The sequence below is a fragment of the Parasteatoda tepidariorum genome, chromosome 3 (genome assembly GCF_982258835.1).
Source record: "Parasteatoda tepidariorum strain Cologne lab strain chromosome 3, Ptep-v5.0, whole genome shotgun sequence".
Lineage (NCBI taxonomy): Eukaryota > Metazoa > Arthropoda > Arachnida > Araneae > Theridiidae > Parasteatoda > Parasteatoda tepidariorum.
In genome coordinates, this window is record NC_141757.1 from 93,409,111 (window position 1) to 93,472,749 (window position 63,639).

At 29.0% G+C, this 63,639-nt stretch overlaps 1 protein-coding gene and 1 non-coding gene across 3 annotated transcripts; both read left to right on the forward strand.

The window, feature by feature from the left end:
- The first annotated feature begins 14,565 nt into the window (after positions 1-14,565).
- LOC107441065 (uncharacterized) lies at positions 14,566-60,373 on the forward strand. 2 transcript variants are annotated; one of them, XM_087159806.1, is made up of 3 exons: positions 14,566-14,762; positions 54,663-54,824; positions 58,207-60,373. In XM_087159806.1, the coding sequence occupies exons 2-3, from the start codon at positions 54,701-54,703 to the stop codon at positions 58,815-58,817; spliced, it is 735 nt and encodes a 244-aa protein (XP_087015932.1). In that variant the 5' UTR covers positions 14,566-14,762; positions 54,663-54,700; the 3' UTR covers positions 58,818-60,373. The 2 variants fall into 2 exon arrangements, with proteins under 2 accessions (XP_087015932.1, XP_015909692.1); XM_016054206.3 differs by lacking the exon at positions 14,566-14,762 and adding an exon at positions 53,305-53,391.
- TRNAF-GAA (transfer RNA phenylalanine (anticodon GAA)) lies at positions 46,842-46,914 on the forward strand. Its single transcript has one exon. It is a non-coding gene; the product is annotated as a tRNA-Phe (tRNA).
- Positions 60,374-63,639: the final 3,266 nt, after the last annotated feature.

Sequence of the window (63,639 nt, forward strand, 5' to 3'; positions counted from 1 at the left end):
CCACTTTAGCGAGGAAAATACTAAAATAATTTTATCAACATTAAGAAACAAAGACAAAAATCTTAGAAGGAAACAAACTACCCTAAAATCAACTAAAAGTGCCTGAGATTGATATTTAAAATCTTTAAAAGTGAATGTGAATAAAAGTAATTAAAGGAGAAAAATATTAAGATTTATAATCCTAGAAGAGGATGATTTTTGAAATGAAATGTTGACCAAAATGTGCAGTAAAGCTAAATTAAGAGCAACTAAAATTAACATCTAGTCGGCACGGGGATGATAATCTTAAAAAATGAAATTAAAATTACAAATAAAACTTCTGTACAACTAATTAATAGCGACTTAAATTTACATTTACCTTAACTAGAGGGAAAAAATGCAACAGAAAATTTCTGAATGTTGCCATAAAAAAAAAAGACATTGATGAGGGTGATAATCTATAAAAGTTAAATAGAAAATTGCAAATACTGTCATAAAACAATAAAGTGACATTTGCCATGTATATGGGTACTATTCTTTAAAAGAGAAATAGAAAATTGTGAATAAAACTGTCGTAAAGCTAATTAAAAGCACTCTAAATTGATATTTATCCTACAAGTTGACGATTTTCTTCAAAAAGTTATTGAAAAACTGTAAATAAAACCACCGTAAAACTAATTAAGATCTACTTATATTTACGAACTCTTTAGAACCTTTTTTAAGGCTGGAATTAGGGAAGTTTTTTCTGACAAATGGCAAAATTAGACGCCCTTTTACCTTGACAAATGCGATGCACAAAGAATTGAAAATCTTTTGTGATTTAAGCAATAAGCAAGGCATAATTTTAAGTTAAGTCTGAATTGCATCAGTAAATTACAAAAATTAAATTTTAGCAAATAAGCTGCCGGTAGCAAAAAATTTTTCTATCATTATTGCCATGGGCGAGCGTCTTTTTGAAAGAAAACTTAAATTTGTAAATAAATAAGGTATTCCTTCAATTATGGATGATGAAAAGCGCTTTTATGCAAAAATTATGTTACGATGTGGTACAAATGGAATTTCATTTTGTGAATCACAAATCCTTACCAACCAAAAATTCAAGCTCATGGCGTTTCTGCGGAGGACAATAGTCTTGATCAGAATATTGAACTAAACCCAGAACATTATTTTAGATAGAAAAATGTTAAACGCCAAACATCAGTCTACGCTTGTTTATTCTTTATTATTATTATTCATACTTTCTTCCAAAGGGCACATCATTTAGACTTCATATTTACCCTCAAGATTAGTTCCTCAATTTTGTGTCCAGTTAGAATTCAGACTTCGGTTCCTCTGAATCAGAATACAATGCATAGAATGGAAATTTACAAAAGTTTTTTGCAGTCAGTCCACCCCGAGGGAAGAACTATTATGTAGCAAAGCGCATCAAAATTATTCCAAGAACTGTTCTTTCCATGCTCTGGTGATTCAAAATTCTGTGAATGAGAAGACTTGTGGATTCTACTTCCTATTTCGAATGATCTCGCAGATTCTCATGAAATTATTCGCATATTTTGTTGAAGTTTGGAGAGGGAAAAAAAATCATATTTAATGTTCGGGAAATGAACCCAAAATACCGTTTTACTTTGTTTGATTGTGTTGCATCGGAAACAATTTTATAGTGCATGAATAATTTAGTTTTGCTATGATAACAATTTAGATGGTTTCTGATAGGCTTCAAGTTATTTAGTCAGAATTCCATTAAGTAACAAAACAATTTCAAATATGAAAGATACATGAATAAAATAATAAATTTCTTTATTGTTAAAAAAGAAAGTGTCACGAAAAATATTCATATTTTTCTTTTTTCCAATGCCCACCTGTGCTAACATCCGTCAATTCAGGCATTTACAGGGCGATTTTGTTGGCCTCTCTTTCAAGGGCACCATATTAGGTGGGCCAACGTCGCTCCCACAGTGAGGACAGATATGACAGAGAAGGAAAGAACATTCATGCCTTGCCCGGGATTCGAACCCAGAGCTTTACTGATTTCAAGGACAGTTCCCTGCTCCTTTCATAGGCCGGTCGGCAAAATATTCATAAGCATTTCGGTTATTTTCTCCAAAGATTGTGTGCTTGTTCATTATGTTAATATGTACTTTACCTAGTAAATTATCGCTCTCTGATTCAGGTCAAAATTACGATCTGTGGATGAATGAATGGATGTATGAATGGGTCCTCTTTACAAACGGGTGTGACGTATGATGTGGCAGAAGTCGAATTCTTGGCCATAGATGGCACCACCGGAAAACAAGAACAATCGCACCCCCTCTTCCTAAAACAGGCATACGTCAACAACCTAGTAAATTGTTTAAGTGCGGAATCAACTATTTTTCGAAATTTACCCAGGTAATGTGCACATCAATTGCCTCCGCATCGTTAAAGTTTCAAAGTGTTTCAAAGTTTGTTTCACTGATTTTCTACTAATTTGCTGATTGATATTGTCTTTATTTTTCAGAAATCAAAAAATAAGCAAATTATAATTGATTTCCTTAACTGTAATATTTAAACTGTTCGGTTCTTTGGATTTTATGTTTGAAAGTTACTGATGATTGATTCTATCAATTAATGTGTTGATTATTTGATTGCATTGACTTTAATCTTTAGATATCGAAAAAAAAAAGAATAATTACATTAAGTTAATTTCCTTAATCGTACTAATATTTTAAACTGTTCGATTCTTTCTCTTATGTATTTTAAACTGATTGATGATTGTTCCTATCAACAAACATATTGATTGTAGTTACTTGATTTCTTAGACAGAGAGAAATAATTAACATGATGTTAATTTAAGTATACAGAATCACTTTTGTCCCAGCAAAGATCTTATTTTTACTTTAGCAAGTGGCTAGTAGGTAAAATACAAATGGTTCCAGGCAGTTTACAGATTACCTGTTATTTGTGAAATTTTTTTTTGGCACTTTAAAGGATCACCGTAGTGTTTCTGCACTTTAACTAGATAACCTGCAGAACACTTTAGGGGTAATATTAATATAAACTTGGTTTTGTTCATCGTAGTATATTTACTGGTCGAATTAATCAAGTAAAATTCCTTAATGTTGATCAGAGTTAATAATTTTTTTATCATCGTTCTCTTTCTTTTTTCAAAATGTGTATCCTTTTTCACCTTAAAAAGTTTTTTGTTAAAAAGTGTATCCTTTTTCACCTTAAAAAGTTTTTTTGTTAAAAAATTTAACCTTTTCCACCTTAAAAAGTTTTTCGTTAAAAAGTGTATCCTTTTCCACCTTAAAAAGTTTTTTTGTTAAAAAATGTATCCTTTTCCACCTTAAAAAGTTTTTTGTTAAAAAGTGTATCCTTTTCCACGTTAAAAAGTTTTTTTGTTAAAAAATGTATCCTTTTCCACCTTAAAAAGTTTTTCGTTAAAAAGTGTATCCGCATTTGACAACAATTTATTATTATTTCCAAAAATTAAAAAAAAAAAAAAATCGCTTGTTAAACTGCTCCATTTGTTTAGTTCAATTAAACCCCAACATTGCTTAAGTCCCATAATTTTTGTATTCAGTTCAGATTGCAAAACAATCCGGAAAAAAAATTGCAAAAGTGTTTTCTGCATCTGTAACTCATTTAAAATTCTATTAATCTTATTCAAAATCTCCACCACACTCTAAATTGTTATGAAAACTCTGCGAAGCAAGCTGCCGTTTTTCTTCTTCGTTACATATTATCTTTCTTACAATACTCCGCGCGTAATGAGGGAAAGATAGATTATTAAAAGATATTTACTCTCAATACTTTATTCTCGGTGTTCAAAAAGAACTTTAAAATTCATTTTTAAATCACTGTGACAATTAATTAGACAATTTGCGAAACCGGCAAGCTGATGCAGAGCTGCCACTCTCTTTGCATATTGTCATAAATAATAAAAAGAAATTTTTAAAATATAAAATCAGTTTCAATTTTTTCCCCCTTATAAACAACAAACGCTTTTGCATTATTTTAAATTAATTTAACATTTCAACTACATCGATTTGAACAAATCTACATTATAAATGGAGAAACTTTACTTTAAAACTTGAAATATTTTGATTAAGGCTGTTTTTTTGCGAGTGATTGGTATTTTTTATAACTGACCAGTTAAATACTCGTACTCCGGGGGGCGGGGTAAATAATAAATTAATCGTTATTGAGCAACACTACGAAATCGTCCAAAAACTGAAAGGTATACACAAACACGATTAAAATAATTTCAAATTATTTCGTTTTGTTTATTATTATTTCTTACATTTCCCAGAATTATTACGTTGTAAGATTAGGCAAAACATGTTTTAGAAGTTCCTACCTTCCTTCCTCGGTGGCGCGAGGTATAAAATAAATAAGTGGTTTCAGGTAACTTTAGAAATACTAATTGGGTATTTGCAACTAATCACATGGTTGTGTTTAATCACTTGGTTGTGTGCATGGCGTGTTATGAATTAATTTTAGGATCAGATTTGATAGGATGCCTTTAAAGTTTCAGGGTTAAGTTTAGCATGTCTTTAGGCAGTGTTATCTATAATAACTAGGAGGCTTTGCCCCCTACTCACTGGCGCTCGCCAACCCCCGGAACTGCTTTCGCAGTTCATTTCGGATTGCTTCGCAATCCAATGCTCGCTTTGCTCGCTCATTGGATACGTTCTTAACGTCTAGCTTTTGTATACTTTTTTGAATACTGATGTTCCGAAAACTTTTCACTGTAGAAAATTCTAAACCTGTACATTTCATTATTAATTTGAAATTGCAAACAGTTCACATATTTTGCTTAATCACACTATTCTAAATTTCAGTTGTTGAGAAAAGTAACTGTTGTAAGTTTTGTTTTAAAGTCTTTCCCACCAGAGGGCTAAAGCCATGTGTTGTAAAACAATATGAAATAGTAGTCTGCCACTGAACGCAGGATGTAAAGCATCGGCTTCGATGAAGATAATTTTGTATTTTTAATTCTCTGAAGGACGCCACCCTAATAATATGGAATTTGTAAAATAAATATATATATATTTGATTGTTGATCCCATCATTTTGTGTTTTCATAAGTGTTCAGAAGCAGAACAACTATAAGTTTTTTATTTTATCACAAAAATATAAAATATATAAAAAACAAGGAAAAGAATAAGAAAATGAGTATAGTCATAGAAAAAGTTAAAATTATAATATAGTATTTGTCAGTTAAAATATTACTTTTTGTTTAATTCATTGTTAACAATTCAAATTTCTCCGAGGCAATTCTAAACCTTAATTTTGTTCTAAATGTCGGTATTCAGACACACAACAGAAGTTTAATATGAAGTTCTAAAATGCATATATATATACATATATATATATATAAAAGGGATCATAGTAATTAAATGAGTAAAAATTAAGGTAGTATTGTTAAGTTGAAACACAATATTTTTAGCTTTGATGCCAGCAATACAATTCAATTTTTCACAAAAATGATTGTTTCCATTATTAAATTCAGTGTCAACAATTCAAATTTTTCTGAGGCAACTCTTAACCTCTAAGTTGTTTTGTGGTTGAATACTGACATTTAGAAATGTGTACATAAAAAAAATAATATTTAAAGTCCTCAAATTTAGCATGAAGCTGTAAAATGTAATGAAAGAGGGTCATAGCAATAATGTAAGTAGAAGTAAAGTTAGCACTGTAAAATTAAAACAATATTTTTAATCAATGAGCCAAGTTCTTCAAGAAGCAGTTGTAGAAGTAGCTGGATAGAAGTTTTTTTATTTAAAACTTTTAATAGAATTTCTTTAAAAACACAATTGTTAATCTGGGCATTTGGCGATATAGCACTTATAGAATTGGGTATAATATGAAAAAAACACAACTACTTCGATTTAGTAGGAACAACATATTACGCAATGCTAAACGAATGGAATTTAGTTGTTGTTTATTTAGTTATTGTTATTAGTAGTTGTTGTTATTTATTTTAGTTGTTGTTGTTTATTTAGTTGCATTTAGTTTCAATAACTTTTCTTTATAATGCAATAAAATCTGGCGAGCAGCTATTTAAACGATCGAACACTTCGTTTGTTTATTTGTGGCTTGAAGTTAGGCTCGCAGAAAATGCCGTTCATGGGTTAAATTTAGTAGGAACAACACAACCTGTGACGTAGGCTATATTATACCCAATTGAAGGATTTGTTACGTCAAGCGCTCAGGTATCATAATTTTGATCTAGTTGCGCTTCTATGTCATTTTGATTTATGTTGCTAAGTTAACTTTCAAAAAATTCTATGGCTGGCATCAGCATTTTTATTTTTTAAGTTGTTTATTTTTATTTCTTTTAGAATTCGTTATTTTTTTAGCGAAATGTTTTTTAACCTAACAGAATTCTTTGCCGACTGTTTTCTCTATAAATGAAGAAAATAAAGTAAATATTTAAGTGTTGTGAAAAGAATCTTATTTAGTTGTACAAAGTACTTCTTTAAAACTGAAAACTGTTGCTACCAGCGGAAAAGAAGTACAGCCAAAATTTGGGAGCCACGTAAGAGAATTATATATAATAGATTATGAAAATGACTTGAAATGTCAATTTTAAGAAAATATTGTTATGTAATGTATTTTTTAAATTTTATTATTAGTATTTAAAAATTTACTGCAATGCTGCATTGTAATGCTCCAAATTTTTTAAAAACAAATTTGAGAAATATTCTATGATTTTAATAATTATACTATAAGTGGAAGTATCTCGCCAAATTGGCATTTTTTAAAAATATCTATCGGGTTTAAAGTCTAAACAATTCTTTTAACCAATCGTTTATTAAGAGTAAAATCAAGAAGATGCTAAACAGCGGGAAAAACTGTTCTTAGCAAATTTTATTTTATCTCCATTAGTATTCTAAATTGTAAAGCTTAAAGAAAAGTGAGAACAGATAAACCTATCAAGGTAAGTATCAGGTAGTTTCAACCAAATATTAAAATGCAAGCAATTATTGGAGAAGAACTTCCGCTTATCGTAGCCCTAAGTAATCCTTTCATAATTTGTTAGCATTTTTATATTTTGAAATTTTTTTCAACATTTGAAACTTTATAGTTTATTCTAGGTTTACTTGAATTCACTTTTTCTATCCTTTAAATTATAAGTTACTTATGAAGCTGAAAAAGAATTTTCCTTGAAATAGTTCCCCCGTGGTGTAGCGTCTTTATAAAGCTTTGCTTAAAATCTTTGGCCTTATGTGACTTTTTGCAAGTTTCGTCTTTCTTTTTTTTTTCCTTGGCGAGAACTTTATTTGTGAGAAAATACGTTCAAGTTAAAATCGTTTTTATTAAAATAAAATACCTTATTTCTAATACAGATATTTAAAGTAAATCTTGTTTAATAATATACCAAAGAATAATGCTCCTTTATTTTTAACATGTTTCCTGGTGCCTCTTTTATGCGAAACGGAATCGGGGAATCGATATTTAATTAAGAATTCCGATTTCCAGCTTTAAAAACTAACGATGCAGAATATTGGAAAAACTTCCAATACCATTTTATACATATGTCGATTATAAGTTTAAAACAACTTTATTCACTGTATATTTATAAATATGTTAAAAGTTTCAGAACGCATTTAAGAGTCATCTAAAAAGGTAAATTCTTTTAAACGACATCTGAAAAAAATTAATCGTTATCATTTATCAGTTTTATATTGATTATTTAGTGAAAAATATTTTTGTTTTTTTAAAAACTTAGTTTTTGATCTAAGTATTACTTTTTCTAGCTAAAAAAAACTACTGTGTATTGCAATTAATGAAGCAACTATAGTAAATTAAAATATAACGTAAGTTATTTAGAACATTATATTTTTAGAAATCATTCGAACTCTTGATATCGAGAGTTTTGCGCAAAACGTACCAGGTGTTTCATAAAAAATGGTCCCTTAATTAGTAATTTTGGAATCTTTGTAAAAAATGAAGTAAAAAGAAATCTTCCTATTATGAATCACAATTTAATATTTTGGGGAAAAAGCGTTTCTACTAATAACTTTTCAGTTGATTTGTAAGAATGCTTTATTATAGGACAATCACATTTTTAGGTACAACAATAAGGATATAGGCTTTAAAATCACTTTTAACATTAGTTAATAAACAGCAATTGCTTAAGTTCTGTTATTGTTACACATTTTCATAGAATAAATAGATCTTTTAATGTAGCTTTCGCTTACCATTTATCTGAAAAAATTTAACATGTTTAATGTAATTAAAACTATCTATAAAAAGAGAATTATTTAACGTAAATTACTTAAATGATGTAGTTCACACTAAATTAGTATTAAAAAAATGATAGAAATTTGAAATTTTTTAAATAATATTAGAACTTTATAAAACAGAAATAATTTTTTTTAAAAAGAAAATCGTTGTCAGAATATGTTATTAGACATTAAAATAAAAATATTTAAATGTCCCAGTCATAGCCTATAACTAGACATGCATATCTAAATATATCTCAAATAGTAGTACGGTACTGCCTATAGCATCAAGACAGAACATCAATTCCACTTATCTCCAAATAACAGAGAGAACATTGGAACAAGATGCAAATACAGAAGGGACGCATTTTGAAGTGGACATAGTGACGAATTCTGTTGTCAATTGGTAAATTGGACATGCAAGTGTTATCGATTTCCGATGCTCCATTAGAATGAAGGTCAGCTTTGGAATGCCATTTAAAGAATAACCCAGAGAAGAGAAATCTCTAATCATCAGAGAATTTAGGTTGATTTTCGGGGGACTGATAACAAGTTTTCCACATAACAACAGCAAAGTTGGTCAGCTCTCTTTATGAGCAAGGGTCAGAGAAAACTTGATATGCTAAGCAAGCTGATCTTGAAACCAAGAATGCCGATAGTTGACCTTTGGAAGAATAAAAAAAGGGGTCTTATTGTCGCCAAGGAAAAATCTGTCCCTGTTGCAACGAACTTGACTTTGACTCTTTTTGTTGACAATGTTAACCCTAATGAATCCGGTTTTTATGTTGATTAAAAGCAGAAAAGGAGGTGCGACAATACATAATAATAATAATAATAATAGGGAATCCTATAATTGTTGCCATGTCGCCAATAAAGATATTACGCTTGAATTCCATTAATAAATCATGATTATATATCAAATTACCTATGTGTGGTTGGAATTGAGAAGTAGCACTGTTTGTGCTGCTTTAAATTTATAGAATTCTTAATTGTAATGTTGAAAGCAGCAAAGAAAAGTAGTTAATTTCAATTCTAGAAAAAATTACCTTGCGATAAAAATAAATAAATAAATAAAATAAACTATCTAGAAACCAAAGCAAAATATTTCTAACATAATGTTAAAATAAAATAAATTTAAAAGCTAATCACATCTTGATAAGTCATTTAAAAAAATAAAAAATAAAGAAAGACCCTCTTCATATTCATAAAAATGAAATTTATTTTGTTTAATTTTTTTTACTGTTTCTCATATTAGACAATGCTATTAAAATTGAAATACGCATATTTTTACTTCTACAACAGTTTTACATATAATACAATAATTCAACTCAATCATTCAGTGTCACATGGGCGTAACAGGTGTCTAATTTTTTAGGGAGGCGAAATTAAAATACACAGCCAGAATAGTTCTCTAAATTTCACACATAACAAAACAAAACAAACACATAAATAAGCAAATAAAAATAATGATATGCTAAGTCTACTAGAAGTTTAATTATTTTTTATCTCCTATTTTGTCTTGAGCTTTGCTGAATTTAAATCGATGATGACTGATGAAAATTTTCTTTATTTGTCTGAAATATTGAGGGGGAGTTTTAGTGATTTCTAATTTATTGAAATAACACATACACCTTCTTCCAGTCAATGACTCCCGTACAGTGTCAGCACAGTGTCATAATCATAATTATAAGCAAAATTCGTTGTTGTTGTTTTTTCTAATGCCACTTGCCAATCCAGCAAAGCCTGCCTGGCGAAACCAAACGTATTTAGGGTAGAGATTGCGTTTCTTGTTTTTCAGTCGCGCCATCTATGGCCAAGAATACGACTTCAGCCACACATGCGTCACAACCCGTTTATAAGGTGGACCTAGTCATACATCCATTCTTTCAGTCACAGATCGTAATTTTGACCTGAACCAAAGAACGATCAATCATCAATTCAGTACCTCCAGAGGTATGATTTGTTATGGGAACATAGAGGTATTTCTGACCCGACAGATTTAATGTGCATCAATCATCATTTACTACACGGGGAGTTTTCAGCCGTCGGGGATCGTACTCATGACCTCTTGGACATAGGCCCAACGCCCTACCTACCAGGCTATCCCGCCCTCATAAGCAAAATTTTTCTATAGTAACTGAAAAATTCGATAAGTCAAAATGAAATGCAATTATGCGATTGAAAAAAAAGTTTCTTAACTAAACTGTAATCAAATATACCTAATTTGAAAATAACCACTCAACATCATAACTTGATGCAAGTACAATTGTTAATTTTTTTTAAATTCTTTTTTTACACGGTGGCTTTTAGATATATTTATAACCTTTGATTTCTGAGTTAAACTTATGTATATTTAATTATAACTTTACATACGTTAATTTTTTCCCGACAAATATTCAATCTCAAAAGTTGTAGAATGAATTTGACGTAAGCGACCAGGCAAAAATAATTCTTCACTGGATTTGCGGTTGTGCTGCAAAATTTAATTTTTATTAGCTTCAAAAATGTGATTCGCATCCTCTTATATTTTGGGTTCAAATATATTGTTTTTATTCGATACAAGTTTGAAAAAATAATAGTTAAGCTGAGTAGTTACCATAGCTAAGCAAATTTAAATAGCCATATTGGCTATGGCTCCTTTGACTATGACACATCATGCGTGAACAAGATACCCAGATAATTGGGTAATTTCAACTTGAGAAAAAGTGATTGTGCCTAACCATGTGATTTAACCCTTTATCTACTGCATTATGAACTACTGAAAAAAACTTTCATAAATATATTTTTTTAGCTGCTATATTGACAATTAAAGAATGTACAAGAAAAAAAATCTCCCCGGTGCGAAATTTAATTTGCTAGAACTAATTAATTAAAGTGGTACTTGAGTTTAATTAGTTTAAAGTGATTGGTACTTATAAGTATCGTCAGTAGATAAAGGGTTAAATCAGATTTAATTGGATATTGTAAGTAACGTCACACGCGTGTGTCGAAACTGAATGGCTTCTGAATTGACAAATGCCACGATTTACCTACAACGACGTCACTTGCAGGTGTCCAATTATTAAATTTGTTTTATAACATTATAAGACATTTTTTCATGCTTGTATTTGTTATTTCTAAATGAATTAAAAATTGCGCGATAATTATTTGAGATAAAAAATATTTGAATGTCGCAAAATGAAAGAGAATATAAAAATATGTGACAAAACAAACAGACTTCTCAATATGAGGCAGACTATTTGTGTTGCAAAATTAGCTTCAAAAATGTTAAACTATAGTTTCTCTCAAGTTTTCTTTTGTTTACATTTTGTGTTTGAAGAAACTTATTTCCTTAAGTACTGGCGAGACAAAAGAGTAGTTTATTACCCTAAGCTGAACAAATAAATGAATAAAGTAAAATAAATTTTTACTCTGGATGAGTGTTTACATTATGCTTAATGGAACACCGATGTTCCGCTGCCTGTGTTCATAAGACTGTCGGGAAAAACATGGAAATTAATAAAATCTTGTGCGATTGTAATGTAACACGTGTTGTAAAATCAGATTCGACGGTTTTATGATCATCGCTTTGTCCTTTGAGAATTTTTATTATTTCCTGAAATGAAGCATATAACACAGTAGAAATGGTTACTTTTTAATAGTACATACTTTTGATCTGTACCGGAAGTGATCTGTTATTTTCAGCGATATATTAAGAAAATAACACATTATTTCCACGAAATGTAAAAATAGAAGCTTTGATTCCATTGTACTATTAAAAAACTTTTCATGGCATTGTGCTTTTTTTCCTAATAAAATCGTTATCATTAGTATTATCAGTATTATTAATACTAGTATTACTTTAGTTTGAAAGCGGGAATATATATAATATTAGATAAAAATATAAAGAAAACAACGAAAAATATATTTTAAATAAATAAAACTTATTTTTTTTTAAATCTTCTTAGTTAATCTCACTTTTCTCTAATTCTTTTTTTATCCCGTTATTGTATTCCACAGAATTCATTAAAACGTTTTAATATAAAGAAAAAAAGAATTTATCAGAAAATTTAAAAAAAAATTAAGTATTAATTAATTATTAGATTAAGAATGAAAAGATATAATTTTTTCCATCAACTCACGCGATCATTTCCGACAAAATTAGCTCTTCCTGATGTTGCATCAATACAGCTAAAGCAAAATGTATCAATGCAATACTTTTGATACATTTTGTCGTCTGTTGATTTTAATGATCATAAATATAAATCATTAATATTAAAATATAAATTTCGGGGAATACTAAATTGCATGAAATAAATAAATTAAATGAATTAAAACGGACAATCACCCCTCTTTATTTATCGATTTTCGCATGCACAGCGACTCAAGCATTAAATTGCTTTACTTTCTAAACATTTATACAGTTTAATTTCTTTAAACAATTTGAAAACCTGCAGAAAAACTAATTTTTTTTTAGTTTTTCCTATCTATTTTCCATACCGCATAGCAAAGAAAACAAAAACGAATAAATTGCAAAAATTTATTTTATAAATATACACGCAGTATCTCACTTCCAGGTAAAATTTTCAGGCCAACGTTCTAATAAATACAAAATAAACGACAAAAGTTATCTCGAATCCTTGAATCACGTTGTGTCTCAAATAGTGACGTTATTTATTTCAGTTTATTTATTTTTTAGCGGTGTGCGATACTCCTTGGCTAATACATCTTATACGATATTAATTTTTTCAAAAGCCTACTTTTATTTATTTATTTATTTTTCTGGGAATATCACTGGTTGTGAGTGAAGCAATTGTTATGACCAGTGTGATAAAAAAAATGAACTGTCTTCTTATTGTACTTGGCCATCGATAAATAACTCGAAACTCTCCGCCGTATTGTTTGGAAGAAATCATTACGATCGTTTAAGAAAATAAATAATTCACGTCATAGCATTAAGTTTATTTAGTTCTATCAGTATCGTAAATTCTGCAATTTATTACTATGGGTAAATGGGTTCAGTTTAAGATATAAATAGAATTGGTATTGTTATGATATGTACCTCATTTTGTATTTTTTAGTTCTGAAATATTTGTATTTCAAAATAAATTTAATCAATCATTATTTGAGATAAAACATTTAGTCATTAGTATATTAATATAAATTAAATAAATCATTATTTGAGACAAAACTTTTAGTCAGTAGCATTTTAAAATAAATTAAATTAATCATTATTTGAGATTAAACATTTAGTCATTAGAATTTTAAAATAAATTAAATAAATCATTATTTGAGGTAAAACATTTAGTGACTAGTATTTTAAAATAAATTAAATAAATCATTATTTGAGATAAAACATTTAGTCAGTAGTATTTCAAAATAAATGAAATAAATCATTATATGAAACAAAATATTTAGTCAGTAGTATTTTAAAATAATTTAAATAAATCATTATTTGAGACAAAACATTTGGTCAGTAATATTTCAAAATAAATTAAATAAATCATTATTTGAGATAAAACATTTAGTGACTAGTATTTTAAAATAAATTAAATAAATCATTATTTGAGACAAAACATTCAGTCAGTAGAATTTTAAAATAAATTTAATAAATCATTATTGAAGATAAAGCACTTAGTCAGTAGTATTTTAAAATAAATTAATTAAATCTTTATTTCAGACAAAATATTTACTCAGTAATGGATAAGATAAACCTTTTTTTAGCTAACAAGTAATATAGTAATAACAAAAATACCTTCCATTTGAATCTGTTTCGACTGTCGCAAGGACTGAAAAATAATAATAATAAAATAAATAAAGAAAAGGTAATTTCAAGTTTCGATTCAAGCGAACAGTACACTAATATGCATTGGAATAAATAAACTTGCAATCAATTTAGCTTGAATTATAATGATTAAATTTAATTTTTATGAATATGTTAACATTCGGCAATATTGTATAAAAAAGTACGAGTTTTCTTTTAGATAAAATCGTATTGTCTGAGTTTTTATAACGATCGAAAGACAACGATTTGAAAAAAAGCGTCCGTCGAGCCGGAGTCGAACCAGCGACCTATGGATGTCTATGATTTTTCCTCTACAGTCCACCGCTCTGCCAACTGAGCTATCGACGGTTGGTATAGTTGGAAACAGATAGGAAGTAAATAAATACAAATAATTCGTTTAGTGGGTTGAAGAAGTGATTCGTGCGAAAAAAAAAAAGTATTTGAATTTAAAATCCTTTTTTAAAAATTTATAACTTCAGACATTATTAGAGAGATGCAGTATCTGTGAAATGCAGATGAGTCTGAGGGCAAGCTTGCTGCAGAGAAATTCAGTAAATTTAAAAATTAATTACTATAAATATATTAACATTTGGAAATATTACACAAGAAAAATTTACGAGTTTTCTTTCAGATAAAATCATATCGTCTGAGTCTTTACAACGATTGCAAGAAAACGATTTGAAAAAAAGCGTCCGTCGAGCCGGAGTCGAACCAGCGACCTATGGATGTCTATGAATTTTCCTCTACAGTCCACCGCTCTGCCAACTGAGCTATCGACGGTTGGTTTAGTTGGAAACAGATAAGAAGTAAAGAAGTACAATTATTCGTTTAGTGGGTCAAAGAAAATGAGAGTAATTCAAACGAGAGAAAATATTCAGTTTCGAATTATTTTTTAGAGATTCAGATTTGCTTATTCCTTTATTGAAATGTAGTAAAAATCTATTTCTAACATATTATTTTTAAGTTGTTTCTTTAAATGAGAAGAAGATTAAAATTTTAATTACATTATACTTCATTATTAAATTTACTTCAAAACCATCTTAAAATATGTACTTTGTCTTGAGTACTTTGTCTTGAATACGTCTTAAGTACTTTGGTAGCGTACCTCATGCTGTGTACGCCACTGTGAGGAGTCAAAAAATGCAGAGCTGTCCAAAAAATGGGAAAAATAAGCTGTGCGTATACTAAAGAGGCGAACTTATTAATACAAATGAACACAGACAGCACCATTAAAGGAACTGTTATTTAAAACGTTTATATTAAACCGAGACAAGCGGGCTGAAGACGAATGCGAAACTAAACCTTGCCTGTATACAAGAATGAAAAAGGGATATTTATAAGGAGAAAAAAAAAGATGAATAAGAATTTAAAAAAAAAAATTATTGACCGAAACAAAAAGGGGTCAATAACATAAAATTACCTATGCTGAACACTAGTATCAATAGGGTAACACTACCCACTAGTATCAATGAATTTTTAAAATTTTTTGTAGATTTGCGAATAATTTTTTACGAGTTTCCATAAATTACTAACTAATCTAACATTTCAATCGAATAAAATAAGAGAGGTGGGAAATTACAAAAATGATAGAGATAATATGCTATTTATTAAAATATTAGCACTACTTTTAAAATTCTCATAAACACAAAATCACATTATAACACATTTTCCGGACTACACTAGTTAAAGATTGTGTGGCTTAGTTAGTTCACATCTGAAGATATTATAATATTATTTCATTATAGAAATAATTGAGTAATCTCATAGAAAAATTTATGAACTGTCCAGAGAATTGAAAATGAATAAAATAAAAACATTAATCTATATAACGAATCTTTAAAAGAGAATACTAATCAAAGTTGTTATTATTTCAATTTTATATTTTATGAAAGGTTTTTGTGGGTTAATTCAATTTGAGTAAGAATTGATTTGTAAAAAGTTTTGCGGATTGTTTTTAGAAATACCAACAAAATTTTCACAGCACAGTTTAAACATTTTTTTCACGGTGCATTTAGAAAATTATCAAAAACTAAAAGTCACGTTACAACTTACAGCACATTTTCACAACTGCACTAATTAGAGATTGTGCGAGTTTGTTACTTTACATAAAGAAGTCTTGTAATGTTATCTCATTACAACAAGTTATTGTTAAATGCCTTAAAATTAAGACATTCTCACGCATTAACAAATCTCTTAAGGACAATACTAATCAAAGATAGTATTATTTTGACTCTATACTTTCTAAATTATTGTAATTGGTTTGTAAAAAGTTTTATAAATTCCCCTGAAAAGATTAAGAATACTGGCAAATTTTCTACAGTACAATTTTTTTTGCCTAGATCATGACAAATAATACAAAGCAGTGATATTACTAAATAACTCTCCTTAATTTAAAAATGTATAAGAAACATATAAAATGAAATAAAGCACTATGAAATAAAAGAAATTATCACGTTGTAGTTTTCTTTATGTCGAAAAAAGAAATATTAACATTATTAACCACTGTTAGTTAATGTTTTAGAGTAAGTAGGAGGAATGGAAAAAAATGTTTAAAAGGGAATTAAAAAAATGTTTAGAACATTTTTTTATTCTCTTTTAAACATAATACTTTTTAACAATTATCCCTTTTTAACAATTTAATAACTTTTCTTCGGGATAACCGTGGGAGGTTTTCGTTGTTTCCCTTTCCACTTAAGCGAGGTGCTAGTTAATTCCATCAAAGGCAGTCTCCAATGACAAGGCTACGGAGACTGATTGTTGTAAACTCAGAATTGGGTTAGCTGCTCATCGCCAGTTGAAAAAATATAAATAAATAAATAAAATCTAATAAAAACATCTTTTTCCGATAATTTAGAAAATGAGCGAACAAAAAACTTATTTCTTCAACAAAGCATTCAACAACAAGCCATTCAGCTGCACAATGAAGCGTAATGTGTAATTGAAGCTCGTAATAATTTTTTTAACGGATTATCGTATACCTTATAACACCTTCAATATTACTATAATACAAGAATCTCGATGTTATTTTTTAGTATTTATAACATTTTACTTAAAATAACATCGTGTACATCATATTAAAATAACATCGCTTAAGTATTTATACATCATTAATTATAACACAAAATGAAAGCCTTTTTCTTGTTAAATGTTTTATTTTATTGATTCCGAAAAATCCATCCTGCTAACGTCACAATCTGTCTACAATACAATGTTCAAATGAGTCAGAAAGCCTTAATAATAATGGATTTTCCACTAACAAAAGACAACATTTTGAATTTTAGTCATGGGGAAATTGGGTTCTGAAGAAAAACTGCAGTTGATCATCTAATTTTGCACTCAGATCATGTAGTTTTTATTCGTGCTGGTGCCACACCCTCTCTTGGCCCACTAAAATGAAAGATAAAAATGAATTCTACTTTGGAGATTATTAAGGTGAGACCACGATGGTTACGGAAGAGGGATGTATGGATCAAAAATTTAGATTAGTCTCACATATAATAATATTCGTATCTATATATAATTTTTGTTTGATGGTTAATATTGAATTATTAATTAGGATAACAACTAAATAGACTTGTAAATCAATCATTTTATAAGCACCAACTACGTCATTTTATAGCCTTTATAATTTTTTATGAGACTTTTGCGTTTAACTGTATAAAATAGCGTATTGGTGCACTGAAATGTCATCGGAGGTACAGTATAAAATTGGAAAATTTTGCTATTGACCAGTGAACGGCATTTTTAACAGCGGAGACTTTTTAAAACATGTAGCAACTTTTCCAAAAACTGAGTAGTAGTATCAGTAGTAGTAGTTTATTTCCATTGCACTAGAGTTGCATAATGGGCTATTGGCGGTAGTCTGGAAAACATCCCTGAGGATGATTCGAAGACATGCCATTACAATTTTGATCGTCTACAGAGGGGATGGCCCCTCAGCTTTGGTAGCCCGACGACACGCGCGAGAAGTCGAACACTTTGCAGTTGCTGTTATTGTCGTAGGCCATTAAGGCAAGGGGTGCGGTTGCTCTTCTTTCCAGTGGCGCCATCTCTTCTCAAGAATTCGACTTCTGCCACCCCCGTTTATAGGGTAGACTCATTCATACATCCATTCATCCACAGATCGTAATTTTGACCTGAGCGAGAGAATGATCAATCTCGAATTCAGTACCCCCAGAGGTTTGATTTTTTATGGGAACATGGAGGAATTTGTAACCCGACAGATTTAACGTGCACCAGTCTCCATTTACTACAAGAGGAGTCTTTGTCCGGCTGGATTCAAACTCCCTTTCTTACGAACTTGAGTCCAGCGCTCTGCCAACCAGGTTATCGCGGACTAGCACTTCACAGTAGAACAGTTTAATGAGAACCAATTCCGTCAGCGCAATCTCCCTCCCTTCGCTGCTTGATCAGAGTGATCACACGTCATCTCACTGACCGCTGAAGCTTGAATCACTGAAAACCAGTAATGCTTGAATTATACTTCAATCAAAATTGAAAATCTCATTGCTTTTAAAGCATTTCTCAAAATATGGCAAACATTACAAGATTCATTTCTAAAATAAAGAAAAATTTTAAGAAATGAACATGAAATAATTTCCAGAATGTTATAGTATTATTAAATCATATCAATATCATTCATATCAATCATATTTATTAAATCATATCAATATCATTCATATCAATCATATTTATTAAATCATGTCAATATCATTCATGTCAATAAATGATATCAATCATATTTATTAAATCATATAAATATCATTCATAGCAATAATATCAATAATATTTATTAAATCATATAAATATCATTCATATCAATCATATTTATTAAATCATATCAATATCATTCATATCAATCATATTTATTAAATCATGTCAATATCATTCATGTCAATAAATGATATCAATCATATTTATTAAATCATATAAATATCATTCATAGCAATAATATCAATAATATTTATTAAATCATATAAATATCATTCATATTTATTAAATCATATCAATATCATTCATATCAATAATATTTATTGAATCATATCCATATCATTCATATCAATCAATGATATCAATCATATTTAGTAAATCAAATCATATTTATTAATCATTTCACATATAGTTTGTTAATAAAATGCATATGGGGTGCATTTTCAACGAAAAAGTTTCGATTGGCAGATAATTTATTAATCCCCATTTGCAATATTTAATCGCCCTGTGGTCGGGGGTGACGGTTAATTTTGTCCTATCAGAGGCCACCAGCGACTCGCCACGTTGAAAACCTATAATCTAAATAAAAATGAAATTGGAAAGAAATTTTTAACTGAAACAAATAATGAGAGCACGGTAGTAAAACGAATCAGCTTATCTAAACAACGACTCATCACATTACACCTGGGGAATAAAATACAGATAACACCCTGTTATCACTTGGAAACGTCCATATTTTGTCGTGTAATTCTTGATAACAATAACCACTCCAACTCATTCAACTAATTGCAAAATTTTTCATAACACCAATTCTAAAATTATTTACTGTACAAAAGTAGCAAAGATAAGTTTGTTATGAGTCACTAAAGACTAGTAAGCTTAAATAAAGTTATTATAGAGATATGATTTACACAAGCGAATGATATCATTATTATTATTATTTTAAATTCCAATTCTCACCTGTGTTAACACATTTCGTCAATTCAGGCATTTACAGGGCAGATTTGTTGGCCACTCTTTCAGGGTCACCATACTAGGTGGGTCAACGTTGCTTTCACAGTGAGGACAGATAGTACAGAGAATAAAAGAACATCCATGCCTTGCCGGGGATGGATGTTCCATGACTTGAATGATATCATTTTTATAAAACATGAACAATAGAGTAAATAAATGAGTGTTTAAAATTGGTTCTTAATGTTTATTTTATGCATGATTTTAAAAATACCTGGAAGAAAAATTAGAATAAATATTTCAAATATACCTGAGAAATAGATTTTTATTTCTTCCTTAATTATTAAATATTTATGCTCATTAGTTACATATATTTAAAAAATATTTTAAGAATAATTTTTTTCGCTTTAAATTGAAACTATACTTAAACATTTCCAATTTTACCGTTATTACTCAAGTTGTGGATATTTTTGTAGTTTTGCAAGTGAAGTAAAATTACATTTTCAATAAATTAGATGCATTTAAAAAATGAGAAATAATTTTGCTCGTACATTATCACTACACTAATCACTACACTAATCTGTAATAGTAAAAGGAAAAGTTTCAGTGTCCGTATGAGTGTATTTTTTTAGCTCGTAAAGAGTTCAAAATTTTTTAATTAGTTTGTTCTAGAGAAAAGAGTGAAAAATGAATTTTTTCGAACAAATTACAAATTTTAGACCATTCTCTCTTTTTTTTCCAATTTTTTAAAATATGGCATCAGAGATGTTTGCATCTCTATTTGATAAAAAACGAGATTCACTGTGAGTTAATTGCATGTTTTTTAATAATTATCGATCCTTGATTCATTGCCCCAGGAGAGTAAAATTAAAATGAAGTTGGAGTGCTCATAGATTTTAATTGAACTTATTTAGTTTTGATCTAATCTAGCTGTGATAGTAAACTTTACTGATGTTTGCTAGTTTACAGCTCTATTTGATCAAAAAAGAGATTCACTGGGAGTATTGTACGTATTTCAATAATTTTCGATCCTTGATTCATCGCGTCAGGAAAGCACAATTAAAACCAACGAATTAATATTTTAAAAGTTCTATAACTTCATATTTATTTTTGTTTACTGTTGAGCTTTTGAAACGTGTTTCTAGAAATACAAATAAATCTTTCATTAAATTCTTTAAATCTTTTTCAATTTTTTAACTTCTATAAATCTTTTTATAAATTCTGCATGATAACGCTGGGTTAATAAATACTAATACATTGATAACGTTCGATTTCTTTTTATTTTTTACTTTGTTCGAAGAACAAATTCAGCTCATTTTAAATACATTAACGTAACCTTAAAAAAATATTACTAAACGCTTCGCTGAAATCTGTCAAGGTTCTAAATTCAAAGGTATAACTCAACAAAATAGTTTTTTTTTTATAATAAAACTTCTTTTATTTAAAAAGACAAGTATAGTATTAGTAAATAGAGAAATGTGGGAACACATTACTTTCAGACTGTTTTCAAATGCGCGTTACACAATCATTAGCATTAAAAGCTTCGCCCAGTTAATATTCAGTGGTGTCTTTATTGTTCATATCCTCTTTTGCGCAATATTTCCCACAATTCACAGGAAATTTCTTTTCTTTTGAAAATAAATACATCCTTATCATTTCTCTTCCTGTTTTTAGGAAAAAGAGTATTCTCATTCAGAAGAGAAGGAAAAATAGAAATGGTAGTTATTCCCATTTTTAGAAATAGAATATTGACTTAAAAAGTATCTAGTAGAATAAAATATATAAGTTTAAATTTTAAAAAGGCACTCAAATGTATCATATAAACATACGTCTATCCGACTCTCTTAAAAACTTTGTTAAATATTCTGGATCTTTTTGAATCGTAATTGGTCTGAAATCGTTGTAACTATAATAAGGATTCGAGTCCATATTATGGGGAAATTCTCTCTTTATGAAGTAAAATGTTCAATAAATACAAAATAGTTCTTGAACGGAAACATGACTAAATTTAATACCTTGTTATAGTTTTAGCATTAATTTAACACCTTATTAAGGTTGTAGCATGTACATGTTCAAGGCACAGATATTAATTATGGTTCGATGGTTTTTTTTAAATTGAATTGTTTTTGAGTAATTGTGCAAAATATTAAGTTTATTTTCCTTTGAGGCATTGCGAATTCGATAACTTTTAAATAATATCCTGCAGAAAGCTTTTAATAGTATGTGTTTTACAAACGAAGACTTTGTTTCACCTTTACTTTTTCAATTATTCAAAAGAAAACATCAGTAATGTTTAAAAGCTTATAGCTCTATTGGATTAAAAACAAGATTCACTAAGAGTTTATTGCTCATTCTTTAATGTCTATCTGTCTCTGATTCATTTCGTCTAATAAGCACTAAAAAAATGGCTTATTTTTTTTATCAAACTGATATTGGATATTTACTTACTCTATTCGGCTGGCCGGGACAGCCTGGTCGTCTCACATTTAGAAGAACAGGACTTTGAATCCAGCAGGCCGAAGACTCCCCGTTTGTAAGTGGTGAGTGGTGGACGTTAAATCTGTCGGGTCACAAAGTCACCCATATTCAAATAACAAATTATACCTCTGGGAATACTGAATTGGAGATAGATCGTTCTTTGGTTCAGTCGGGACAAAATTACGATCTTCGGATGAATGAATGGATGGCCCACCCTATAAACGGGCGTGACGTATGGATGCGGTAGAAGTCGAATTCTTGGCAATAGATGGCGCCACTGTAAAACAAGAACACTCGTACCCCCTCTGCCATAATGGCCGACGACGGGGCCGGGATAGCCTGGTCGGTAGGGCGCTGGGCCCATATCCAAGAGGTCGTGGGTTCGATCCTCGCCGGCCGAAGACTCCCCGTGTAGTAAATGGTGACTGATGCACGTTAAATCTGTCGAGTCTCAAAGTCCTCCATGTTCCCACAACAAATCAATACCTCTGGGGGTACTGATCCAGGAGTTTCCTTGTCTTCTGGATTGGTTCAAAATTACAAGGCTACGGAGTTGAACGTAAGTAGTCGTAAACCCATGAAATTGGGTCGGCTGTTCAACGACGGTTATAAAATAAAATAAAAAAAAATGGCCGACGACGACGCCTTCGTCAACTCTATTCGGCGGAATCTCTAGTTAGAATTTGAGAAATATAGCTCACCGTAAAGATTCTCTTTAACTTTTTCTGTCAAAATCATGCAAATTAAATCTTGCAATACGCACTTTTTAAATTTAGGTAGATAGTATATTTTCTTATTTTGGACTTTTAATAATTTTTTTTTCGTAATTTACATTAATACACATTTTTAGCATTTATTAATTCAAAAAATATAATAAAAGCAAATCTTAAAAAAAAGAACCCAAAAGACAGGCAACTGTGCAGTACTAAATTACTTATCCTAAATAACTAATCATATAATTTTATAGCTAAAAATTTTCGAGAAATAAATTCACAGAATTTCTAAAAATCAACAAGCGTTTTTTTCCGTCTTCTGAGAAAGTGATGCCTTTATTATCATCATTTTCTGGATGGTATATTTCTGTGGAATGATATGCTCTGAATGATATGCTCTCATCAAAAGTTAGATAAGGAAAATTTAATCTGAAATCAAAGGTGGCGAGGGAAGAGGCCTTGGAAGTTCGAAAAAGCGAATTTCGTGCATGTGTCAACTCAACAAACGCTTGTATTTCTCATTCATACCGGGCATTAAGCAATGGCACTCCTTAATCTATATTTTAGAATTCTTTTCAAGAATCCAAAAAAATATATATTAATAAGGAGTCTCAAATCCAAAGAAAAAATCCAAAGAGATGGAATCCAAAGAAAAATGAAAGCGATATTGAAATCTAAAGAATCATTAGTGAGGACGGCGGTACTAAAGACATCAAAACCTGTTTGATATCCCGAGAAAACAGAGAACATTTGAAAGGCGATTGATAGAAACACCTCTAAGTTTAGCTAGGCAATCAGACTGGTATTTATGCTCCTCATTGTGACTTTCGCAGAAGCAATTCTATATATTATTTATGAACCGTGATGGCTCAGGGGATAGAGCGTTCGTCTTCCAATGAGGTGAACCGAGTTCGAATCCCAGCAATGGCTGGTCGAAACGAATTCCGCTACCGGCTTGCACCGACCACGGTGCTGACGTAAAACATCTTCAGTGGTAGACGGATGATGGGTTAGAGTCCCCTTGCCGCCTGCCTTGCCGTGGGAGACTTTCGTGGTTTTCCTCCCCATGTAACGCAAATGCGGGCTAGTTCCATCAAAAAGTCCTCCACGAATGCAAATGTGTCCCAATGCTTGATTCAGAAGTTCCCTTGTCTTCTGGATTGGGTTCAAAATTACAAGGCTATGGAGTTGATCATCAGTAGTCGTAAACCCAAAATTGGGTCGGCTACTCAACGACGGTAATAAATATAAATATATTATTAATATTTCCTATTTATTTTCGATATATTTGCTTGCGACCTTATTGCATACTATTGAGAATTTTTTTGCTATGGATTCCAAAAATATACAATAAGCTATGAAAATGCGGATGACAAGTTATGAAAAATTGTCCTTTTTTTAAGTATTCATTTTTAAAAGATCCATTTTATTTATTTTGTAAATGCACTCAATTATCGAAGTCTTTATTGAGTCTGTCAGATCATACAACTAAATTGAAACAATTGCTTTTGTAAAGGAAATAGTTTAACTTCAAATGTGATGAATACGTCCTAACCTCTAAGCGATTTAGATATACTGTAATGTAATTATGAAGATAGGATCGGTGTTGAACTAAATAAACCCGTTGTGTTACCTGATTGTTGGGTGAAAGCGAGAACTGAAATAGAAATTACCCTGAATATTCATACTTTGACTTCCTGTTTTTATCTACGTTTTATTTTTTTCAAATAATTCCTTCCTTTATCATCACTTGAAGTCATTTAATTTTGGAAATGAGGAAATTACTATCAATGATACCCAAGTGAGGTTTTGGTAATGATAATTTGGTAAGTGATTACCATTCATCATGAATAGGATGCAGTAAAAATAAAAATACATTCACTCGTTAGATCTATAATCTTATTTGTTTTCCGGAGTTAAACTAAAGGTTTTTTACCTTCAGAAAATACAATGAAAAGCAGTAAATCAATACATCTTTTAATTCTAATGTGAATAGTAATAATAATATTCTATATTTTTAGTAGCATTGCATGGAAAAAAAGAGCCAAATTATTGTGGTATATTTGAGCTTTATCTGTGACATCAGAAAGTTTTCCTTCGTAAAATATAAATCATACTTTTTATGAAAAACAATGATCATCAATGCATATTTTTGCTTAAAAAATAAATCTTACTTGTTACAAAAAAAAGAGTGTAAATGCATATTTTCAACTAAAAACAAAATCATATTTGCTATGAGAAAGTCAATCGATCTATACTTTCGACTAAAAAATAAATCGTATTTGCCTTAAAAAGCTTACCAATGCATATTTTCGACTTAAAATAAATCCTATTTGCTTTGAAAATTCCATCAATGCATATTTTCATCTAAAAAATAAATCATATTTGCTACATAAAGTCCATCAATGCATATTTTCAACTAAAAAGTAGATTATATTTGGTATGAAAAAAATTCATCAATACATATTTTAGACTTAAAAAATCAATAATTTTTTGTTACACATAGTGTCTTTCAATTTATATTTCCGATTAAAAATAATAATATTTTTTCAACAATTCTCTAATTTCGTTATTTTAGAAAATTTTCCTTTAAGAAGGTGCGGTTTTTATATGTGTCTAATCATTCATAGGTGCACGGAAAATTCAACAGGTTAAATAAGCATCTACTAGCATACATTTTTTCTTACTTTTTAAGATTTTTTTCTTATGATTCATTTTTGACAGAGATAAATCACTTCTTGCTCTTTTCATCAGTACATAACACTCCACCTATTTTCCCATATATTGCCGCATTTTTTTCTTGTTAAAAAAGCAAGTTTTGAACACCCATACAAATACTGGAACTCGTAAAGCATCCTACCTCAAATTTTATGTTTAACTGAATGTAAGAAAAGAGAATCTAAGCTAGAGAATCATCAAAGCTAGAGAATCATCAAAAGCATATAAGGCATAATGATTGGAATTGACATAAATAAATTCCTTTTCTAAAAAACCCACGTAGCAGCAGCTATTTTAATGTTATAAGGTCCTTGACATCAGTGGGAGTGATTAAATGTCGTCATCTTTTTGGTATTAGAAATTAAAAATAAATGCCAAAGAAATTAGTTATTTTCCCAATGAACAATCTTAAATGCGACAGAAATTTATCTGTGTGAAAACTTGCATCTAGGTATTATGTATGTAGTTGCAAACATTTTGATGGAGATTGAACTTCATTTAATATTTATTTATTCTTCATGCTAGTTTCAAGTTTATCAAATGTCTTAAAAAGTTTATTTCAGCAGTTTAAGGAGATTAATTGAAACCTTAAGAGGACGTTATAGCGGAAGAGAAACCATTCATGGCAAATTCTGTTTCACTTCCATCAGTTATTAAAAATTTAATGAACAGAAAATTTAAAGTGAGGTAAACAAAATGTTAACCATGAAGCTTCAATTGTTGCATTTTTTTTCTCCATAATTTTAAAATACTATCAAATTAAGGTAAAATCACTGCCTAACTGCGTAAACTTGGAATGATTTATTAATATTTTGATATTTTGAAAAAAAAATTTCTATTGGCTTACCGGTATTCACTTTTTTCCTTACTTTTTCGTATTCGAAAGAAAGGGTTCCTTAAAACAGTAAAAAAAAAACAGTAAAACAGTATAAAATAAAAAAATTTAAAAAAATAGGTAAGTTCATATTACTGATTTACATTACACTTTAAAATATTCATAAACAATAAATGCCTAAATGTTTGAAATAGAATTTTACTTTTATCGAATAACATTGATATGTTCTTTTAATATGTGCAATATAAAGAATGATGAAATGTCTTCACTAGCAACAATAATATCGATTCAAATAGTAAAAAAAATAAATATGTTTTTTAATTATAGCTTAGTTCGCTTCAGCTTTTCGTTGACAACGCGGGAAGAAAATTTCATCGGTTTTGTTACAATATGCATTAGCATTATCATTAAAAATAAATATCTAAACAATTGAAGTAAAATTTGACTTTTATTGAGTATTACTGATAGGTATTACTCAATAATGGAAATATTGAAATATATTTACTAGCGACAATCACACAATAGTGAACAATTTCATGTTTGCAGCCTATTATTCTTTTTCGTTGCCAGCGAGCGAAGAGTAATTTCAGCGAATTTCTTTGGATTGGCGATAGGGTTTCATAAAATGCAGATATTTTTAAAGAAAAACGTCTAATTTGTGTACAATAATAAGAAATAAAAATCGACGAATCGTTTTTAATATTGTTTTATAATTGTTTTATTCAGCCTTTACCTTAAAAAAAAAATTTCATATTCTGCTATGACGTTCTCCTCTGATGTCATAGCATAACATGACAATACTTTTTTTCCTGTTTTTCCTCTTTAATCCTTTGACGCAGATGACACGTCAGTATTGCTTTTAGATACATTTTTTTATAATTCTCTAATTACGAGCAAAAATACATTTGGGTATTTTTTAATGATCAAAAAACAGTCTGGTTACTAAAATCTGAGAGATTAACGGAATTATATTTGTAATAAAATATAAAATCCAAAAAAAAATAGTTTGAAAATTTCTTTTTCTTTATTGATGATCAAAAATGTATCAATAATTGATTTTGTAAATTAAATAAACGTCAGTGATGAATAACTGTTTTTTCCTAAATTCAAATAACTGCAAATAAGTGCAAATTTGAAAATTTTTTGTTTGGAAATGTGCCGTCTTTGGAATATTCAACCTTTAACGCAGAAAAGACACCGGTATCTTATACTGTATTTCATAACATAACTGTATTAGAATGTTAAATATAATATTTTTCACTTATTTTGACCTAAATGAATACAAAATAATGAAAAATAATTTTAACAAAAATTCTACGTCAAAGGGTGAATGTATTACTCCATTGAATTCGGCGTGTTGAGAATTTAGCATCTTAATTTCAGATAACCAATTAGTTCTTCAACTCATAGTGCAACCAAAAGCAGAACGAATGCCGTCACTTACAAACGATTTTTTCGAAAAAAAATAATTATATTTAAAAAATAAGCTGAAATATGATGCAAACCGAAATAATAACAGTAAAGGTCAGTATAAGCGAATCTTCTACTGGAAGTTGAAACAACTTCTGGAAATAATGCCCCCTGTCGTTGAGAACACGAAACTTGATCGAGAATTAAGTCAATAACTTTTTTTTTTTGGCTGTGTGAAATATAGCTAAACTTCACGGCCTTCGTACAAATCATAACTTCGAAGGAATCAAATTGGAGTAATGAAAACTGGAAATCTCAGTTTCAGGCTCAACGAAGCATGGCTTATTTCCGATTACGTTCATCATCTTCATCAGTTTGATTTGAATACCATGCCTTTACTGTCAATCCGTTATCTTAAGCTCAACAAACTCTCGATTCTCGATGACATGTTGATAGGACGTAAGAATGATGGAGTGCTTTTGATGATATACCGAAAATTCAAACTGACAAAAACTTTTAAGATTCTGATGGCTGCCAGCGAGATACAATGCTTACAAAGCGTGAAATCGTTATGTTTATAGGCATATGAAAGTTTTATGCGAATTAAGAAAAATACAAGAATGATGGATTTAAGCTTTCAATCTCTTTATTATCTGATGTATTGAATTGTTGTGATAAAACTGTTCTACAATTACGAGTTGATGCAAAACGCAGAAGAAATATTTTTTGATGATGATGATATGTCAAGCGGAGTTAAATGGTACAAGCGCTGGAATCGCTTGTTCTGTGGTAATTGTAAATGACAATACACGCTCAATAGTAAGCTGATCAAACAAATTTTTAAACTAGTTTTTATATTTTATTTTATAACAGGCGTTGAATAGTTGAACTAATTTTGAGTTTGCAACAATCAATGTTCAACTCTGTTGCACTGAAATTTTGAAATTTATCCAAAAGACAACGGAACTCCTTTATCAAGCATTGGGATAAACTAGCCTTCGTGGAGGACTGTTTGATGGAACTAACCCGCATTTGCGTTCCTGTAGAGGAAAACTACGAAACCCTCAAAAGTTAGCCCGATGGCAAGGGGATTCTAACCCAGGATCCGTCTACCACTGAGGATATTTTGCGTTAGCAGTGTGGTCGATGCGAGCCGAGAGCAGAATTCATATCGACCAGTCGCCGCTTGGATTCGAACCCGAGTCACCTCATTGGTAGACGAGGGCTTTATCTTCTGAGCCACCACAGCTACTATATAAACTAGGTTGGACGAAAAACCACAGGAGAAAGAAGGAAAGGTCAACCCTCAGTGCGTCTAAACTGTAAACTTTTGACAGCTCTTCTGACTAAAGTATGGGGATAATTTTTTTCATTTTACGGTTATCCTTGCCCCATACTTAGATGTTTAAGAATCTAAATCGATCAAAAAAAGGTATGTTTATGCAGGCAAACGTTTTCGTTCTTGATAATGTAACTTTATTGATACCCAGCACTTATTAATTTGCATATTTGAAGTGAACCAAAGATTGAATTTTAGTATAAAGGGAAACCCAATTACTAGTACAAGTTATTCAGAGTGATATCTTTATATATCCATTTATTATTTTAATTTATTAATTTATTTTTGTTCACTATACTGATAGAACGAGTGGGATGTTAATATACAATTTCGCAATCTAAGATTCTCTTTTAAATTCGTGATATTTTAATACATAGTAATAAAATTATGCATACAATGCACAAAAAATTCCGCACTTCTGGACACCAAAAACGATGATAACTACTTTACACCGAAGTGGCGTTCCATTACACCAAAATTTCTGTGAAAAACCTAGAAATTTCTTTTATAATACTTGGTGTAAAGTAACCACCATGTTCGTTATTTGGCAACACTAAAACTTATAATTACAGTAAGACATGATACACATAAGAATCAGCAAATTTATTTTTACAAGACAATCAGTAATTTAGATAGCACCAATTCTTAAAATGAGTATGTAAATCAGATATACGCGTAGCAGAGAGACGAATTCAAGCTAGGTTTATTCGAGCAAAAGTGGATGGAAATTATAAATTTTTTCTTTTGAGTTTATGACTACTAATATTCAACTTCGTTGACTTGCAATTTTAAATCCAATCCTGAAGACAAGGGTACTCCTGGATCAAGCCTTGTGATAAACTAGCCTTTGATAAGGTTTTTTTTTTATGGAATTAACCCGCATTTGCGTAACATATAGAGGAAAACCACGACACCCTCCCAAGGTTAGTCCGACTGCAAGGGGATTCTAACTCAAGTTCCGTCTACCACTGAGGATATTTCACGTCAGCACTGTGGTTGGTGCTGGCTGGGTGCGGAATTCCTATCAATCAGCTATAACTGGGATTCGAACCCGGGTTACCTCATTAAGAGGCGATAGCTCTATCCCCAGAACCATCACGGTTAAAATATAAATATCGTTCTTACACAACATAAATCATACATACATCAATTTAACGATGAATTTTAGTTTCTGTTGATGAATAGCAACATTGGAGGCAGCCAGAAGCACTCGTCAACTGGTTATCGATAGCAAACAATTACAGACGAAATCGAAACGCGCCAACAATAGAGTTTCCGAAAGAGAGTGGTAATATTTAACCTATGGTGTAAAGGAGATAGGAAAGCTCCACTTGGAGTTAACTTGAGGAAAAAAGAGTGTTCCTTCTCACAACTTATAAGGTTGCTCATAATCAAACTCAGAGAGATTTGCACCACAATTCTTATAGATTATTTTAAAATAAAACGCAATTACAAATACAAACGCAATCGTAGTTATAAAATAGCCATTTTTTTCGCCAGATTTTCAAAGCTTGTTTTCGAAATTTAATTGCATAGCAGCTGAATCGTTGCGCGCTACATTATCTTCAAAAAACAAAATATTTTTTAAAGTGGATGACTTTCTCTGTTTTATTTCCTCTAACTGAAGCAAGGAAAAACCCTGCAAAATTAAGTTATTCTACCTACGCGTTGAATACGCCACAATCATAATTTAGGGACACCTTAAAAATAACGCTTAAATCTAATTAGTATTCTTAAACAGTTTTTAAATATGTTAATACAGTCATTAAAACATGATGGCTAGTTAGTTTATTCATGGAATCTACTTCAGAAATTGTAGATTCTTGTTCCAACGTTTGTAACAGATCAAGAAAAACAATTCTAGATTATTATCATTTCCATATCTGATACTTTTGGAAAGCTGAAAAATACTTAAATCAGATATAGAGGATAGAAAAGCTTTAGGTGTGATAGATAGAAATGAAAGAGATTTAGAAATCGCGCATTGACATCAAAATATTGAATATTAATGGTGGTTTTCCATAATGCTGAAGAAAAATAAGCTTTAAAAGTAAAAAGTGAAGTTTAATGTTCAACATTTTTTATAGTCGTAAAAAATGTGTTGACATGCGTATGGAGACATTTTTTTTCTCAGCAATTTGGCTTTTTTATTTATAAAATTTTTGGAAGAAAATTATTTACGAACTCAAAGTAGAAAAAGGAATCAAATAATCTTGCATCTGAAAATTTATGAGGTTTTACCGTAACGCAGGGTTGGCATTACGGTAAAACCTCATGCGAATCATGATTGAAATCGCAATTTGAATTCTTTGATATTTTTTAAAAAATCAATGATTTAAATCAACTATGTTTCTTTCTTTCTTTTTTTCAAATTGATTTAAAACAACTTTTTTTAAAAAAAAAGAAAAAAAATTATTAAGTCGAAATTTTTTTATAAATACATTGTTTAGAGTGTGATTTCTTTTAAAGTATGATTTCATTGATAATGAAGGTTTTATCACAACAAATGAAAGAGCAAATTAGTTTTTTTTTTCAAATAGACTAATAAATAAATAAAATTATAGACTTAAAGCTAATCAGAGTAACGTTTAAATGTTAAATCATAATTTTCCATTAGCTGTATGTAAAATTATTTGCTGATAATTAATATATTTCAATTAACCCATAAATGCCTCTCCTGGGGATAGAGATCTGTCGCGGTGACAAGTCTACTTTTTTCCCGAATACTTTTTTTAGGGGGGAGGATAGTAAATTCTTTATCTATATCGTAATTTATGCAGTAATAATTACCGTAAAATCACTGAATCACTCTAATTTAAAAAATATTATTGTAAAAATTACAGTATAATATTTTACTAGTGACAATGGATTTTACGGTAAAATGGAGTTAACGGATTATGCACCCAAAGTGCCGGTACTTTATATTATAATTTGATCCGGAATTTTTTACAGTGTGAGAAAAATAAGCTTAGGAATTTTATTTAATTATACTTATTACATAATAGAAATCTTTTCCGTGTTCAATACTTCATCGTCACATATTTCTTTTAACATAGAAACATTTTTATGACGATTTGACATTTACAAAATATTTGACAAAATATTTCATTTCGAGCTTGAAAATAAAAAAAAATAAAAAAATTGGAAATAGATAAGTAGAAAAAGGACAAGTAATATTTCTTAAATAATCATTGGGACACCTTCTTTTCTGATGAATTTTCAAGTGAAAAAACTACTCAAGGCTATTATTTTACAATGTTGATTTATACACTTTTTAATTTTAAGTAAAAAAATAATAAAAAAAGACAGCTTAACCAACATTTATAAAATAAATAGTAGATACAATTTAATCAAAAAATATATGCTCTTTTCAAAATCGTCAAAAAATTAACACAAATATTAGATCATTATAAATAGAGCTTTTTGCCAATTGCTTTTTAAATGTTTCTTTTTTTTGTATTCAAAACTTTCAAGCATGTGAGCTAAATATAGAATTTTTTTTATTATTCTTACATAATCAGATTATTAAACACACGTAGAATTCTAAATGACGTCAACTATTAAGATACGATCTCAGCTGTTCACTGTTCTAATAAAAATGTAAATACATACCTTTTGAATAAATAAAATGATTGTGTGTATTGGAATAAAACTGCTATAGAATGTATGCATCTACGTTCTAAAATGTATACAATAAAGATAAGCGATTAAAACATTATAGTGCATAAAGTGAAGTATTCTTCAAACAAAAATACACATAACTAGTATTTTAATACATTAAAAAAAAAATATTTTTCTCTTGTGAATTTAAGATGTTTTGAAATATTACCGCTTCGTTTTACTTTATTTAGGTGAAAATGGCAGAGTTCTGAAGAGTTTTCTATTATTATTATTACTGGAATGAGTAGCTTTGATTAAAAACTGCAGATTTAAAATTTATCTTCATTTAACGATACTAAATTACTCATTATTATTAATTTATTCATAATAAATTAGAGTGTCCCATAATTACCGCCCTTAAGGGTCTCCTTCAGACAGAAATTTTACTTCCTCCATGTTAATCTATGGACAATGAAATGTCCCGAAATTATTTATTTATTCAGTAACTCATCAATATTTTTGCATAATTTTTGAATATTCATTGAAATATATTCTACTGAACTTACTAAGTCTTTAATTTTACGTTTGTAAGTATTTTTAAAACTTGAAGTTTTAAAACCTTTAAACTTTTAAAAAGTTTTTAAAATACTTACAAACTTAAAATTTAAAATTCGGTAACTAAATTCTGTAGAATTCATTTAAACGAAACAAAAATTATTCAAAAAAGTATACACATTTTGGGTAGCAAAATTAATTTTTAAAAAAGAGAGTAAATTAAAAACGCTATTGAAATTTTTTAAAAAAAAATAGTGATGAAAGCAGCAAAACTAGTTTGATTGTCTGATAGAACTGGGAGGTGTTTTTGATACTCGCCTTTCAACTCCTCAGTAACCAAATAAGTCTAGAAATTTTCAATTCCGCCTAGCTCAGCTGTCATTTGTTAAATTTCGTTTTTGTATTTCCCTTAATTAAACATTAAATAGAAACCCATAATCTCTAGAATTCCCAAAATATATATTATGGGTGGTTATTACGGCACATCCTGTAATTCAATTCATACAAGAAAATGAATTATAAATTATTAACGAAAAAGAACTAAAAATTTATGTGTCTAGGTATTTAGTTTTATTTATATAAACTATTTTTTTAAATCAATATTGCTGCACTTTAAATTTTAACTATAAAATACATAAAAAAAATTATACAAAATTTTTGTTGTTGTTTTTATTTAAAATAATTATTTTATTTTTTTTAATTTTTAGAAAATGAAAAAAAAATTTTTTCTCACTTTGATAGTTTAGTTTCAATGTTTATATTTAAAATTAAAGGAATTATTTCAGCAGAATTTTAAAATTTTTGCTGCGCTGGTTTCCATGTAAATAGTTTTTTTTTCTTACCATCTGTACTGTTGGAGATGAAAGATAGATAAACTATAAAGTGTGCGTTTTTAATAACCCGATGAAATTTTTTGATTAATGTTTGAAAGCTGTAATTAATCCATAGAGTACACTACTTTTAAAGCCACAGTGTTTTGTAATGACGGCTCTTAGTGCATATTTTTACAACCCTCGTTAAAAATAAAGTCAGAAAAGTATATTAGTAGCCTCAAGGGAAAAAAACGCTACCGTTTTCGAACGAATCACCAATGAAGAAGGCAGGGCTGAAAACATCAAAGACTGATTCATTACCCCATTGGACTTCAAGGTGTTTTTAATTATCAAGGAAATTAACTGATTATCAAGAAAAGGAATTTAATTATCAAGAAATTTAATTATCAAGGAATTTAATTATCAAGAAAACTTCAAGGAACACTCTGGATAACTGATATGATACTTTTAAATGTGTTTTAAACTATTGCTTGATTATTAACTTCATTCGCTTAAAAAATATACAAACTGGAAATAACAGTCGATACAAAAGTGATTTGAAATACAAAACGTAAAAATGGCAACGAAAAATAAAGAAATAAATGTGAGAAATTTTATACAAAATATATCGTTGGCAACTTTGCGTTTTATATTTCAAATCACTTTTGTTTCTTCTCAATCACGCCTGTCATGTCTTGAAAATGGGTGCCTATTTTTGAGAGCTTGAAACATATCGACTGTTGCTTCAAATTCGAATATTTTTGAAGCAAATGAAGTTTTTAGTTAAGTAATATCCCTTATAGCTCCAGTTTCTTGGAATTATTTATTTAATATATTAAAAATGGTTATTTCCTATTAAATCAAATTGCCCAATGAATGATTAAATGATGAAAAAATTTTGTTTTTCATCAACTAGGTTATTTCTTGCACTCTTAAAAATATTCCGAGCAAAAGCTTATTTTTTTCTGAGTAAAAGAACTAGAACTTGAAAGAGTAGGTATAAAATTTAAACGTGAGTGGAAGTTAAATATATTTTCTCACGTGTTTGGACTCTTCGTATCAGCAAAAGTCAAAAACCGACAAAGCAAACGTGAGGCGTTTCAGTGTCAAGATTTGTTGTGATTGCAGAATTGGAAAGGAGGCATGAAAACAATTTAAATTGAAACAGCTGCAGCTTTGTTTGCGCAGGAACTACCTGAGAATGCGCCATTAAAAGAATAAATAATATGGGTAAACTTGAAAAAAGATTTTGCCTACGGAAAAAAACATTCGTTTCAGGAATAAGGTTAAAAGGATAAAAAGCATGGGGTCACCATAAACTTTGCTTGAACCCTTCAATACATTCGGTTTACAGAATTGTGATAAATATTTTGTTTTGAATTGTAGTGCAATAAAAACTATATTGTGTTGTAATGTAAAATAACAATTAAATGAGTTTCAGTTAGTCTGAATTTATGATAATTATAAAGCAATTTGAGTACTAATTTGAACCATGTAAAGGTTTGAAAAATTTTTAGCATTAATTGCTATTTCTGTGTTATTATAAGTACTTAACATTGCAATCTTTGCATGTTTGTTTAATTTTTGCAAAAATTATTAACGTTCTTTCAAAATAACCAATATGCTATATGGTATTCCAACATATAATGTCGCCTTCTAATTTATAATATGTTATTTTATTGTTTAATTTATAATGTGTGTTTAATAACCGATTGATTTTGATTTTTGTAATGAAAACATTATTTATGTATTTTACCATTAATGTATGAAATACACTCACTCTAGATTACGGTCATGGCCGGCAATTCCTTTCAGACAGTCACTGACCGTAAAAATAAGTTTATGCTTTCAAAGCTATCAAGACCAAAAATAAATAAATTGCAGGCCTGCCTGTGGATTTCTTTTCTTATACTTTATGGCCACTGACCATAAATTAACATTATGCTCGTAAAAAGTTATCGTCAGTTCAGGCCTTGACGTCCATCTGTCGAGAAATGGGAAATTTGCTCGTTTGTTGTTCGTGGTCAACAATATAACGCAAGAGACCGATTGACGTCGGATGGGTTCGAACCTGCGATCTTTGTGTTCTGTTCGTAGCCTGATCATGTTTTGACCATAGAAAAAGGTCTGATCCCTTGAATTGAGTTAGCTTTATATCATGATCGTATAAATTAACAATTAACTCTACTAATTTTTCTGAAGTTTGTTACAATTACGGTTTCTGAGCTTTTTTCTCAAAGAAAGAAGTTGTCCGTATAATTTAACGGCAACTTGAAACTTTCGAATTTTACGAAAAAATCTTAGAGTGTAAAAGCGACCTTCAAAGTCTAAAAAGATATTATACACTGCCTAATAATTCCTTTGACTAACGTATGAAAAACTTAAAGGCATTCTATACAATGACTTTTGAACTTTATTTTCAATTTCTATACAACCCTTTTGTAACATTTTCTTCAGCTTTTATAAAGTTTTTTTAATTTGCAATATTACATTTTATTTACTTGGCAAAGTTTATAATAACTCCCATATTTTATGCTTTTCCTAAAAAGGCTAGACATTTTATCAACATTATAACCTACAGATGATAATTTTTAAAATATTTAAATAGAAGAATGAAGATTTTTCATTGTATTATCATTAATCATTGTGTTATACCTAGTCTAGTTATGAATTTGTTTTTCTTGTATATAAAGCTAAAAATGAATTAAATAATCATGGTTTACTTCGAAACGAAAACTTAAAAGAACTGCTGAAAATGGTTATAAGGGAAACATATTTCGTTATTTAAAATTTTTTTCATTTTATTTCGATTTGAAAAGCAAGATATTAAAATACTAATGGAATGTTTTATAAATGCTTGTTCTTTTTACAATTTGATCATTATATTGCTATATATTGCTATTGGAAATATTATATTTTATTTTAAAAAATGCCATTACTATTTCTTTGACATTTTACTTAAAATAATTTCCCAAAGGTAACCGAAATATTAAATAAGCTATGAATTATAGGTTAGACCTAAAAATAATTGGTTGGACCTAAATTCTAAATAAAATTTCAAAACTCGTCACTGGTAATAAAAACCTCGCAAAGAAACTCGCTGAAAAAATCTCGCAGAACCCTTTTAACTCTTTCACGGAATCCTTGGGTTCCGCGGTACACCATTTGGGAGCTGCTATTTTAGAGCATTCGAAAATTCAAATAAAGTGAAAAATCATATTAGAAAGTGCTAAGTGTGTCACATGCATTCTTTATCTTTAATAAGAATCTCAATTGCTCTAAAGGGGTAGTGTCCGCCCCTTTTCGTTTATCAAGATCATCGGTTTTTGGAATAGAAATAATTATTAATCAACTCGTAAACACGAATCGTGATTTCCTTTCACCCTCGTGGTCAGGCAAGTTTTTAAAGGAAAAAATGTATCATACATTTAGGATAAAAATTTGCCATGATTAATGGGTAAAATTTCATTATTTAGCAGAAAGTTATTATGTTAAAGAAAAGTGATTACGAAAGATTGTTCGATATATCTTACAAGGTATTTATTACGAAGGCTTGAAACTATTCGCACGATATTATTTAAAAAAAAATATTACATGATATTGTATGTTTCCTAAATTGTATTTTACTATTTTGTACGTTTAAGAAGATAAATAAATATAAAATAGATTTTAAAATAACGAAATCAAAAAACTTTTACGTTTACAAACTTAAAAATTTAACTTTTGGAGTTTTTATTTTCTAGAATAATTTAACCGAATTCATTTTCAGTTTTGATTTTTTCATTTAGTAACCTATAGTTTAAAGTAGTAAATAAATATAAAAAATTGTTTTTACGTTTTAGAGGAATTGGTTTTATAATTGTATGTAAAACTTTTTAAATTCGCTTCATTAGTTAAGGGTTTTAGTATCAAGCAAAATCTGACAATCGCAAATCACTCCTAATGAGCCTTAAATTATAAAATGTTAGAATTTATTTTAATATTTCATAGAACTTTTTAAGACAAATTATATTTCATAACCGACGTTGAGCAGCCTACCCAATTCTGTATTTACGATTTATCAATGTTCCGTAGCTTTGTAATTTTGAATTCAACCCGGATGACAAGGGAACTCCTCAATAAAGCATTGGGACAAACTAGCCTTCGTGGATAGCTTTTTGATGGAACTTATCAACATTTGCGTTACATGGAGACTGAAACAGCGAAAAACTCCTACGGTAAATCCTTCGTCTAGGGCAGGGATGGCGAACCAATGGCACGCGTGCCACTTATGGCACGAGACGCAATATTTTGGGCACGCCACCGATCACAAAGTTCACTATGAAGCACATTAACAATTCAATTAAAATTCACAAAAAAAGAACAATTAATGCCAAAAAAGCAATTAATAACCATAAATTACAAGCGAACAATAAATAACTAGCATAAAAAATTAACAGTTCTGATTAAACTAACACTTTATAACCCTAATATATGTTATTTGTTATCTAATCTGTAACAACAGAAGTCACACTGATGTTACTTTAAGTTGAATTACGCGTATAACTGAGCATTGCAAAAAAAAAAAAAAAAAAAAAAAAAATTCGTAGTAAATAAAGAGTTTTGATTTGATAGTATTTAGTATTATTATTTACCCAATAATCACGAAGTCAAAACTATTTGTCGGCACGTCTATGACCTCATTAAAATATATTTTTGAAAAAATGGCACGTTGGTGCATGAAGGTTCGCCACCCCTGGTCTAGGGGATTCAAACCCATGATTCGTTTATCAGTCATGATATTTTATGTTTATCGATCAGTCATCGCTGGATTCGAACCCGGGTTACTTCATTGGGAGGTGAACGCTCTATCCCCTGAGCCTCCGTGGCTCTTTTAATACAAACTGTTAAGGATATAGTATCAAATCCGCCTGCTGGTTAGCCTCCCTTAACAAGCGAGGAAGACAGAAATTCTGCATTCTTGGCCCCGGGCCTAACTTAATCAAAGTCAGAATGTCAAGAATGATGATGCTAAGAGTCTAAATCTGTAGGGGAAAAAAGTATGTCTATTCTTAAGCTATTCTAGGACGTTTCTGTGCCAGATTTCGTAAATTAAATGAATTACTACATTTAACTATACGTGTCCTTCGAATCCATTAAGATTCGAATTTTTTCAATTTCGTATGCGGAAACCCGATGATTAGATTCAGAGACGATTCACAGAACTTGTGGCAGTTGGTTCACAACATCTTGAAAAGTCTAATAAAAAACTACAATAATAAAAAAAAACAACATTGTATCGATATAGAATATGATAACTTACGACGAAGGGACTTATAAGATGAAGGAAACTAGAATTCGATAAATACTTTCTTACAGTTATAGCCCCAGCTATTTTCCAATCCAACGGTCTTTAACGACCCGCTCTCCAGTTTGGCATTCTCTTAAATAAAAAAACTTGGTTCTTGGCTTTTTTTTCTTTTTCATTTTTCAGTTCAGGTAACAAAGTTTTAGAGAGATAAAATCTTGCATTGTAATTGGAACCAACTATAGCTTAGAGGAAAATCGCCAAAAAGAGAGATAGTCGTTAAAGATTGTTGGATTGTAAATTAGCGCCCCAGTAGCAGAATACTCCATCATGGCAGCAGGAGCTGCAGATTATTACAGCATCTGCAGATTATTTTCCATCTAATTTCATTTTTAAAAAGTAAACAAACAAATGGGATTGAAATTGCTCAAACTTTTTTTTAAAAAGATCTCTAAATTTACTGCTGAAATTAAAGTAGCTGAATTGAGAGAACACCACATAAAAAAAAAGTAAAGATTTTTTTTTCCTATGACTTGATTACAGGTTTAACTGTCGAGTGATTTATGCCCTTTTTCTTTAGTATTGTATACAATTCAACTTCAACGTAAACAATATAAAAGCTTTATGCTTAGTTTTTAAAGCAAGTTTTACTACATGTATGTAGTAAAACTTGATTGTAAGCTGACTTTTACAATAATAATCTTTCACTGTATATATATATATATATATATATATATATATATATATATATATATATATATATATATATATATATATATATATATATATATATATATATATATATATATATATATATATATATATATATATATATATATATATATATATATATATATATATATAGGGGCTTTGATGACTAAGCATCGGCTATTGACATCATGATACGATATTTTTTCTCTTTTTTTTAAAAATCTTTTCTAACAAAGTTTCTTGAGGCGATCCACCTATATTCTAGTTTAAAAAAGGAACAGAGTTTAACGCTTTATCAGTCTAAAATCTTCAGAAAGAATAATCACGTTATGACTCAATCCTTTCTTCAAGATTTATTTCATAGACTCAAAACGTATGAGACAGAGAAGAGGTAAACTAAGAGGAGGCAAATAAAGGTTTCGCTTTTAGTTTTTTTAATGGGAGTAAAAAAAAAAATTCTGAGGATGAATCATTTCTCAACAACTTGCATTTTTCAAGGTGTGTGATGGGACAGATGGACTTAACTAGAGCGATTTAAATGGTGACTTATCCTATGTGGGATGAAAAAAGCACACATCCCACATTTCTTTTCAAATCTTCAATTTATTGTTTTTGTCTCATAAGGTCGCTCAATTGTTTATTTATTTTTGAATAAATTGCGGAACATTCATTAAATTGTATTTCCATCAGACGTATTTAATCACTGGGAGACGGATTTGAAACTAATCATTATCATCCCTCAAATGATTTTTTTTCCCTTCTTCTTTTCTTTTTGCTAGTTGCGTTTTAAAAGTGACGTATTAATTTTTATTTTACATCAATTTAGGAAAAGTAAATTCATATTGGCGAACAATTGAATAAGTTTTACTTTTACCTTCAAAACGAAGAACAATACAAATGAATATGTTTCGTATAATAGTAATGATTACTCAATTGACTTTTTTTCTGCTTTATAATTACGTTCTTTGGTACCTATCTAACGTTTTCTTATTTATTTAATTCTTTGCCATCATTTTAGAATTAAAATTCACTCTTAGAGATAATTCATGACTCATTTTTTTTTCTAGAAGACCCACAATTTGTTAAATATTATGAAGATTACATCGTTTTAGATTTTTTTTTTCTTTTTAAAATAAAGGAATGGTTTTGAAAATTATTTTATATTGTTTATGAACTCAGTCTATATTTCCAACACTTCAGTTTTTGCAGAATTCAACAAAGCTACGAAATTAGAAAAAAAAGAATTAATAATTGCTTAAATTTTTTAACCCTTGAGATCGTATTAGTTTTATGGATGGAAATATATTTTTATTGGATGAATATGATATGCAGGAAAATAAAGAAAAACTATTTTCTTTTTAAGAAGTAAAAACATTATTACATCTAAACATAGTTTAAAAATTATATTTTGAACTTATGTTTACAGAGAATATCGCCTTCAATGAACATTATTGTTCAGTGCTAAAAGATATGTATGTTTTTTGTTGTTGTGGTGGCTGAGAGCAGACGCGCGATTGGAGCGGTAAAAAAGCTTTGACGACTGAGAGTATAAATACGATTGGAACGAGAAAAAAAAGCTTTGACGACTGAGAGTATAAATACGATTGGAACGGAAGAAAAAGTTTTGGTGACTGAGAGTATAAATACGATTGGAACGGTGAAAGAGCCTTGGTAGCTGAGCAGACAGACCAATGATAAGAACAGTAAAAAACCTGGCTAAGAGTAGATACACGATGGCAAAGAGATTAAAGTAAAATAGATGCATTTTCACCAAGAAGCTATTATTTTGCTTTGCTTTTATCATAAACTCCCCAAAACCTTATTTCTCTTTTCTTCTTCTTTTTTTTAATTTTACCTAAGAAATTTCTATGCGCTTTAAATTATTAATGTGCACTAGTTAAATTACTGTCCCACAACCTAATTTAGCTAATTAACTGCTTTATTGCCCCTCTAAAATAAATTCACTTTAATTGCATGTTACTTATTTTATTTTAAATTCCTTTACTGAAACTAGCAATTTCTTTTCAAATTCTGCAAGCACTTTTATTTTGATGAGATCAATAATTTTAACTAATTTTATGAATCGGTTGGAGCAAAATAATGATAAGTCACACTTTTTAATTGTTCAAGAGACGAATTTTTACGAATTTTTGGTCAATATTCCCATATTGGCCAAAAGGTGTTTCTGTGCATTGGGCTGTTAGTAAGAGGAAATATCGGTATCTTGTTAAGAACACCTAACTAAAAACAATATTAAGGAAAAGTTTGCTGTAAAGGACAAATTTTTTGAAAAATGGCGGCTTTCGATGCCACACCCCAAGCCTTTTAATTGTATAAAAAGGTTTTTTTCAATTTAAAAAAAAAATTCACTTCCTAAATTGCAAAATTTAAACATGATTTTCCCTTAATCGTCATATGATAAAGAAAAACGGTGAAAAGAGAAAAGAAGAAACCGAATTTTATTTTTGATTCACGCAAAAGAAAAATATCTTCTAACATTTCTACATGCACATCCAATCGATTTTTTTTCCATAAAAAGCAATTTCGACTTTGACCCTACTGACACAGTATCGATTAATCGATCAAACGCAATCATTCGAACACGTAGAAATTGCCAAACCACATCTACCTGTACTATCACAAATATAACTAGGAAGTCCTCATTTCCGTAACCCTTTAAGTAATTTCGGAGGAAATGTACCCCAGCCGAGTGACACAAATAAGTCCTTGACGGAGAATGAAACGACAAATAAACAGTCACTACCGTATCCCTTGACAACGCAAGTAAATAAAAAGGTAAATAGACAAAGAATAAAAAAACTAAAACGGTACACTATGATTCTCATAACCTTGGCATGTTTTTTTAGTAATTTTGTCCACGCTTAGCATTTATGAACGTGTTCGAAAAAAACTCGAGGGTTACTAACAGCGAAAAATGGGGTCAAAAGGCGAAGAATTGAACACCGCCGGGTGAAATTGTTCTATTACTACCTCTTTTCTTTTTTTTTTTTTTTTAAGAATTTGAAAAGCGGCGATGATTTCTTAAGATTTTTATTTTCTTTCAAGAATTAACCTATATTTTTAGAAGGACAATGCAAGCATGAATGCAAATTTGTTTTTAATTTGTCAGTTTTAGAGAATAAGCGTTTTACATGTCTGATTATCCTTTTGTTAAATTGAAGATTCAACTATTTAAAAAAATCTATTAAATGAGAAAGAATAAGTTTGTCATTGGCGTATGAGTGAATCTATATAATCATTGGAATAAGTAATTAATAAATTAAGCAATGTTCTAGATTAATTTTAGTTTTGCAAACGTGAAAGTGTTAAAGGTATTTCAAATTCCAATTTTGCAAGCTCTCACGGTAATAAAAAAATAATTTTATTTAATTTAGGTAAAAATAATTTACGCTTATTTAGGAAGAAGCATTCAAGAACAACAGAAATTCGAATCGCGATCCTTTGAACAATCTCTATAAATTTTTATGTCGTATAATATATTAAAAATCCAAATCGTAACACTTTCCATAACTATTTTTTATAACGAATCAATAAAAAGTCAGGGTTCTTCATTTAATTAATGAAAAGCTATGCTATAAAAAAAAACTGAAACCACATTAATAACTTAAAAGCTTATAGTGAAAGAAGGTTATAATTGACTTGACTTTCCAATCAATTTAGGAACACTATCTTTAGAAAATTCATATAACTACTACAGAAAGCTGTCTACAAATATATTTTCTCATTAAAAATCGTCTGATTTAATGACCTGCCAGAACAAAAGTTCTATAACCAACAAGTCAAGAACAAATTTTTAAACTCAAAATGTCGCGTATATATTTTTTTCTTTCTTTGTGATTGTTTATTACAACCCTTCACTAAGATCTTTAATTTAAACTTTTAAATTTTTAATGAAATTAGATAAAAAATTAAAAGTTATCAAGAAAAAACTTTATTTTGAGATACGTTCTTTCAAAGTTTAGGAAGGTCTGTATTCAATCCATACAAGAAAGGGAATAAAAAGAAGGGGGGGGGGAGGGTATTCTCTCATTTATAAGAGTTTAAGCCGGTATTGTTCTTAAAATGTACCTCATATAGGCACAGAAAAGAAAGAATAAAACGAGGTTAATCTATAAAATTAAAATAAAGTAATTACATTAAAAAATAATAAATTCCAAAAAAATTTTATATATAAAAAAAGAAAAAACATTTATCGGATTTTGTATATTAAATAAAAAATAAAAAAACAAAAAAATTTATTGAAAGTTTTGTGAAGGTTAAACTTTTGAAGGTGTAAAATCACTCGATGAATAAAGGTCTCGCTGTGTTAGATTGGGAAAAAATAGCATTTTAAAACTTTCATTTTTTGAAATAGGAGTCAAGCCCTCCGCTCTTTGACCCCGGAAATGATTACACAGCACATTTCCCAATCAATTCTCTCCTTTTTTTCGCTCTAGTCTTAAATAAAACTTTCATACATTATTTTAAATTTGTTAATGGCAATAGCTCTCGCTAGCTCCAGGAACGCTGTTCTTTTCAAAACATTTCGTGAACTTGCTCATTTCACCTCTAGTCCCGCAGTAAAATAAAATATAGATAGTTTGGCAAAAAAAAATATAAAAAATAAAAATAAAAAAAAAAATAAAAATTCAAGATTGGAGTGGGTTAATATTCGTTTTTTAAAAAACACAAATTCCAAAACAAATAGGATATTTCTAGAAATGATGCGTGTTACTCATTTTTAGACAAACGTGACTGCAAAAGAAATTATAATTCTGATACTTTTTTTTTCTAAATTATACTATGCAGCAAAAAGAAAAGATCTAAAACTTTCATTTAAAATAACTCAAACCTTCTTTCTACATCTTCTTACTGATCAATAAACATACGAGTACATAAAAAATCCATGTACAGTGAGCAAAAGAAAAAAAAAAAGCATTTAAATTATCTTGAAGAATTCTTGATCTAATGATTGGATTTTCATGTACTGGGACTCCATCTTAATGGTTCGAGAGGAGAACCACAACTATGCTGATTGGTGTAGACGATATTTAAAATTGCGAAATCAGACACAGAAACTTACTTTCTCTGAATAAATATGGACTTTTTCCGATGGATTAGATTATGATTCCTATCCCCCAAAATATAGGAGGATGTAGCAATCTGGAAAGTCAGGAGAGCGGTTGAAAATTTGGATCTCTAAATTTTACTTTTTGCGTATTTAGCTAAATCTCGAGAACTTTTTAAGCGAATTGAAAAATGTTTGCATCCAATTATAAAATTCGCTTATTCGAAGATAATTTCATGCAAAAAATAATTTATAATAATTATTTATTATTTTATTTAATAATTGTCTAAAAAATTTGAATTCTAAGGTATTTACATTTTTACATCATTTTAAAGAATGTTAATTTATATAGCAAAATACAAAATTAAACTGAAATCGGTCTAATAGTTCCTCAGAAATCGAATTTTAAAAAAATTATCTATTTTAACAGTAAGTTTGTAATGTATCATGTACAGTACAGTACCATAATGTATTCAAGTACAGTAAGTACATAAGTTCCTCTTTAAGTAATACATCTGCAGAGCGATTTAGCGTACACGGGGCTCTAGGTCATTCAAAATTTTGGGGCCCTTAGATTAAATTTTTTTTCTCGTATATTTTTTATTTATTCAAATATAAAAGTATTTATATATCTTTTCATTTAAAAAATTAAAATAAATAATAATAAATTGAATTTTAATAAATAATAAATAAATATGATTAACATTATATAAAAAAAAAATTATCGTATTTTATTAATATATATTTGAAATTGATTTTTTTTTTAAAAAAATCATTATTTTTCTTTATTTTTTAAAATTTATTTTCAAAAAATCCATTTTAGGGGGGGCCCTAATCATTGGGGGCCCCAGGCCGTGGCCTAGTCTGGCCTGATGGGTAATCCGCCACTGTACATATGTTCAATATTCAGATGTATTAGAAAAACTAATCAACATCAATAATAAAAATTATTAATTACAATTAAAAATAATAAAAATAATATTAATTGGTTTCAAAAAAACTTATTTTACTTTACAATAAAAAAAATTATGGAAATTTTTGGAAATCAGGCATATTTTTTTTCCTTTTATCATTTACCTTAAAGAGCAATGAGACGCAATGAAGAGAATTTGTTTTATATGTTTATAGTTTTTAATTTTTATATCTCATGGTAATGTTAAGTAATGCATTTCTCATTTAATCATTAATGATTAAACGTATTCATAAAACAATAAATGGAGCAGGAAAAAGAATTATAGACAGATTTTAGATTAATTGAAAATGATTTATAAAATTTTAGTAAATGAAATCTGTGAGCAAAAAGCTAAAGTTAGTTTTTTAAAACATGTTTATTTAAAAAAAATAAAAATAAAATGAAACCCTCGTAATATGTGCACTTCCTGTTTTTTTTTAAAAAGAAAATTAAATAAAAAAAAATATTAATTATCTCTAATGTATGTAATTAATATTCCTCTAAAAATATAATTATTATTTTTCTACGAAAAAATATTCTCATAATGTTAAAATAAAAGAAATTAAAAATTGTATTAATTTACTGTTATGTGCATAAAAAATATTTGAATTTTATTTAAATGTATTTTATACCCATCTCTGAATTTATTTCAATATACATATATAAATACATTTCTAATATTAAATTATTAAAAAAAAATTAAATATTGAATATAACTTCATATTATATAATCAAGATTTGTATGTGCCGAAATAGCTCAGTTGGGAGAGCGTTAGACTGAAGATCTAAAGGTCCCTGGTTCGATCCCGGGTTTCGGCATCGGTAGCACTTTTTTTTATAATGGAAGAAATAAGCTTTTATTTATTTTTTTAAAGATATATCTCATTTAAACTAAATTTTCTGTATGTAACGTTTGTGTCAAAATATTATCACAATTCATATTAAATGAAACAATAGAACAAACATAGGCATTTTTGATTAAGTAAATCTTTGGCATTTTCGTTTGGAAGAACACATAAGAAATAATAAGAAAAAATTCTCAATCAAATAGTTTGTGTTTCACTTTAAATAGCCCGGGTATTATGTACGCTGTTATTTAATGGAAAAATAGAATTTAATAAAAATATATAAACCTTATTAAATGCTTACAAAAGGAATTTTTTGAAAAAAAAATTATTAATTGAAAACGTTACAATAAAAATTCAGTTCAAACTTTAGACATCTATTGAAAGCAAAACACAGTAATGAATTCCATGAGTAATTTTTTTTCTTCTTTCTTTTTGGAAACAATCGTGTTGTTCTTTCCTCAAATCTGAAAAATCCTAAAATTATGATAATGCTGCCATCTCTTGTACTGCATTGTAGCAATTGAATATTATCAAAAAATCAATACAATGTATCCTAAAATATAATTCTTATACTTTGAAAAAGGTAAAAATTTCACGAAAAAATTAACTGTTTTGAAGCACTGCAGCACTTTTGCTGTAAAATTCTAATTTTTATTACTTAAAAATAATTTTACAGTTAGTTTAAATTACATTTATGGTAAAGCTTTGGTTTTATTTTACGATTTATATTCTAGTGGCGTCATCTGTTAACATCAGACAGAACAACAACAATTCTAAAGTGGTTTGTCTTACAAGGGAAAATGTAAATTTCCAGTATTACAATTAAAAAGTGTTTTATTTTTAAAAGTTAAGTGATATTAGCGCAAGAAGAATGAGAAAAAACTTGCAATTGTGGAGTGGTGTTTAATTATTTCAATCACCTTCTTTGTTTCTTTCAGTTTCATCGGGCTAAAGACTAAAAGTTTTATTAATAATTTTAAAAATAGTTAGGAGATTAAAAATACAGACGTATGCGTTATTGCAATAAGAAGTTAAGAAGGATTATATATATTTCTTTTTTGAAAGGAAAAAGCTTTTTTTTTTTAATTTTTACTTCTAATCTTCGCAAGACGTGAAAAAAATAATATTAATAATAATAAATAAAAAAAAGATTCTTAGGCAAAATTATTTAGGTAAGCAAGAAAAATAACGTATAAAGTTTTTTACTGCTTGGAAATGTCAATTACAAAAAATCAGGAAATCTGTAAAAAACAGAGATGCCTAGAAGAATTTAGCTTTTCTCAAAAAATTCATTCGATTTACAATTTATTTTAATATAAAATCAAAATGTGAACTCAATAAATATGAACTCAATTTATTTAATTTTTTTTTCGATAAATAGAAGAATATTAAAAGTATATTTCAGAGAACATTTAGATATTTATATGTTTTTATTATTTTTTAATAATATTAAAATACGTTCAACAGTATGATCGAAAGCGTGTGCAGTTTTTGGCAACATTTCTTCATTTTATTTTAAAATTTCAATTCTCAAAGATTTTGAGCTCAAATGTAACAATTATAAGATTGATTTAATTTATTTTAAAATTTTTACTAATAATTTTAATTGATTAGGTTAAAGAAAATTAACTCGTAGGCGAAATATAGTTTTGATTTTAAAGAATAAATTGCTTATATAAAATTCTTCCATACAGTCTAATTCATCAATCATGGACCTATCACCCTTCGAAAGTTTTGATCCTGAGATTTCAAAATTTGTTAACGACTCGAAACATAATATTTTTCAGTTCAGTTGCAGTGCAAAAAAATTCTATTTCTCCACACTGTGTTAAGAGAGTGTTAAATTCGAAATACTTTCCCAGCATAATTAAGTAAAATAATACACTTTAAAATACAGAAGAATACTTACTAAATTGCTAAATACAACGATTAAATAATTGTATATGAAACACAAGATTATAGTTATTACATTTTGATAAATATTTAACTCAACGACAGAAATTGTTCGTTAATTTTTTTTCCTCATTTATTTTATTAAAGAATCCTGTTCCTTTTCTTCTTCTTTTTTTTCTTTTTTTCCCGGTTTCTCGAAATTATCGCAGCTGAGGGAATCTTAAGCAATGTCTACGCAGTTAGTTGATGCAGTATCCTAATTGTATCAAAATAATGACCAAACACACACGATTCAAAGCTGATTGATCTCCAGATCGCACGCCAATCAAATAATCAAGAAGTAAAATCTGTCAGGGTTCTCGAAGTTTATACAATCAACAAACAGTCTTTAATAACAATAACCAAGCTAAGTTCTGTTCTCAAATCAGTTCAGGTTATGAGGTTCAAAGCACATCAACTTTTCGTTCATCCAATTGATACATGAGGTTTTTTTTGAGACGTAAACTGTATCAGTAACATAGCATATGAAATCATAACACTTGTTGCCGTCAGAATCAATCCTCTTCTTAAGCTAAACATCTTCCAAGCAGTGAAAGCTGGTGGACAATTTCCTATGCCTTGCAACAAAAGAGATAGCTTTTGGAAATCTTTAGTATTGTCCACGCGTAGACTTTTTAAGTTGTTGACAATATTTCCAATCTCATTTGTGACTGCTGAACTCATTAAAGTTATAATCAGAAATATACTGATGTTTTTAAGGGAAACCAGGGCTTCCATCGACACAGAAATAGGGTGAGTCAAAATTCCTCCTCCTCCAATTATCTGAGTCACAACACAAAGCTGATTGGTCATCAGGCCTCCATAGATGAAAAAAGTGCAAGCTGACACTAAGTTTTCAATCTCAAATAGCACTTTTATCGTTTTGTTATATAGAACAACATATGTCTCAATGTCTGCTTGGTGTCTTCGTTGATCTTCAATTATCTGTTTGCTCAATTTTTTGATGGATCTTTTGAAGGTTAAGTATATGGAGCACAAAAATATGCACATAGCGATCGGAGTATAGTGATGATAAAATATAGACACCAATGCCAAAATTACAGGGATCTGGGTAAAAAGAGATCCATTGTCTTGAAAACCAAACAAAAATGTTTTCAAGTATTTATCCTTAACCCCAGCTACTCTCAAATGCTCCATTGATATGTAATACAGTATAATAGCAACCAAAAGACATAAACCACAAAGTAAGAACAAAATGTTCTTTATGGGTTTGTACTTTTCACTGGTGACGCAATAATGGTACTCTTCCATTAATTGAAAAACTGGGTACAGTTTGTGTCGATTCAAGTAAATGGTAAATCGTATAATTCCAAGAAGGATATTAAAAAAACTTAGAGTGAAACTTGCCTGTAGAGCACGAGTTAGTTTCACAGCTGCCAGCGTACTGACGAGAATTATATACAGCCAGATGACGTGAATGATATATTCAATAATTTTGATAAAGTAGTGCCAACAGGGTGGATTATTTTTGTTGACTGGTGTGGCTGATGTGAATATTCCCAATAGTATAAGCAGATGAACACTTGGAGACAAATCTTTCGATACTTCGTCTTTATTTTTCATTTCATTCTTTTGTTTATGCTGTAATGTGATAATAAATGGCTGAAATTTACCGTGAGAGTTCTTCACATTTTCGAGATTATTATCACCCATTTAACGAAACTTATTGTAAGTATCTGTAAAATTTAACAGCCGGACGTGGAATAAAAATATTTAAGTTAAAGCCTTCTTGGGATGGTTAGTTATTCAAATAAAATATTTTGAAATCATAAAACTCAGAAGTAACCGAACTACAAGTTCATTCTATGGAATTTAACAAGTTCTCTAGATTATTATTACCTACTTAAGCTTTATAAAAGTCTTTATATTTTACAACTTAGTCTTTGATGAAAAAAATTTCAGTTAAACTGGTGGTTGTATGGAATATTATTCCAATAAATATTTTCAAATCTATTAAATCAGAAGTAAGAGTTCAATAGTTCATTTCACAGAATTCAAGCTAACATGGATATGTCTGCCCATTAGCGTACAAGAATTAACTAGTTCTATCGTTCTTAAAGGAATAGATGAAAATGAATTAGGTAAGAATAAATTGTCAACCTGTACATTTATTCACCGTTTTGTAAATGAATAGACAAAAAAATGAGTACAACAAAATTAATTTGATAATGGATGTAAACAATACGTTCTCTGAATCAACCATCTTTAATGGTATAACAATAACGCCCTGTCGTAGTTGTCATCTGCAAACTAAAAAGCAATTTTGGATCGGAAATTGATATCTTAGAGCATTAAGGGTAAATGTAATATATAAAAGATTGGTTGACTTAGCTGCTTTTGATCTTTAAAAATAAATTAAGGCTAATTAATAGTTATAATAAAGACAACTAAGGATTTAAAAGTAATGTTTATGCATTTTGAAGATGTAGTCAATTTATATTTGTACTTGAATTTTTAATAGAAATTAAGACACAAATGCATAGAAAACTTTGAAACAAAGATGCTTTAGATTAAAAAAAAAAAAAAAACAGCTTTCGAAAAATTTATGCATTGAATATTAAGATAATTATTCTTAAGGCAATCGATATGTTTTCAATAATTTATGTGTATGTTTTGACTCACGAGTTTTACAAAAAATTAAATCAATCTGATGTAATAAAAATTTAAATTTTGTACCATTTAATCAGTATTGATTATTTTTAATTTACTCAAGAAGTATTTAACTTTATTCAGTTTCCTCAACCAAATATATTTTCATCTTAAATATTTTATTTTGTTTGTTTGTTAGTTTTACTTTCTCATTCCTTTCTTTTATGTTAAATATGCCTTTTCGCATAACACCTACTCCATATTAGATAGGATTGTGTTGACAATTCGATTTACTGAAAATTTTATTAACATCCATATCAATATTGTGATTTTCGTTGCATAGGGACCATTCAAGTATTACGTTGGCATATTTTTGGCAATTTTGGGATCCACCAACCCCTCATTAGCAAAAATAAATAAATCACAAACCCCTTCTATGCTTACTTAAGGAAAGGTGCCACCCCTCCTCGTGGCACCTCCTCCCACTTTAATTTTGACTTTTACTGTGGTTTTTAAGTTTTGAGTTTTAATATAAATAAAAAAAAGCTACTTTGCAACAAACAAAGTTTACGTTTGGATTCATTTAATAAAATTTTCAATCGAATATTCTCTGGGAATCTTGTTTTTTCTTTTCTTTTCTTTTCTTTTTTTTTTTTTTTTTTTGTTCAAAACTTGTTAAACTCTGAAATTCCTTGAAAAAAATAATTTTTTTTCTCAAACTTTTCTTTCTCCGAATTCAACTTTATTCCATTTTTGAAATTTTTCTATTAATGTACGTTACTTTTTGTAACGGTTTTTATTTTCTTTTTCAATAAAATTTTGAAAATATGGTGATTTTAATGTACGTAAGCATCACTCATACCCCTTCACCCCTTTGTCAGCAAAAATACGCGAATCATTAGGCAAGACAGTCCGAATTCCCATAAATTATCATCGACAAGGTCTTTTTAGTGATTCTCAACTAGTTAATTTATCGGCAGTATTTGAACTTATTGAACAATGTTGCTAAAGCTTAGAATTTATCACATTTTGAATTTTAGACACTATGTTTTGCACTAAAGGTTTCAAAGAGTTGTTACTTTTTATCCATAAAATTTAATTTTTGAATCTCTCTTGGAATAAAAATTTCTGCAAATGTCCCTGAACAATTTGTGCCATAATTCTAGTACCAATAAACGCCCTCTTAGGAATTTTTATTATTCAAAATATTCTTGGAAAAATGTGAATCAATTTCATTGCAGAATTTTCTTTTTTATTCTATAGATAAAATAAATATATTTTTATTCTTAAAATTGCGCCCTCCCCAAAGGAAATTGTTTTTAGCTTTTCTTATTAATTTATTAATTCAAGATCACAATTTTTTTTTAAATTATTTTTTATTTTGGACAAATGTATTTACACATTACAAGATTTTATTTTTTTTACCTAATTCAGCTAACCACTTTTAAATCGACAGTACCAGAAATAATAATTGCACATGAATAATAATTGTAAAACTCCGAAAATTCGCGTTTCGCCCTATTAGCAGATGCTCTCAATATGAAAATTGTATATGTTAAGTCCTTTTAATGCGAATTGGAAATTAAAAATTTTGCAATTCTAATAATTCAGTTAATTTTTGAATTTCTTAAAAATATCTTAAATCTTCTGACCTACATTTTGAATGCGAAACAAAAATATTGCTTTTGAAAGATTACTTCCTAAGTCAATTTCTTCATGGAACAATCCAAACACAGGAAAAATGATTTTGTAATTTCCTGTAAATATGTAATATCCTAATTATTTGACAGTAGGTCTTCGGTGTTACCTCAAGATTTCCGTTTCGAATATGTTGACGTATATAAGCAATTTAATCCAGAGATAAAATTAAACTCAAATATTTTCGTGGGAATATTTTACTGAAGTGGTAAGAATAAAATTGATCTACTTTAATTTATTGTTCAGTTCTGTTTATTTCAGCCAAAAAGCCGTCAAATTAATTGATATTTAAGTTATGCAGTTTAACTAATTTATTAAACATTATAATTTTTCAAAATTGTTATTTCATTTTGTAATTATCATTCTTCAATATCAATTGATTTTAACATTTAAACTTTAAGTTACAAAATTTGAACTCTTGAGTTCAGTTATTTGAATATTCCTGAGATATGAAAATTCGCAAAACTTTTATATTTCAAATTTTATTTCTCAGTAACTGATTAACCGATTTCGTTCCAAATTCAGAATTCGTCAATTAAAACTATTTTGTTTAAGATGATGTTGTAAAGATTTTTCATATTTTCCCCGAATTTCTTTCAATATTCAAATAATCATCTTCAGAGAATTTTAAATGAGCTCATGGGACGATAAATTAGTTACCACCACAAGGTTTTGCTAATACGTCGCATTTAATTTGAGCCACTAGGTAAAGATGTAATTACACAAATCCACCAGATTATGAAATGCTGATTTCAGCTCTTTCTGTGCAGTTACAACCTGGCCCACAAATTTTCTATGGGCTTAAGTCAGGTGATTTTGCAAGCCAATCAAGGAGTAATTGGGTGTGTGAGTGCTCACAAAACCAGACACATATTCTTCTATACCAATGAACTTTGATCATATTATCTTCAATGTAGGTAATAATCAAATATACTCATCAAGAAGATGTAGACTGAAAGGCAACAGTTGATCTTAATGTTAAGATGAACATGTTGGCTCATGTAAGTTCGGGGTCAATCAAAGAGCGGGCTCACTCCATGATAAAAAATTAAAAAAAACTTCCCGAACTATCACAGACTAACCAACAATGGCTTGAACCTTATTTTATGATTTTTTTTTGTGGCACGCTAATTTTTGTCCCGTGAGCATATGTTTCTACTTTTTCAAAATAATATATTTTCCATTCTAATATATTAGAATTTATATTCTAACATGATATATTATATTACTATATTCTATTATAATATATTTTCTGATTATATGTATTCTAAATTAAGAATCAGTTATAAAACGTTAAGAGAGTTTGAAAAAAAAAGTTATTCATTATAAAACAAAATAGCAAATACCGGCAATATTTTTAAACGACGTTCAAAAAATACTGTTTTAAATATCTTTGAACAGATTATTTTAAAACTTTTACTTAATTATTATATTTACTTTTTATTCCTAAATATTTGTTTAAACTACGTGTTTTTACAGGAGATCTATCGGAAGGATTCTGAGGTTTTTGTTTCAGCATGCGGAACAAAGTAGCAACCCTACTTCTTTTAACTGCAGTGATACTTGGTTGCTTTGATTCAGGAAAAGGCTCCTCGAACTCAAATCGGAACTTGCTCGAGGATTATGGATCTGGAGACGTCGGTAAGTAGAATCACGAATACATTTGCTTAAAACTCACAAATGTATGAAGAAAGCATTGGTTAGAGAACCGATTTAGACACTTTGCTCCCTTTTTTTCGGTGGGGAATTTTGTGAAAATGTAAACCTAATATATTTTTAATTCAATCCCTCGTTGGCCTTTATTTATAATATTGTTTGTTCTTGAGAAGGACTAGACTTAAGAACAACTTTCATTGTAAAATATTTCAATGTATCACCATTTATATTTTTTTCTGTCTTTTAAAGTCGTTGAATAATACATAAAATAAAGTAGCAATGACAATTGGCAATCTAAATGGGCTACAGGTGGCGTAGAGCAGAATTCTCTACCTATGGCAACACTTCGCATACTTTTATCATTAGCGGATGGAGAGTCATAATACGTTAGTTTCTGTCGTGATTTTCAAATAGATTAAAATCTTTTAAGTTAGGAAACAATATGTTACAGAAAACTACATTAAACGTAGTTCGAAAAGAAAGCGTCGTGGAAATTTTGAGAAATATTTTTAGCAATTAAACACGAAAAATATTAAGAAAAGGAAAAATATCTTAGTACATTCCTTTACAGCTGAGAAAAGGAGAGGGTAGAAGAAGGGGCAGAGCCAAAGGCATGGAATCGGCCTTCTCCCCAGATGGCGTATTCGAGCTTCGTAATAGCCTGCAATAAGTGGTAACCCCCAGAACAACTTTTAACTTTAATCCGATTTTTACGTGCAGAAAGCTGGTAGTTTATAGTTTGAAGAGCTCAATTAAGATAGATTAAATAACTAGTACAGACTAAAAAATAAGTTACAAAAACATAATCTTTCTCCATTGATCAGCTTACCGTTTTTCCATTCTCAAGATTTGAAAGATGTAATTAGTATTATTACTTTTTAAAGTTTTCGAATGTCTTTTCATAATTTCTTCTGCCCATGCCAAATTATATCTGTATTTTTATTCATTTTTCTTTCTTTTTACGTTGAAAACATTATAATTTGGTTATTTACTGAACAAAAGAATGGCTGAACAAAGATTCTTCGGCTGAAAGTCAGCGTCAACTGAGCGTCAGCCCCTGAGTGAATATTCACTGTTATTGAAATTTTTAATGATAGAATTTGTAGTTCATATGTTGGTCATCAGATGGATGCACTTTAAATTATTTGTCTGCTGTGGGTTTAAAGAATAAGTTTATAGTTTTTTTTCTTTTTTTTTTGTATTTTTTCCAACTATATATGTTTTGAAACTATAAATGTTCTGCTCTGAAACTATAGCAAATTCTTTGTAGTATCCATTTATATGATTGAAAATATTCATAATTTTGCATAATATTCATAGTTAAAACTTTTAACGCCCTGAAGTAAAAATAGCTTATGTAAAATAATTGTAAATAAATTATGATATGTGCACAGTATTATATCAAAATAATAGTACTCTTTTCCCACACTAAATAAAATTAAATTTTTTAAAATAAAATTTATTAAATTATCTCTTAAAATCAAGTACAAAAGTATACATAATTAAATATGTTTAGTTCTTATTTACTTATAGGAAATGTCGGTTTGATTTAAAAGCTAATAATATTTGTAAACAAATGTCGTAAATAAATTTGTTTCTGAATTGTAACACACAAGTTAGTAAATAATTTATAACTCAGTACTTATGAATGAGAAAAGAAATTTCTTTTTGAGATTGCTGGTGATTAAATTTTTTTTTACTGTTTTTTTAAGCTCAAATGAACTTAATCATCATAGTTCTAATAAACATATAAAATATTTGATACATAAAATGAAATTATTTTAAAAAAAAGTGAAAATCATTTTCTTTAAATCACTATCCGTCATTTTATAACAAACTGATATTTATTTTTAACTTTCCGTTTAAAAAAAAATCCTTAAATATGTATAACTTGCTTAAGGACTCATTTACGCGTTCATTTTTTTTAACACTGTAATAGTTTTATTTTTTTAAAAAGCATGTATGTTTATAAAAAAAAAAAGAGCCCCATCGTTCATAGGGAAAAAAATTATTTATATTTTCTGTCATAGTATTGTTTATCACAAAACTTCTGCTAACTCTCAAGCTCAAAGATACCAATTTTTCACGTAGAGCGCTAGCAGAACGTTCACGCCGAGCGAAGGCCAAATTAACCAATTGTCGCCAAATGCACTTCTACTTCACAATCACTCAAAAATGGTCACTTAGAGATCTTTAAAATTTAAAAATTATACAAGCTAAATTAATGCTGTAGAGCAGTGATTCTCAACCACTGTGCCGCGGCACTTTTGTGTGCCGCCAAATTCTTAAAATGTGCCGCCTAATATTAGAAATGATACAAAAAAAAATTACAATACTTTTTTTTTATTACGAGTAAAGTCTAAATTAAAGAAAAGTATATATATATATATATATATATATATATATATATATATATATATATATATATATATATATATATATATATATATATATATTATATACTTTTTATAATTTTTTCCAGGCTTTAACCGCATGAACATTTTGTCGGCGATTGTCTTGTCTCTGACAGTCTTAAAATAAGTGAAAATAAGAAGGAAGCGTTTAAATTGTCTTTGGCAATTAAAAAAAATAATGAAATCAGTAGAAAATTTAATGACTATTAAAATTATTAATTAACAAAAGAAAGAAAGCTAAATATTAACTTTCAAAAGGAAATAAAAGCTAATCATTAAAGTAAACTATGCAATTAATAGTTATAAAAGCAAACTAACAAAGGATAACTAACAAAAAATTAAGCTAACAATTTGATAATTCGCAAAAAAAAACTAGTTAACAAGAAATCGCAAAAAAATAACAGTTAATAACTATAGAAAACAAGTTAACAATTAATGAATAGCAAAAAAAATAAATAACTGTTACTAACTTATAAAAAATTAGTCGAAAGAAATAATTAATCTCTTAATAAATGTGCTTTTGTAGTACATATTATTTTATTTCACATTCAAAGTTATTATCACAAACTATTTAACACAGTGTATTATAGGTTAGTAAAGAACTCTTAAACTAATTTTTTTAATTGTGTGCCGTCAAATTTCGAAATCGTTAAAAATGTGCCGTCACAAAAAAAAGGTTGAGAATCACTGCTGTAGAGTTAAATAAGACTTTAACATCTTTAATCAGGAAACTGAATTTTTTTCCACTTTTTTTCCAACAAGCTAAATTAATGCTGTAGAGTTAAATAAGACTTTAACATCTTTAATCAGGAAACTGAATTTTTTTTCACTTTTTTTCCAGAAGGACTTTTAGAGCTTTTTCTTTTAAGTTTGTCAAATAACATTTGTTTTAAGTTATCTTACTTAATGTGATTGCAATTTATTTTTCAATTTTTCTTTTCAACTTTGTTTAGCGACTGAAGGTAATACGTGCCCACCATCCACAACTCAGAAAACAGACAACTTCGTTGATAAGGTGCTTGATGAAGTCAGACCAAAGCTTTCTGATGCAATCAATCTTCCCGAACGAACTGGCAGATTCAAACTTTTCAATGGCACCTTGGAAAATTTAGGGTCCATAACGAGGATAGGTCCATCCTTTACTCGTTGCTCAGATACTACCTTCAGTTTCCTGGTTCCTCTTAGTCTCTCCAATCTTTTTGCAAAATACGCTTGGCAGTTTCATCCTTTTAAACAACTCCCGTTCTTCAATGGGACAATCAGCATAATTGTTAAAGAAGTTCTAGGCAAAGTTTACTATACCAGAGCAAGGAAAGATTTGGAACAATTTTATGACACCAATCCACCAAAAGCTTTTGTGGAGGAAGTGAAAATTTCCAGCTTGAAAGGAATGCATGTTAGCTTTAATGGTCTTGGGCCATTTAATAGTATTGCATCCAGATTTACGAGTAGCGTGGCTAAATATTTTAGCACTGCATTGTCCCATGTTTTGGAAGGTTTCGTGAAGCGCGTTATAAATGAAGAATTGCAAAACGTTGAAAAATATGAAACTTTTTATTTTTAAAATGTCGTACATGGAATCAGTTAGTAGGATAGCATCGTTATCTGTAATTGTATAAAATAATGGATGCAATAAAAAGATAGTTTTATGTCGGATATAAACAAGATAGATATTTTTTTTAAAAAATATTTCCAGAGGGTGCATAGATCTGAGAAGAGTTGATTTTGCAATCAAATGCCTGAGCAATGAATAGTAATCTTAATTCCCAGTAATCGTTTTTAATAAGATAAATAGCATGGGGAAAAATGAAAAAAATCAATTCTTTATTAAACTAATTTAGGCGAACTTTTTTGCGGATGGAGGAAAAATTTCAAGGGAATATGTCTCCTCTGGAAATTTTTAAAAAAACATTCTCTTTTATATTTGATAAACCCTAGATTATTTTATTTTCACCATAAATTACTTTAATATCATTGATATGTTTTTTAATGATGAATATTAACACTTTTTAAAAACTTTTAACTGGAAAGGAACTGATATTTCTTTTCTTAACATATTTAGTAATATTATATGTTCACGTGTACAATGCTCGAAATAAAAAACCCTCTACCATTTTAACTTTTGATCTAACAATCGTATTTTCACGTACCTAGATCTTAAAGATTCAAAAGACTTGAATTAAAAACACTTATTATTAAGCGCAGATGATATTTTAAGTTACAAAATCAGTCACAGAAACGTATTTTGTCTGAATTGACTTACCTTTTTTCGACTGATTTCGATTTTTAATCCTTAAAATATGAGGACTGTCGTAATCTGGTATATATCATCAATCATCAGGAAAGTGGTCGAATGTTAGTTCTTCTTAATATTAATCTTACTTTTTCCGTATTTCGCCATATCTTTGGAACTATTTAAGCAAATCGAAAACTTTTTGCATGGAATTAAGTAAATTTTGATGAGTGAAAATAGAAAATTAGAATGAATTCTGAAATTAGAATGAAGTTCATGAGAATTAAAAAAAATTAAGAATGTGAGATTTTAAAATTTATTACTCAGAAACAATTAGACTGATTTCAATCAAATCTTATGGTCTGTCATGTAAAATTATATAATTTAAGATCGGAGTTAGTACGACAAAATTGGGTTATTGGATCACAAGTTAATAAGGTGTTCCGCGCAGTACATCATTTGTACATAAGTTTCTAAACATATTCTGGGTGCAATGTAATCCTACAATTAGTTTTTGTAATTCTATGGAAATATTTGCGGTTCGTGGACTCTGGATTTTTCAAATTTCTTTGAAAAATGATTGTGAAATTGAAAAATTGCGCTGTCTTACACATTGCGATGATTCTACTACTATTCCATTTCGACAAATAAGTATTCATCTTTGTCAATTTGCTATATAAGAATACATGTTCAGAGGAAATCAAACTTGACTATAGATAAGTTTCAAAACTAACAAATAAATGCCCGGTACCTTGATTTGTCTAAAACCCACAGATATATACATTGCACGTCTAAAGATTTTTCGCATATCTATAGAGCTATGTTAGCTTGCATATGCTTAAAAATTGTACAATTTCTGTGAATAAAATATTTTATTTTTGACTTAATTCTTTTGGTTTGAAAGTTTAATATCATTTAAGGTGTTCCTATTTCAGACGGTAATGGAAAATTGTTCCATATCAGATATTTTTTAATTTGTCCTATTTCAAATGGTGCGTTTTGAGATGATCATAATTGGTTTATGTATTCAATTTGTGTTGGCAGTGTGCATTATTTTCTTTAAAAAATGTTATTAAATTGACCATCAAAGGAAAATAACAAATATTTTTTATGAAACACAAATTTCACTTTAACAGGCTTATTTGGTTATTATTAATAATCGATAGTTATCTTTATTAGAAAACCAGATTAAGGTATATTAGGAAAAATATCAGTGTAGGACAATTTGAAGGAAAACAAAACAATGGCGTAAGGAATACCGGGTTGGAACATTTAACCTTAAAAAAAACATCAGTGCAAGGAATACTTAGCAATGATCTTTACTCATCAGTGTAAAAATTACTGGACTAGTATAAAACAGGAATGTGTATGGCAATGCTACGCACATTCCTGCTTTGTTATTATTCCCACTAATCCCATAATTATTAATACAGAACGACAATTATTAAAAATAACTACGTCGAAAACAATAATTATAATCTGTACGTCACTGATAATGTGTAATACCCGTACTTTCCATTATATAATCTTTAACTTATTGTATGAAAAAAATTACAAAAAAAAAAAAAAAACTTTTCCCAATAACCATAAAATAAAGGAACATTTAAAAGATTGGCGTACAAAATATATTTTGAAATTCATTTTCAAACCAAACTAATTAGAATTTATAAATATGAAATTACCGTTTCTAGCAAGAATACTAACAACAAAAGTATGCAAAGCGTCATCGCAAGTCAGACATTTTTTTTTTGCAGATATATTTTTTAAGCAAAAGAATTATATATAAATTTTTCGAAGTAATTACTAAGTTATAAGTTATCAAAAACTAAAATTTTCAACCTGAATATACGTTGCCAAATTCTATTAATCTCACAGACGAACAGCAATTATGGCATTCTAATGATTAAAACGAAAAGGTGAAAATTAAAAATTTAAATTAAAAGTACGATTGATTTTAGTTATAAATTCCGAAGTCTCTTGCATAACTCTGCACTTTAAAAACATTTTTAAAATGAAAATTGATTTACTGAATGAAATACTTGCATATGACGTAGTGAGGGTATCTCGATCCTGATTGGTAGTTGAAACGTGGCATTTGTTCACGTTAGCAACTGTTCTTTTCATTCTATTTCGAGTAAGCCAAGCCCTTTAAATATCAATTCAAAGTGACACACTCTATATCACGGTTACAATAAAATGCATAAACAAATAATAAATCCAAGTTAAGTAAAAGACGTAGACGAGAAAGAATTATATATCAATAAATTCGATGTGCGATACAGGGCTGTATTTAATTAACTTCATGTTAATTATCAACTTATATGGAGAAATTTATCTCAACTTTAACACGCCATTTTGCTTATAAGTGATCAGCTGGAGCTGACGCGATAGGTCATATGTGGGGGTATATGTGATCTTCTTCTTGAAGTGCAAGTACCCAATTAGAGCTCTAACGAGAAATCTTGTGAAATTTAATCTTTGGCGTGAAAATATCACCTGTATTCCTTTTCGTACATTTGGCAACAAATCTGAAAAAAATATCCAAATTTATATTTTTAATAATATAAATCACAGCTACCAAAGCGAAATATACATTATGTTTATACAAATTGTTTCATAACAGAAAAAAAAGGAAAAGAAAAGCACTATCTGAATCAAAAATATCAAAATTATGCTTGATTTGCAAGTGACAAATAATATTTTCTTTCCTTTGGGTACCCACCTTGCTAACAAAATGTTTATACATATTTTTTGAAAAGCAAAAAGTATCATTTCCAGTGTTGAAAAATTTACTAGCGCATGTCATCCAAATTTATTATTACTAGCCGCCTTTGACGACCAGCTTTGTCACCTTTCAAAATTATTTTGTACAACCTAAGAAGTGTAATGGTAATCAAGCCGAATGCAGAGAACAGGCTTCAAGCCCTCCACCATATCATAACGCGGTAATTATTTTCAAACAATATACAGTGAACTCTCGCTACTACGATATCCAATACAACAATAACTCCTTTTATTACGATACTGTTTCGTGGTTCCGACAAACGTTCATATGAATTAATGTCTTGCTCAGCTCTCAATATTACGATATTCTCTGAAGCAATAAGCCTCGGTAAAACGATATTTTTTCTTCCAATTTTTATTTTCTCCATTTATTATTAGTTTTCAAATAATGTAAAAAAAATCTTATTTCGTCATTGTTTTCCATCTTTTCTGACAAGAGAAGACTCACTGCTGACCACCCCAAGAGCTTCCATTCTTATAATTAATTCCCTTATCTCTTTAAGAAGTCACAGATGTAACATTCCTACCTGATTTCATTTCCTTTATGTTGAAAGCTGATCATGAGTCACAAATGACCACAAGCATCACATTAACACCTGAAAGAGAATTTTTTTTTTGTAGAGGGTGGATGGAGCCCCATTCACAAATCATTTTCGTGCTTTGGACTCAATGCATACTTTGTTGGTTGACTTGACAGTCAAAAATATGAATAAACAAAAAAAAAATATCAGATTATTTTCAATAAAAACGGTTTTCAGGTATGTTTACGATCTTATTTTCTGAGTTTATTTCGATTGTTTTTAATATTTAACCATAATTAAGACTCTGCAAATAAATTTTTTATATACATTTATGGTTAATTATAGCTGTTGTCATATATATATATATATATGTATATATATATATATATATATATATATATATATATATATATATATATATATATATATATATATATATATATATATATATATATATATATATATATATATATATATATATATATATATATATATATATATATATATATATATATATATATATATGCTACTGCTCAGAAAAGGCAAGCTCCGTCCGTCACCAATGATATGAGTGTTACGATAATCTGCGGCACTATCGCATCGTTTATGTTTAAAATTTTTACAATTTTAGAAAGGTTAAAGAATGAATCTAAATAATTACTTCGTAATTAAGATTCTATTTGTCTAAAAATACAAAATTATTCTAAAGATTTACTTTGCGTATAACTTATATTACTTCAGAGGACGCTGTACCACGGGAGTAACTTTTCATCACTAATTTTTTTTCAAATCCATAAGTAATTTACAATTTATAGTATAGAGAAAGAGGGTTTAGACAAACCTAGAGT

Bases quoted from the DNA above. Each gene is read 5' to 3' on its own strand.
- LOC107441065 (XM_087159806.1), top strand. From the start codon at position 54,701: ATGCGGAACAAAGTAGCAACCCTACTTCTTTTAACTGCAGTGATACTT. The intron at 54,825-58,206 runs GTAAGTAGAATC...AACTTTGTTTAG, and splicing joins TTATGGATCTGGAGACGTCG to CGACTGAAGGTAATACGTGC.